This window comes from Gymnoscopelus microlampas, assembly GCF_963454915.1.
Source record: "Gymnoscopelus microlampas genome assembly, chromosome: 7".
NCBI lineage: Eukaryota > Metazoa > Chordata > Actinopteri > Myctophiformes > Myctophidae > Gymnoscopelus > Gymnoscopelus microlampas.
This window is the reverse complement of record NC_139944.1, coordinates 1,996,701-2,064,200: the sequence shown is the minus strand read 5'-3', so window position 1 is coordinate 2,064,200 and position 67,500 is coordinate 1,996,701. Positions and strand designations below refer to the sequence as shown.

At 43.7% G+C, this 67,500-nt stretch overlaps 3 protein-coding genes across 9 annotated transcripts in view; 1 reads left to right on the top strand and 2 right to left on the bottom strand.

The window, feature by feature from the left end:
• Window positions 1-11,525, top strand: part of LOC311049457 (E3 ubiquitin-protein ligase RNF182) — a gene marked incomplete at both ends in the record, with an annotated part of 15,512 nt that extends 3,987 nt beyond the window's left edge. Inside the window, 7 exons of the mRNA XM_084063032.1 lie at window positions 3,761-3,873; window positions 5,331-5,404; window positions 5,836-5,992; window positions 7,827-7,894; window positions 8,552-8,663; window positions 10,397-10,626; window positions 11,340-11,525. Of these exons, the coding sequence (XP_083919158.1) occupies window positions 3,761-3,873; window positions 5,331-5,404; window positions 5,836-5,992; window positions 7,827-7,894; window positions 8,552-8,663; window positions 10,397-10,626; window positions 11,340-11,525 (940 nt within the window). The remainder of the gene's footprint in view (window positions 1-3,760; window positions 3,874-5,330; window positions 5,405-5,835; window positions 5,993-7,826; window positions 7,895-8,551; window positions 8,664-10,396; window positions 10,627-11,339) is intronic.
• A 3,714-nt stretch (window positions 11,526-15,239) lies between these two features.
• On the bottom strand, window positions 15,240-31,281 carry ctsa (cathepsin A). Of its 2 annotated transcripts, none has more exons than XM_084062909.1 (15): window positions 31,242-31,281; window positions 27,121-27,296; window positions 25,364-25,475; window positions 25,221-25,271; window positions 24,873-24,959; window positions 23,703-23,858; window positions 22,786-22,962; window positions 20,881-20,972; window positions 19,498-19,576; window positions 18,948-19,048; window positions 18,812-18,859; window positions 18,335-18,410; window positions 17,879-17,968; window positions 16,288-16,389; window positions 15,240-16,113 (listed from the first exon to the last, which is right to left on the bottom strand). In XM_084062909.1, the coding sequence occupies exons 1-15, from the start codon at window positions 31,260-31,262 to the stop codon at window positions 16,030-16,032; spliced, it is 1,452 nt and encodes a 483-aa protein (XP_083919035.1). In that variant the 5' UTR covers window positions 31,263-31,281; the 3' UTR covers window positions 15,240-16,029. The 2 variants fall into 2 exon arrangements, with proteins under 2 accessions (XP_083919035.1, XP_083919036.1); XM_084062910.1 differs by lacking the exon at window positions 31,242-31,281 and adding an exon at window positions 30,977-31,097.
• Window positions 31,282-33,480: 2,199 nt separating this feature from the next.
• Window positions 33,481-66,001, bottom strand: pcif1 (phosphorylated CTD interacting factor 1). 6 transcript variants are annotated; one of them, XR_014601093.1, is made up of 17 exons: window positions 65,894-66,001; window positions 62,128-62,294; window positions 61,184-61,308; window positions 60,860-60,988; window positions 59,387-59,520; window positions 57,736-57,890; window positions 55,067-55,214; window positions 54,037-54,120; window positions 53,848-53,947; window positions 52,466-52,631; window positions 45,716-45,888; window positions 43,164-43,250; window positions 42,493-42,677; window positions 41,113-41,206; window positions 40,038-40,213; window positions 35,103-37,270; window positions 33,481-35,062 (listed from the first exon to the last, which is right to left on the bottom strand). XR_014601093.1 is itself a non-coding variant. In XM_084061618.1 (16 exons), the coding sequence occupies exons 2-16, from the start codon at window positions 62,264-62,266 to the stop codon at window positions 36,748-36,750; spliced, it is 2,418 nt and encodes an 805-aa protein (XP_083917744.1). In that variant the 5' UTR covers window positions 62,267-62,294; window positions 65,894-66,001; the 3' UTR covers window positions 33,481-36,747. The 6 variants fall into 6 exon arrangements, 2 of the variants coding, with proteins under 2 accessions (XP_083917744.1, XP_083917745.1); XR_014601094.1 differs by having other exon boundaries at window positions 33,481-35,688; window positions 35,722-37,270; XR_014601095.1 differs by having other exon boundaries at window positions 33,481-36,563; window positions 36,596-37,270.
• Window positions 66,002-67,500: the final 1,499 nt, after the last annotated feature.

Genomic DNA, 67,500 nt, shown 5'->3' with positions numbered 1-67,500 from the left:
GTCGTTAAAGACTTAAACCCTCAAGGCTTAGTAAACTAAACTGGAGTTGTCTCTGTACTTGGACCACTTTTTCCCCCTGTGGTTAATATAATAATACAAAAACTGTACATATATACAGTGAGTGACACTGAATTTCAGGTAGTTGGCAACAGTTTTAACACAGATCTTTGCTTCTGGAGGTCCCTGGCACAAAACATATTTGAGATGGGAGTCCGCCAAATACATATCAATTTTGGGGTCCTTGACTTAAAAAAAAGTCTGATAACCACTGACTTATAGCACAGCTGTCAGGGACATTGTCACATGATGGGCTGGGACAACAGAAAGCAGTTCAGAGCGGAATAGCGTTTTGGATTTCATGTAAACAATGTTTCTTACTGTAAGCAAATGGAGAATGTATTGATGCCTGCAATGTTCCAACCATTATTCTGACTGCAGATTCAAGTACACAGTTGTTCCTATAGATTAACTTTTTATTTTCAAATATGCTTTGTATGGTCCTGTGCAATTTTCAATCTGATGGCGGTTATTTGCAGAATAAATTATTTTCCCTCTTCTTCTTTGCTTCTCAAACTTTTTATTTCAAGGAACCCCATAACTCTAAGAGTGTACAAATGGAACCAAATGCACCCGTAAGGTTACGAGTCCATTTGGTTCCATTTGTACACTCTCAGATTTACAGACCTGTATAGGGTGCATTTGGAACACCATCAAGGGACCCTGAGGGTCCCTCGACCCCACTTTGAGAACCAATGCTCTAGTGCAGGGGTTTTCAATGGGTGGTCCGTGGACCACTTGTGGTCCCTGACGGTATTGCATGTGGTCCCTGACCATGTTGCAATATGTTTTTTTCTTCTTGTTCCATGGAACAGTGCATATTATCGACCTGGTGACCTATGATGACATGTCAATGTTGTCAGTTTCTGGGAAGTTGGAGGTCAAGAAATTCCACAGAAAAGGGAGTTAGAATCTCAAGAAGGGGAAGTGTACCGGATTGCCTGATGGAGTCATCATTATTAGGAAATGTGGCCATATAATTGCATGTGTCTGTGTAGTCCATGGACCACTGGTTGAGAAACAGTGGGATATATCATGGAATGCATGCATACAGTAGCAAGTGTTAGCAAAGCACTAATCTTAGCTCACCCAACACAACAGTGGTCCCCAGGTTGATTCTTAATCAGGGTGGTGGTCCCTGGTTCACAATCAGTTGAAAACCCCTGCTCTAGTGCAGAGGTTTTCAACTGGTGGTCCGTGGACCAATGGTGGTCTGTGAAGGTATTTCATGTGGTCCCTGATCACATGCGCCATTCAGTCTCCCATAAGCTGCAGAGGAACCCTTATTCAAACCTTTTCATGTTAACCCCCAAATTGATACTGTATGTATTTGCCTGCAGACCTCTATCGCAATGTCCCTGGTTTTGTTTCTGTTCATCATTTGAATTTGTTTTATTTTGGAGAAACTTAGTAACTTGTGATTTGTGTGATATGAGGACAGTGGAATAGGCTCTATGCACAGCAGCCATATTGGAAAGAAATTGGGCCTCTTCTTTACTTCCTTCACAGGTGATACCAATTATACTAATAAAGGCTCTGTTCCATTCTGGACAAACAGAGTCAGGTGCTACTCTGCTTCACCAGTGGGTCTCAAAATGTGGCCCAGGCCTCATGGTTCCTTGGGGGGGGGGGTTCAAAATGGCACCTGACAGTTGAGTTGTGTAATTCTGCGAGTGTACAAATGGAACCAAATGGACCCGTAAGGATCCATTTGGTTCCATTTGTACACTTTCATTTAGTTATGGGGGTCCTTGAAATGAAAAAAGTTTGAGAACCACTGTGCTACACTCAATGGAACAGAGCCTTAATTAGTATCATTGGTAACACCTGTGAAGGAAGTAAGGAAAGGCCCAATTTCTTTCCATTATGGCTGCTGTGCATAGAGCCTATTAAAAACATTATCAGTGCATGGTCATTGCAGGAGGCTTGTGTTTCAATAACACCACAAAAGTATGTCAAGCTTTACTAAGAGGATCAGCTCATTGTCCACAGACTCTTTCAAGAGACATGTATGAAACACAGTCCCTTGTGAGGTTCTGGATGTGTTTTCAGAAAGCAAAAGCTAAATGTAATTTACCTTTTGTAACAATGTATCTCGGTGAGAGTGGTATTGCCACAGTGAAGAATATTAGTATTATATAACAGTATTATGTACAGGGCAAGGTTGGAGCCAGAAACTGACATGAGACTCTATCCCTGACCACCACACAGACAGACATGGACCACCTATAATCATGCCATGGACCATTAGTGGTCCATGGACCACTACTTGAGAACCACTGCACTAAATAACCTGGTGGCCTAAGATGACAAGTCATTGAAGTCAGTTACTGAAGTCTGAGCTCTGAGGTCAAGAAATGCCACAGAAAAGGCAGTTAGAATCTCAAGAATGGAAAGTGTCATCATTGGAAATGTGGCAATTTAATAGCATGTGTTTGAGGAATAGATCAGTGGTTGGTTCTCAGCCTTTTTTGAGCTCTGGACCACTAGCATGTTTCAAGCAATCTTCAAGGACCACCCCAACCCACCTCTAACTAATCTTAGCCCACGTATCCCACAACAGTGGTCGCCAGGTTCATTCTTAGTCAGGGTGATGGTCCCTGGTTCAAAATCAGTTGAAACCCCTGCTCCAGTACAGTGCTTCTAAAACTTTTTCATGTCAAGGACTCCCATGTATTTGGCCGCAGACCCCCATCTGACAACATTTTGTGCCACAACATTTGTGTTGTTAAAATGCTTCAAAGATATTCAAAATTATTCACATTATTTCAAGATTGTTTTGAAAATAGCCAATGTATTATAGGGTTTAAAATGGTTAAATTGATTGTGATTAAATTGATGCTATGTATTAACTTATTTTGCTGGGGACCTTTTGGAACCTCCTCAAGGACCCCTGGGGGTCCCCGGAACCCACTTTGAGAAGCATTGAACACTTGTCCACAGCTTGGACCGAGGAAAGCTGAGACAGTGTGGGTGAGACAGACAACAGGACAGTGTAGGAGAAACAGACAGCAGGACATTGTAGGAGAGATAGACAGTAGGACAGTGTAGGAGAGATAGACAGTAGGACAGTGTACAAGACAGCAGGACATTGTAGGAGAGATAGACAGTAGGTCAGTGTAGGAGAGACAGTGTATGAGAGACAGACAGTAGGACAGCTGAGAGAGAGACAGTGTAGGAGAGATAGACAGTAGGACAGTGTACAAGACAGCAGGACATTGTAGGAGAGATAGACAGTAGGTCAGTGTAGGAGAGACAGTGTATGAGAGACAGACAGTAGGACAGCTGAGAGAGAGACAGTGTAGGAGAGACAGACAGACAGTAGGACATTGTAGGAGAGACAGACAGTAGGACACCTGAGAGGGAGACAGTGTAGGAGAGAAATAAGAGGAGAGACAGACAGTAGGAGAGAAAGCTGAGAGGGAGACAGAAGCAGACAGTAGGACAGCTGGGAGGGAGACAGTGTAGGAGAGACAGACAGTAGGACAACTGAGAGGGAGACAGTGTAGGAGAGACAGACAGTAGGACAGCTGAGAGGGAGACAGTGTAGGAGAGACAGACAAGTAGGACAACTGAGAGACAGACAGTGTAGGAGAGACAGACAGTAGGACAGCTGGGAGGGAGACAGTGTAGGAGAGACAGACAAGTAGGACAACTGAGAGACAGACAGTGTATCTGATTGTGTTGTGTTGTGTGTTGACAGGAACCTGCTCAGATCCCCAGTGGACCACAGAACCCTGGAGAACATCCACAGTCATCTGTTCTGCAGTTCTCCGCAGTGGAACAGAGAACCTGTAGAACATCTGTGGAGCTTCTGTAGTTATATGGTGCCCTTAGAAGATCTGCAGCTCTCCTGGAATCTCAAACAACTTGGGGCTGTTCTAAGGACCTTCCATTACAGTCATTACATCACCCAGTGAGAGAGAGAGAGAAAGAGAGAGAGAGAGAGAGAGAGAGAGAGAGAGATGTAGTAGATAGATAGAAGGAGGGATAGAAGGATAGATGGGCAGATGGCAGGATGGCATAATGGAGGGATGACATCCTAGTGGAGCGATGACATCACAGCTGGAGGCCTATGGGAGAGCAGGGATGGAAACTAAACAAGACGATTGGATGTAAAAAAAACAAAAACAAAAAAAAACATCAACTTCCTCCTAAACAGGAAACAGCATTTCCCTTAGAAACTGCTTTTCATGGGATGTAACAGTGATATCTGCTGGAGAGACTATCGTTCCATTTGTGAACTGCATTACGCTGTGCAACTGTCCTCTGTGTCGTATTGTGTAGAATGTGTTGTTGTAACTCGTGCTGAACGCAGAGAGAGGACTGCCAAATGTAACTTGAAGTGTTTTTTAATCAGGGCTTCAGAAACATATCAAACATCCTTAATAAGTCAATGTGAACGAACCGCCGTGCTGTGTAGCGTTTATTATTGTTATTAATACTCTTTATGTGCCATAACAATAACAATAAGAGCTTGTCTGTGAAACTGACCATACGTGTTCATAATCAGGGATATATTGTATCTGTTTTGAAACTAGTTAGACGTTTAATTGGAGTCGTTTAAATCGATACTCGGCCCGACAGCGTTGTTCTGGAAGACTTTCACAGGCATCACTTCCTGATTGAAGTTAGCTCCACCCATCCCGTTTCCTTTTTGGAGTCGAGACGCATCTAGAAGAGGCAGCGCCACCAACGCCTAGCCTGTGGTATGACACCTTCACAATACAAACTTACCAACTATCTGGCTAATACTAATACTGGTTGCCACTCCTTGGGGTGTTTTTTTGTGACTGTATATTTGCATATATGTGAAATTTGTCCTCTGCACTTGACCCCTCCTATAACTACATAGGTGAGCAGTGAGCAGCCATTAGTAAGGCACTCTGGGAGGGGTTAGGGGTTAGTGTCTTGCTCAGGAACACTTTGTCACATTGCTGGGGCCTGGAATCAAACCTGGGACCTTTTGGCTTCCCAGGCCGGCTCTCTAACCATTCAGCTATGGACGCCCACCTGATCATGTTTATTTATGGCATATGTCTTATGCTGAATGTCACTCCTGACAATTACTAAAAACATGTTTTTTAGGGAGTCCCTTTGGCCACTGTACACGCCAATCAATATTCATGACAAGTCCCTCCGCCTTCTTTTTGTACAGGAAACACTTAGCACTAGCCATTTCATGGGGCCTTTAAGCAAAAAATCTTCAAGCTCGCTGAGAAAACTTGCGAATTGCTCCTTTAACTGCACATGTCCTCTTCCCTTTATCCTAGGTTGGAGTAGAGCCCAGCCAATCAGGATGAGCCATCTGAAAGAGGCAGAGCCAGGCCGGGACATGGAGGGAAAGGTACAGAGTGATTAACGATTCATTATAAACAGCTGTACATTTATTAGACAAATTATCAATTATTACGATGTGTAATAAAACATGTTCACTACATGGATTGCAAACGACATTTAGGGTATTGATACATGTTTATATAAAAAACATTTATATTGTTCAAGTTGGAGTCGTGTTCTTATTGGCTGGTGTATTGTTGTAGGTGGAGTCAATGACCTTATTGGCTGGTGTATTGTTGTAGGTGGAGTCAGTGTTCTTATTGGCTGGTGCATTGTTGTAGGTGGAGTCAGTGTTCTTATTGGCTGGTGTATTGTTGTAGGTGGATTCAGTGTTCTTATTGGCTGGTGTATTGTTGTACGTGGAGTCAGTGTTCTTATTGGCTGGTGTATTGTTGTAGGTGGAGTCAGTATTCTTATTGGCTGTTGCATGTCTTACAGGTGGGGTCGTGGGGCCATCAGTCAGGGGTCTACACCATAGAGGAGATGGAGTGTAAGATCTGCTACAACCGCTACGATACACGACACAGAAAACCCAAACTGTTGTCCTGCCTGCACCGAGTGTGTGCCAAGTGTCTGAAGAAGATGGTGGACATGGGTGAGAATATACACACACTGTACATATGCACTGTACTCTGTAATGAACGTACATACACATTACACACTGTACTCTGTAATTAATATACATACACATTACACACTGTACGCTGTAATTAATATACATACACATTACACACTGTACGCTGTAATGAACAATATATACACACTGTACTCTGTACTGAACGGTTGACAGACACATTATAACTATTTTCTTTTTAATAAAATCGCTTGTTAACTCAACAAGAATGAACTAGAAATACAAAAAACTGAATAGGCTACAGACAGACAGACAGACAGACAGACCATGAGCCACGCAGTGCTTGGCGACAGTAGCAGGAAACACAACCCTGTAACAGGATGAAACCTCCAGGAGATACAGACTCTGGGCGAGCGACCATCTGCCTAGAGAGAGAAAGAGAGAGAGAGAGAGGGAGAGATGCTGGAACAATAATCTGAAGAACTCAGAATAAAAGATGTATAGATGCCAAATCAGGTCATATTTATTTATATATTATAAATTATATTTCAAATCAATCACATTTGAAAACAACTGCAGCGCTCGGGTGGCACAGTGGTAAAGTACCTGCCCACCACCGCGGAAGATGTGGGTTGGAATCCACCGTGGTGCATCCAGCTTTGACGAGCGTCTACACAAACACAATTGGCGGGGAGGGTCAGGGCCGCATTAACCGTGGAACTTAGTGGAACTTGTGTTACACGGCCCGCAGCCTGCAGGGCCCTGTGAGAATTGTGTATTTAATTTTTGTGTATTTTAAGAAAAAATGTTGATTGGTCAATTATAACCGAATTAGACCCGAATTAGACCGAATTAGACCCGAAAAAGTTTGCAGCACGCGCAGGTTGTGCGCGCGTGTATGTGCGTGAAATTACGCCACTGGGGGGGCCTTTGATTTTGTGGTGTTCCACGGCCCTGAGGGGTCTTAATGCGGCCCGGGGGAGGGTGATATTTGCCACTGCACGTACTCCGGAGTCTCCTACGGGCTGGAGGTGGAGCCTGTCAGCAGAGACTGAGAGTGTTGGGCGGGAGGAGTAGGAAGAAGGCTCTACGTCTACGTCTTCCCGGTGGGGGCTCCTCCATAGATATTAGAAACCTAGATACCTCATTGGCCTCTGCAGTTCGTTGGAGCAACTCGTATCGCGGCCGCCATTTTCGCGTAGGCAAACGGACACTCAAAGTGACTACTGGCCAATCACAGTAATGTATTCCGATTTGCGTCATGTGTGGACAAAATCTGTAGGAGTAATAGCAAAAATCAGCCCCCTGGTGGTGCTATAACAGGCCAATGTGAAGTTTTACGGCAATCGGAAGCTGCGTTCACGACTTGAGCAATTTTGTTCAAAACAGTCCACTCCTGCAAACTTTGGAAGCCAACCCTCGGCTTCCAAAAAAAAAAATCGGACAGATTTGATCACACGGCTAAATACTGTGTACCGATTTGCGTGAAAAAATCTGTAGGAGTAATATAACTTTTTTGTGTGCAAAAATCGGCCTCCTGGTGGCACTATAGCAGGCTAATGTGTACAATTTGGGGCTGCTCTGGCATTCAGGGAGTGCGTTTGCACAGTTTCACGTCGATCGGTCAAACGGTGCCGGGGATGTCCACAGACAGACGGACACATGGACGGACGGAGGGACAGACATACAGGGGTCATAATAACATAGCCTCGACCTCGACCTTCGGCCTGGCGCACACAATTAAGGATAATATAAATCGATACATTGTTTTAACTCTCTGTTCCTATTGGTTGAAACTAACTATGCCTTTACTGGCTAGTACATTATTCGTCTCTGTCTTCCTATTGGCTGTCAGGTGAATCATCGCCATCGGTGATCAGCTGTCCATTCTGTCGCCACAAGACACAAATACCTGATGAGGAGGTAACACACGCACGGCACGCACTCGCACGCACACACACACACAACCGCACTCGCGCGCGCACACACACACAACCACACGCACGCACACACACACACGCATGCACGCACACACACACACACACACACACACACACACACACACACACACACACACACACACACACACACACACACACTTTTAAAATAAAGATTACATTTACAATCACATTTGATCAGGTTAATCAGTAAGTGACATTTATTTGTATAAAATAAGTGTTAAATAGTTCTATATTGTGATAGTAATCATTACTAGTAATAAGTGTTTGTTCAGTAACGGGAGTCTCCATGTCTCTCCAACGCTCTAATAAACGGACAATATATTTTCAGGTCAGGATACCAATTTTATCCAATCAGAATAGAGAGCTCACACAGGATACAGGATAAACAAGTGCACCTGAAAATGTGTTTTCTGTTTATTGAAGAGCTGGAGAGACAGCGAGACTCCTGTTACTGAACTACAGTAGTTCCATGGTAACTATGGTATGGTGGTGTGTGTGTGTGTGTGTGTGTGTGTGTGTGTGTGTGTGTGTGTGTGTGTGTGTGTGTGTGTGTGTGTGTGTGTGTGTGTGTGTGTGTGTGTGTGTGTGTGTGTGTGTGTGTGTGTGTGTGTGTGTGTAGGTGTGGCTGATGGAGGATGATGGTCAGATCCTGGCTGTTCTGTCCTGCCAGCAAGACCACAGAGCACCACCTACTGGAGACGAGGTGGTGCTGTCTCCTACCAGCCTGGCAGGTCAGTCTGTCTGTCTGTCTGTCTGTCTGTCTGTCTGTCTGTCTGTCTGTCTGCCTGCCTGCCTGCCTGCCTGCCTGCCTGCCTGCCTGCCTGCCTGCCTGCCTGCCTTTGGAGGGATAAGGTATTTGGAGGATGCATAAGACAGTTGGAGGCTGCATAAGGCAGGTGGAGGCTGCATAAGGCAGGTGGAGGCTGCATAAGGCAGTTGGAGGCTGCATAAGGCAGTTGGAAGATGTATACGGTATCTGGAGGGAAGCTGTATAATGCAGTTGGAGGCTGTATAAGGCTACATAAGGCAGTTGAAGAATGCATAAGGCAGTTGAAGAATGCATAAGCTAGTTAGAGGCTGCATAAGGCAGGTGGTTGCATAAGGCAGTTAGGGGCTGTATAAGGCAGTTGGGGGCTGTATAAGGCAGGTGGTTGCATAAGGCAGTTGGGGGCTGTATAAGGCAGGTGGTTGCATAAGGTAGTTGGAGGCTGTATAAGGCAGGTGGTTGCATAAGGCAGTTGGAGGCTGTATAAGGCAGGTGGTTGCATAAGGCAGTTGGAGGCTGCATAAGGCAGGTGGAGGCTGCATAAGGCAGTTGGGGGCTGTATAAGGCAGGTGGTTGCATAAGGCAGTTGGAGGCTGTATAAGGCAGGTGAAGGCTGTATAAGGCAGGTGAAGGCTGTATAAGGCAGGTGAAGGCTGTATAAGGCAGGTGGAGGTTGCATACGGCAGGTGGAGGCTGTATAAAGCAGTTGTCCCAAATACCTACTTACCCAGCAGGCTTTGCACACTGCAAGAGTGCAAGCAATGATGCTCAACATTTTTAATTTCAAGTATCCCTAGTTTGAGTTTATGCATTAAACCTTACCACATGAGCCCCATTTGATAGAATGTTCTCATCATGGGACATCAATCTGCGCTTCAGAAGAGTACAAATGGAAGGGTCCATTAAAGGGCCATTCTCACGAGCACCATAACTATAAACATGTTGTTTTAAACATGGTTCTAAGTCAAATGGATGGCATACAGTTATAGTCGTTATAGTTGTTAAGCGCAATACATACTCGGAAAAGCTTCCCGAAACTATAGTTCGGCAAGTCAGGATATCTCAAGGTGCAAGGTCCCCCCCCCACCCCCAAAGCTCGGAATGACATCAATTTGTAGTCATATATCGCTTCACTTTACGGAAGGAGGTCTTCAGAGTATGTTCTGCGCTTTACTGTTGGTAAAGTCATGTGTAGTTTGTAATGTTGTCACTGTATTGTTATTGTAGGTAAAGTCATGTGTAGGTGCCGAAAATAGGCTATATGCACAGCATTGGAAAGAAATTGGGCCTCTTCCTTACTTCCTTCACGGGTGTTACCAATGATACTAATGAAGGCTCTGTTCCATTTAGTGTAGCACAGTGGTTCTCAAACATTTTAATTTCAAGGAACACCATAACATTTTGGTTCCATTTGTAGACTCTCAGAGTTACACACCCATAAGGTGCCATTTGGAACCCCCTCAATGAACCATAAGGGTCCCTAGACCACACTTTGAGACCCACTGGTGTAGCAGAGTGTTTCCAGTGGGCCAACATGCACAATATCAGCACCCTGACTCTGTTTGACCAGAATGGAACAGAGCCTTCATTAGTTACATTTTGGTAACACCTGTGAAGGAAGTAAGGAAGAGGACCAATTTCTGTCCAATATGGCTGCATCGAGCCTATGTGTAATGTGTAACTGTGTTCTTACTGAAGGTACAGAAGGAGGTGAAAGCAGCAGTGCGGGGGCCTCTGTGGGGTCCTCAGACTGCCTGGTCATCACCATCATGGAACTGCCCGCCTCCTCTCCGTCCTCGGACTCACTGAGCATGCTCAACATGGTGCGCGTGTACCGCCCCCACATGGAGGCCACGCCCACCTGCAACCTGACCAACCACAAGTGTCAGCGCGGTGTCCCGCGCTGCCTGCTGGGGGCGCTCTGCCTGGTCAGTACTACTGCTTTCCATCATCATTGTTAGGCTCTATGCACGGCAGCCATATTATCACTTCCTTCACAGGTGTTACCAATGATACTAATGAAGGCTCTGTTCCATTTAGTGTAGCACAGTGGTTTCCACGACCCCCATAACTCTGAGAGTTTACAAATGGTTCCATTTGTACACTCTCAGAGTTACACACCTGTAAGGGGCCATTTGGAAGCCCTTGAGGGTCCATTCTGGTCAAACAGAGTCAGGGTGATGATATTGTTGTATGTTGGCTCACTGGAAACACTTTGTTACATCAGTGGGTCTAAAGTTGGGGTCCAGGGACCCTCATGGGCTTCCAAATGGCCCCTTACGGGTGTGTAACTCTGAGAGTGTACAAATGGAACCAAATGGACCCGTAAGGGTCAAGTTATGGGGGTCATGGAAACCACTGTGCTACACTAAATGGAACAGAGCCTTCATTAGTATCATTAGTAACACCTGTGAAGGAAGTGATAATATGGCTGCTGTGCATAGAGCCAACCAACTGCAGTCGTCTGATTTTTTTATTAAGATAGAATGAAAGACATTAACCCTGCAACACTTTTTTCTTACTGTAGGCAAAGATCTAATACATAAATGTAATTTTTTTGGTATGTATATTTGCTGGTATATTTCAGTATAACTATTCATTTACAGTAGCCTATGTATATATTTATTTGACTTTTTTCCAGGTATATTTCAGTTCCCTGCCGCTGGGCATCTACCTGCTGATGATCCAGAGGATGTGGATGGGTGTGGTTATGGTCAGCCTGGTTCCCTCCACCCTGCTGCTCTGTGTTCTCTATGGCTTCTGTCAGTGTGTGTGTAGCGAGATACTGGACCTGTTGCACGCACACAGACTGTTCCATTTAGTGTAGCACAGTGGTTTCCACGACCCCCATAACTCTGAGAGGGTACAAATGGAACCGAACCTGACCTGACCTGACACGCACACACACACACACACACACACACACACACACACACACACACACACACACACACACACACACACACACACACACACACACACACACACACACACACACAGTACTTGGTGGAAAAAGTACTCAAAATGTTTTACTTAAGTAAAAGTATCAATACTGCAATATAGAAATACTTTGTTACAAGTAAAAGTCCGGAATTCAAAATGTACTTGAGTAAAAGTACAAAAGTATTGGCATCAAAATGTACTTAAAGTACCATCTACAACTTTAAGCCACAAGTCACAATGCGTCGCATCGCGACGCATTGTGACTTGTAGTGGAGTAAATGTACAATATTTGGATCCGAGATGTAGTGGAGTAGAAGTATTGGAAATACTCAAGTAAAGTACAAATACCTCAAAATTCTAAATGTACTTAGTAACTTTCCACCACTGACACACACACACACACGCACACGCACACGCACACGCACACGCACTCGCACACGCACACGCACACGCACACACACACACACACACACACACACACACACACACACACACACACACACACACTAGCGCTGTCACGATTACAAACTTAAGTTGACGATTGTCACACACAAATAATTGCGATTAACGACTTAATTGTGTTTTTGTCATTGAACATTGGAACATATGAATACAACTTTTAATTTCTGCTTGGTTTTATGCTTCATAATCACAGATTGCACAGGGCAGATATGACAAATGACTTAAATATACAAATAAATTACTGACACATTTAATAACATTATACTTTCAATAAACTGTAAAAATAGCGGAAATAGCTGATTCGTGATGTGTTGTAAGCTTGTAGATCTGCTATTTACGCAATTTTTGGGGAAATCGTTTGAAAATGTATGAACATTTTTCAACATGGAAACGATTTGAGATTTTGCTAAAATAATTGCGATTATCTCAAACAATTGTGATTAAGTGATTATGTAATAATTGTGACAGAACACACACACACACAGACACACACACACACACACACACACACACACACACACACACACACACACACACACACACACACACACACACACACACACACACACACACACACACACACACACACACACCTCAATAGACATTATTTATAGCGAGACCTGTAAACCCCCCGCCTCTCCTCACAATACCAGCATTAGTCAGACCTAGCTCTGTGTGATGACATCATGATGACGTCATAGTGACATCATGTCATTCTCTGTGATGTCACCCAGACAGTTGAACTATATAGCAAAGTTAGTTTCTTAACTAAACGTGTTCAGAATGATCATAATAATAACATTTAACAATGTAACATTTTATTATAAGTGAAGTCACACGCTGTCACATAGCTCAGCGGCGTTTATTATTATGATTATGAATATGAATAATAACCATTATTATGAATATGAATAATACATATATATATATTGTTATTTTTATGATTATGAATAATAATTCATATTATTTTTATTTTTATGAATAATAATAAACATATTGTTGTGATTATGACTAATAGTAATAATAAACATAATGGTTATTTTATGACTATGAATAAATAATAAACATATTGTGTGTCAATATGAATATTTTTGAACTGAATATTTTTGCAAAGATGGTTAATTTATGAAGAGCTGCCATCCCAATTGGAGCCTCTAGAGGCAAAATGGTACACAAATCCTTTAATGGTCTCCTAGGCCTAAGTGAACGTCCCATGTTTACTGGTGCTAGATTGCAAGGGTGTGTTGCTGGGACACAGAGAAAGGTCGGTAATAAAGTTGACTTTCTCCTGATTTGTCTCTCTGAAAAAAGCCATTTTAGTATGAACATCTTTAGTTCAGTGACCATGGAGCTAAAGAATGGTTCAGAAGCTGTGTTCACGTTCACTCTCCCATTGGAATGAATACTCCAACCTGCTTCCGCTCTTCTAAAAGGTCGGCGACCTACGCCAGATACGGGGAGTAAACCGGAGGCGGAGATGGCAGGTCTTTCTTTTTTTTGTCTTGGGTAGTAGTTACCAAATGAACTCTTATTATATATGGGTCTGTAACTCTTGAGAATGTGCAAATGGAACCAGATGGGTCCATTTGTACATTCTAGGATTTGAATTAGCAATGAGGATGTTAGAGTGTAGATTGGGGTCCCAGAGATTAAACAAAAATAAAAAAAAATATATATAATAAAGTTTAAAATGGGGTCCATGGTCTAATGCAGTGGTTCCCAAACTGGGGGTCAAGACCCCCAGGGGGTCCACAATTATATTTTGGGGGGTCCCCAGATGATTAGCTTAATGTGCAACATTGTTTTCTCACTCAACAGTAAACAAACCAACATACAGTATAAGTGTTTACAGGGTATCTGTACATTTTTAGCGGCGCTAGCCGCTCTATACCTGACTTTGTCCGTGTGCGTCAACGTTCTGATTGGTCAGGTGCGTCAACAAAGTGATTGGTCAAGCTTCACGTGACACATGGCTATAAACACATTATAAACACATATCGATGACAAAATGTATCAAAGGCGCCGCTACCTTCACACAAGGTGTGATTTTTAATTTACAATTTAATGACTTTTAAGACCTTTTTAATACCAAAATTGTCATATATTACCAAACATTGTGTAACTAGCCAATCTACAAGCTCACAACGCCTCGGCGTGGGCTATTTTTGTGAGCTTGTGGCTATTTCCACAATATTTATCTGTGGAACAGAGTCAAACGAAATTTTATGCCAAGTGCTTGTCAGGGTGGGGGGTCCCCAGTTCAATATGATTATTTTGGGAGGGTCCTCAGTTCAAATATGATTATTTTGGGGGGTCCCCAGTTCAAATATGATTATTTTGGGGGGTCCGCAGTTCAAATATGATTATTTTGGGGGGGGGGGGGGGGGGGGGGGGTCGCAGCCTGAAAAGTTTGGTAATGTTTGGTCTAATGCATATCAAATCGGGGGTCCTAGAAATTAAATCGTTGGAGAACCAGCCAGTTTGGTTGAAAGTATCAGTTACATTTTTTAATTATATTAAAGAACATTCAAGGAAAAATAATTCACCATCACCTCATGCTTGTTCCAGAAAATCAAGACAACAGTAAAACAAAACATTCCATTGTGGTGAGAACAGTAGCACACATTCTGGTAGACCACCGTTTCTCAACGACCAGGGGTCCTAATGGACCCGTACGGGTCTGTTGAGTGTACAAAAGGACCCTAATACTCCCAGAGTTAAATTGACAGAATGGCGTAGATTGGGATTCCTCCCCAAAAAAGAAAGTTCCTTTTGTGCTCTAAGTGCTACCGACACTTATGGGATATTTCACTTTCAAACATGTTTGGGGTCATTTTAACGTCTACTGGCTTTGGTGTTTCACCCCAGACAGTTTTTAAGTTGCTTGATTCAGTATTTAGATATTTGATATTCATATTTTATACATAGATTTTTGATAGCACTAATGAAAGCATACAGTAAATTGTATAGCAGACATTAAGTCCACATACAGTACGATAAAACCAGTTCCAGAAACCGTTCCAAATGTGATAGTAATGATTCTGGTTCCTCAATGTTGGATCCGGTTCCCCCGGTTCCAGATCCCAAACCTAAATTTACCCCTCTCCAAGTACAACACATTCTGTTGAGAGAGACATTACCGGTTTCACAACAGTTCTTTATTGATCATATGCATTGCTCACAAGAATTGCTCACATCTAAATCAGACACACAGACAGGTAATTCCCTTTGATTCCATGGAAACCAATTGCTACAGTGCCAACATCGTCCAATCACAACCAAGCTACAGTGCGACGTCGCCCAATCACAGGGAACGGAAATCAAAATACAGCATTTGTGTCACTATGACAGCCACAGCGTCCCTACAGGGACCAGGCAGAGAGGCGGGGATGTCACAGCTCAGGCAGTGAGGCTCAAATCTGATTGGTTGTCAAGGCATTGTCTACTCCCACCCGTCTATATACATAGCAGTGGTTCTCAATGTGTGGTCCAGGGACCACCAGTGGTGCAAACGGACCCTTACGGGGTCCCTGTAATTGTTATATCGATGGACGCGTTGCTTTTCTCATCATTTGTCACAGAGGGCACCAGGGAGACGATATCCAAGCTTCTCCGTAAGGGCACAGCCCATTAACGGAAAATGCATCAAAACCCATATATGGCCATCGTCAGGCAGAAACCACCTATTGACATATTGCAACTTTTTATGTTTTTTTTCCCTAAATGAATGCCCTACTTCATCGTACAAGTGTGTCACACAAAAGTAGTGAAAATGGCCGATCTACAAGCTCACAACGTGTGTGAGCTTGTAGATCTAGGCTATTTTCACCATTCTAAAATGTTTTTTAAAATAATACACATGGTGGTGGTCTATATAGACAGGTGGAGGTGGTCTTCAGTGGTGGTCTACATTGAGGTGGAGGTTTTCAGTAAGGTTGTTTCTTGATGAATCGGGTGAACATGGCGAAGGCGGCAGCTGGTTTATCTGAAGGAACCATGTGACCAGAACCCTGCAAACACAAGAGTTAAGACATCATTAATATGAATCAAGGAACCATGTCACCATCACCCTGGAGACACATGAGTTTTAATTTAATGACAGCAAGAAAGCAAACGATGCTAATGTTTCTAAAACCTGCATCTGATGTAATAGTATTTGCTGTTAGCATCAGCAGTGTTTGTACCTTGACGGTAAGGAAGGCGATGTGGTTGAACTCTTTAACGAATCCTCCAACCTGCTCAGTGGCTCCGTCTTTATAAATCCACGTCCGACGTTTCACCTCCACCTAAAAAAAAAACAATAATTTAGAAAACTTTAAAGAAAACTATTTACACACCTTAAAAACTACTCACAACGTGAACACCACGATTCACACAAACAAAACGGTTTTCATCTATAATTGCCAATTTTTACCCCTTTTTCTCCCAGTCCTTCCGCAGATTCATTCCTCCCCACATTGACGTGTTGCGGTACGTCCCCCCAGTGGAGGCTATAGCCAGTAGGAGCGCAGCAACAGAGACCCCCCCGCCCACCGCAAAACACGACCAGCTGTATTTGTACGGTCAGGGCAGGAAGCCGCCATACCCTTTCAGTTTGGCCATACGCGTTTCAAAAGACAAGCTCTGAGGCAGTGGTCATCAACATGTGCGCACACAGACAAATGTGGCAAGACTTGTCCTTGGAAAATTTTAGATTTAGTTTTTTAAATAACATTATAATGTTCCTATTTTGATCATAAGACCCAATTAATGAATGTCAGTCAAGGTTTTCTTCAGAATATGTAAGTGACACTGAATTACTATGACACATTAGGATTCCACTAGTACAGTGGTTATCAAACTTATTTTATTTTGAAGGACCCCCATAACTGTGTACAAATGGAACGAAATGGGGTGCATTTGGTTCCATTTGTACACTCTCAGAGTTGCAGACCTGTAAGGTTCCATTTGTACAGTCTCAGAGTTGCAGACCTGTAAGGTTCCATTTGTACAGTCTCAGAGTTACAGACCTGTAAGGTTCCATTTGTACACTCACAGATTTACAGACCTGTAAGGGTCCATTTGTACACACACACACACACACACACACACACACACACGGGAACTTACAGACCTGTAAGGGTCCATTTGGTTCCATTTGTACACTCACAGGAGTTACAGACCTGTAAGGGTCCACTTGGTTCCATTTGTACACTCTCGGAGTTACAGACCCGTTTTGGAACCCCCTCAAAGAAGGTCCCTCGACCCACTTTGAGAACGACTGCACTAATACATTTAAGGCTATAGCTCTTTGTCTTTCCAGTGATATTATTGTCAGCTCATTTTGTATGTTCATGGCAAAAAAAGAATTGACAAAAATGTCCGCCACAAGCCTGGTGATGATGACCCCTGCTCTGAGGTCACCGTGGTCTTGATGCCCTGCCCACACTGCCACACCTGATTTCACCGTTTTCTCCTCGGTCTCTTTCCTGTCAATACTGTTTTTAGATACCAGTGTCTTTTGTTGAGATTCTGAAGTAGAAAAACAATATGGCACTGTGGAAAAAAAGACTTGCAGTACTTGCCACACAAGTTATAATTTATATAATAAAATAGATTATGACTTTAGTTTTCTGGAGTTGTTGAATGAAGAACACGAGTACTTTAATCTCAATGGATACTTTCTCACTCAAGAGGTTATGTGGATGACTACTTTTCCTTCTACTCATTTTAAAGTAAAAATACTTTTACTCAAGTACGGTTCAGCAATACATCTGTATGGATATGTTAACCTACCTCCTGGTGCAGTGACTCCACGAACCATTCATCTCCCATGAAGTTACAGGCCATGTCCACGTCCCCGTTGTACACCAGAATACGATACTTCTGAAATACACAAACACACGTCCCAGTTGCCTCCAATGTAACTACACCTACTGGGAGCCGAGAAAGGAAGCGGTCTTCTGTTTGCCACTCCGTTCACGAAAATATAGTTTTAAATATATTTCAGAATTTCCATTTCTGCCAAGCAGCAAGCTAGATACTATAGGCTTCAACTAATTGGATTAATAGTAGGACAATATAACTCGACTGCAGATGAAACGGAAGCGGGGAGGAGGCGGGATATCTGCTTTACTCCTGGATCGTTTTCAGAGCTTCCTATGAACAGACTGTATGACGGAAGCATTTGAACATTGTGGGAGACCAGAAGGAACTGCAGCATTAGCAGTAGTATGTAGTTGAAGTACTCACCATACTACCCAGTAGTTTGAGGTATTGTTTCTTGACATCCATGTACAGGCGACCGTAGTTCAGGTTGACCTCAGAGCTGAAATAGGAAGTAGAAAGATGACTTCATAACTCTGCTTCCCTCGCAGATGAGTATGAATGGAACCAAAGGGATTTCTACCCTCTCAGAGTTATGGGCTCTATAAAGAACACTCTCAGAGTTATGGGCTCTATAAAGAACACTCTCAGAGTTATGGGCTCTATAAAGAACACTCTCAGAGTTATGGGCTCTATAAAGAACACTCTCAGAGTTATGGGCTCTATAAAGAACACTCTCAGAATTATGGGCTCTATAAAGAACACTCAAGAGTTAAGGGTCCTATAAAGAACACTCTCAGAGTTAAGGGTCCTATAAAGAACACTCTCAGAGTTATGGGTTCTATAAAGAACACTCTCAGAGTTATGGGTTCTATAAAGAACACTCTAAAGAGCTGGTTTTACCTGCAGATGACCCAGTCCAGAGCTTCTGGGCTGATGTGGAGAGCTGACCTGATGTAGAGGATAATAATAATGATTATTATTATTACAAATCATCATCATCATCATCATCATCATCATAATAAGGTGGAGAGCTGACCTGACGTAAGGGTTGTTCAGGTACAGGGTGGAGGGGGTGGAGTTTGTACACGGAGGGTCCAGACGCACTTTCTGGTAGAACGAAGACACACCACGCAGCTTCTACATATATAAACACACACACACACACACACACACACACACACACACACACACACACACACACACACACACACACACACACACACACACACACACACACACACACACACACACACACACACACACACACACACACACACACACACACACACACACACACACACACACACACACACATTAAACTGGTTTGTTAACAGTGAACATGTGACCAGACAGCTGTCAGCCAATGGGAGTAAAGATTAAAGACAGGTCTCCTGCCATTTGTTGCTGTACAATAATAAAAAGAATGTTGTTAAGTAAAATGATGTGTAAATATTAATCCATCATTCAAACAGCATCATGCTGAGTTGTAATGAGTGCATTTATTCCTTAATAAGAAACTGATTAGATAATTAAAGATCAATCAGATGAGATAAAAGATCAGTCAGATTCATCGATCGATAGATTACCTGGTTCCACAGCTGGGTCCACGGATGATTAATGAAACTGTTCCCCAAATCTCTGATCACCAGCTGATCACCGTCAATACTGAAACAAATTGATCATCAATACTGTAAACAAATTGATCAATACAGTCTGCCAAAGAAACAAATTGATCACCGATACCTCAGTCGAGAATCGCATTGATTATCAATACTTCCGTAAATACTGAAACAAATTGATAATCAATACCAGAATGTACAGTCAGTATGACATAAAAAAAAAACTAAATATATATCCATCGCTGCATTCCACTGATGCAGGTAACAATGTAGTCAAATGGTAAATATCAAATGTTTATAATTGTGATTGAAACAGTCTGCATTGAGTCCATAACATAAGGTCACAATGTGACACGCTGTGAGCTTGTAGATCTTTATTTTTTCAACCTCAAGATTGTTTTATTTAGAGTAGAAATCATTTTTACCCCATTTTTCTCATCAATTTAGTAGTTATGGCAATTCATTCCTCTCCATACACATTTCTGTGTGTTTGTCACTGCTGTTATATCCTACTGGCTCACCTGCCAGTGAGGAGCCCCCGCCGGGAGGACGTAGGGCCTTCGTCCTACTCCTCCCGCCCAACACTCCTTGCTGACAGGTGGCGCCCCAGTCTGTAGGAATACATGCAGTGACCAATATCACCCTCCCCGCCCGGCTTCCCTCCCCCGAACACGGGCCAATAGGCTCTATGCACAGCAGCCATTTTGGAGAGAAATTGGGCCTCCTCTTACTTCCTTCACAGGTGTTACCAATGATACTAATGAAGGCTCTGTTCCATTCGGTTCAAACAGAGTCAGGGTACTGTTGTGCATTTTAAAAGGTGTGTAACTCTGAGAGTGTACAAATGGAACCAAATGGACCCGTAATTTGGTTCCATTTGTACACTCAGAGTTATGGGGGTCCTTGAAATTAAAAGTTTGAGAACCACTGTGTTACATGAAATGGAACAGAGCCTTCATTAGTATCATTGGCAAAACCTGTGAAGGAAGTAAGAAGAGGCCCAATTTCTGTCCAATATGGCTGCTGTGCATAGAGCCTATTGTGTTCGTATAGATAGACACTCGACAAAGCCGGGTGCACCACGGTGGATTCGAACACACAACCTCCGTGGTGTTCAGCAGGGACTACCACTGAGCGCGATTTTCGAAGTAAAAAAATATTTCAAAGATGACATACATATAGCTAAAAAACTAAAATGACACAGATTCTTTCCTGGTTTTAATGGGTTAACATAATTCAGTTGTATTCGTTGCAAGTGTCAGCCCTTTGCTCAGTTTATTGAAGTCAGTACGGCCCTCTGGAAAGAAAATGGTGCCAACCAGTGACTTAAGGGTTAAGGGTTCTACATACCTGACTTTCTGTTTCACTCCTCCAGGACATGGAGCGTAGAGGTTGTACATGTTCAACCCTGAACTGTACACGATGTACTGCACCTCAGACAGCTAGACACACAGGCAAGCAGACAGACACACACACATTTTAGGAAACATACGATATTGAAGTGTGTGTGTGTGTGTGTGTGTGTGTGTGTGTGTGTGTGTGTGTGTGTGTGTGTGTGTGTGTGTGTGTGTGTGTGTGTGTGTGTGTGTGTGTGTGTGTGTGTGTGTGTGTGTATATGTATATATACATATACATATACATATACATATATATATATATATACATATACACACACACAGTATATATCATTGACACACACACACACACACACACACACACACACACGGCCGATTCCAAAAACAACTGGATCACACAGAAATGCTCTGTATCGTCTCTTGATAGACTTTACATTGACATAGGGTGAACCAGGGTGGTTGAAAGAGTGTCTGCTGTGCCTAGTCAGTTTCATTTCTCTCCAAAAAGCCCTTGAACAGGTTGGAATTCACCCAGTGATAAGCACTGAACAATGCTTACTGTGTTTATGGCAAGCTTTCATTTTCATATTGCACACCATATCCATTTTCACCAGCAACAATACATAATACATCGATACAGACTTATAGTGATATAGCCTATTGTCGCACGATATATTGTGACAGCCCTATTAGTCTGATAATGACAGAGGAGATGGAACCATCTCTAATCTTCAATCATTTCCATGTTAAAAATCTTCATATATTTTCAAAAATAGTGGAAAAGGCAGATGCAACGAGTTTTGTGCGTTGCATCTGCAGTGCACAAAACGTGCTGCAGATGCAACGCGTTTTGTAGTGGAGTAAAAAGTACAATATTTGCCTTTGAGATGTAGTGGAGTCCCACCCGAAACGGTAGAGGCAGCCCACCCTAGAGCCTGGGTCTGCCTGACGTTTCTTCCAGTTAAGGTTTTTTTTGTTGCCACAGTCGCAAAATTGCTTGCTCAGGGTGGGACAATGTCGGGTCTCTGCTCTACATGTAAAGTGTCTTGAGACAACTTGTTGTGATTTGACACTTTCATAAAATTTAATTGAGTAGAAGTACAATTATTGAAAACACAAAATTGTACTTGTACCAGTACAGTACTTGAGTAAAAGTACTTAGTTACTTTCTACCACTGGTCATTTGCTTTTGGAGGAGCCGAGCCTGGAGAGAAAGTGAGCTCCAAAAGCGGCAAACAGCGGGTGTACATCCAGTGTTCACTCAGCCTGTTCTCGTCCGCTCGCCTTTAATGCTGACTGCCTATCTGTTGTTATGGACGGACCGTCTCCTTGGGCTATGGGATGGGAACCACGACTACGCTGTCTGGGAGATGGCGTCTAAAAGCCGTGCCGTGTCGCAGACTTCAAAGGGACGTTTCGGAGCTGACGAAACTTTGACATAACGTGCCTGCATGCGTGTTGAACGGGAGAGATAATGAAGTCAAATTTATATCTGAATAACAGTGATCAAAGCTAGTGAAGCAACAAATTAAATAATGGGTTGCTCTTTATTTACATAATCGGTCTGTTTGTTGTGCATGGTGTGGGACAATGCATGTCAAACAGCTCCATTCATAAGCATATAAGAGAGAAATACAGCATCCAGGATGAGAAGCGAGCAGGCAGGAATGCGATTATTGGAATCGATTCCTCCTGACTCGCATCCAATACTCTCCTCCTCGCTCGGAGGAGGGACTAATGTGCGAGTGGAGTGAGTGTGGAAGTTAAGAGTATAGAAATTTGGCTTCTGTGACGAGTGGAAAGTGACAACAGGTCGGTCAGACGGACACATCAAGACTTACATGGGAGGGTTGTGATTGGTCAAGACTTACATGGGAGGGGTGTGATTGGTCAGACTTACGTCATTGGAACAGTTGGGGTTGTGGTTGTTGTAGAAGTCACACTTCCCCTCCGTACAGCAGTGTTCGAGTAGGTCCGCCCACAGCGCACTACCCAGAAGGCCGTGGTAATACGCAAAGTACACCAGAGAGTTGTCGTTCAGCTCGTAGCTGGCCATCCCGTTGCCCACGGCAATACCCTGCAACGGACAACACCACAACACAATGTAGCATCGAGCTGGGCAAGCAACCAAAAAACTACTTTTAATTCAATTCAAACTTTATTCCAGACACACAGGGGGTCCATAGAGCATACATATAAACCAATAATTCAATCATTTTAAAACCAATAACCATCTTAATCTGAAATAAATCAAGCAAGGTTTATTTTTATTATATATCAATGAATCAACACAAATTACTTCTAGTTAATCACTTAAGCCCTGTATTATAGGCGAACAAAAATAGCAGATCTACAAGCTCACAATGCATTGCATCACGTGTTATGAGCTTGTAAACTTTGACCATTGAAAAAAAAAGGAAAAACATGAGGTATTTGAGGCAACAAACGGAAACACACACACACAAAACAAATCGTGATATTGATTTTAAGTAATATTGCAGTTTGTGAATTTTGCCAATAAACCTGATTTGCAGTGGGGGGCTGAAGTGCAAAGTGGACAGTACATGTAGGTCACTAGTAGTGAAGTAGCAGTCATCCATTTACATGATGTAGGTAACTAGTAGTAAGTGAAGCAATAGTTAACCACAGTATGCATCTGTATGCATCTGGTTACCTGCAGGGTTACGTTGTCCTCTTCCATCACTTTCTCTTCCAGTGTAGTTAGTTAGCTTTAGATTCAGAATGTTGTCCTCCAAGACTGACTCCGCCAGCGTAGGATTAGTTTGGTTACAGTAGTTAGTTAGCTGGTGTCATTACCTGTAGATTTAATGTGTTGTCCTCCATCACTCTCTCAGCCAGTGTAGGGATGTAGATTCCTCCATAACTCTCTCCTGTCAGAAACAACTCATTCTGACTGAACTCTGGAAACAAGCGGAAGAACTCCTTCAGGGCCAGGTAGTTGTTGAGAGACACCTGTAATACAACACAATTAACCCATTAAGACCGGGAACGCATCTGTGTCATTTTAAGATTTCTTTGGCTATATAAAAATAGCAGATCTACAAGCTCATAGCGCGGCACCGAGTGCCGCGCTATGAGCTTGTAGATATGCTATTTTTTTGAAAAATCGTGAAAATGTGTGCAAATCTTTAGTTTGAATGTATAAGAACTTTTTTAAATCGAAAGTTTTTAACTCAAATCTTTGCTTCTGGGGATTTTACTAATGTATTCTAAATACTAATAGTTTAAAAAAAAAACATTTTTTTACTTATGTTGCTGTATTATCAATGGTTTTCAAACTTTTTTCATGTCAAGGACCCCCAAAATAATCCAAAATTTCCCCGGACGCACGGAAAAAATATTGTTCCAGGGACCCCCAGAAGCAAATATTTGAATTAAAAATGTATATAAAAGATTTTCACGATTAAAAAAAAAAAAGCAGATCTACAAGCTCATAGCGCGGCACTCGGTGCCGTGCTATGAGCTTGTAGATCTGCCATTTTTGAATAGCCAAAGAAATCTTAAAATGACACGCATGCGTTCCCTTCCCGGCTTTAAAGGGATAACCCAGTAAAACCGGGAAACACACAGCACATTCATATGCGTTTCCGGTTCAATTATGCTGCTGCGGCAATCAAATGAACCTATGAGAAAATGACCCGGAACAGGCAATGTTTATGCCACAGAGCCTATTGGTCCTCACTAATGCTCAATATAATAATGGCACCATTTCTTTCTACTCACTCTGTGTCTCATTGGCGGGCTCTGGACAGTTCAGAAACCCGTCTACCAGTGACATCATCAGTAGGCAGGTTTGGTCATTTCAAAGAATTTCAGCATACTAACTTTCCCAGGAAGAGAAAGGCTGTAGTTTCTATGGTACCATCTTAAAATGAGCATTAGTGAAGACCATTTACATGAAGATAAGGTTGAAAATGAGGATATCAAAAGAGGATTTCATTGGTTGAATAAAAAAAGGTCACCGACCTCAGTGTCGTTGGTCTTGTATTGACGGTCATCTGACCAGGAGAATCCCACCCCTACTGGTGACTCCAGGTACAACACGTTGGCAATCTAACAGCAGAAGACAACCAAGGTCAGGTAAAGAAGGAAACGACATATACGTCACTTCCTTGTTCCAATCATTGTTCCATGGGAGGAAAAAAACTGGAGCTGAATGTTTTAGGTAAGTGATATTTTTTGGTTATTAAAAAAAGTATTTTGTGAAAAAGCTAAACTTCTATGTTGTGATGGTAATCATTTACAGAGTGTTTGTTCAGTAACAGTTCTACTAGTCTTATATAGAATGTAGGTTGGATGTAGTTGTACACTGACCATATTCCAGGAGTAAGGGTTGTATTCTAGAGATATTCCATCATCCTGGATCTGAAACATTAATGTATGAATTAATAAACTCATTTGGCATAGTGAACATTAAACATGAATAGTGAATATTTAACATGGTTTTATAATGTTACCAGGAAAGGTCCGTGTTCGGTCAGCAGTCCATCCAGAGAGCTGCAACCTGGACCTCCATTCAACCACAGCACCACCGGGTCCTGAGAGGGTTGCTTCTGAGACGCCACAAACCTAGAGAAATATTATTATTATTTTCATCATATACAAACCTATATAATGGCCCGGTGGCCCGCCAGGGCCAGCAGAACGCACCTGGCAATCAAAATAAAATAAAAACATTAAAGCTGCACTATGCAACTTTCTCTTCTAACCCAGATCTGAACCCGGTTTCCTGTGCAAGAGCTGACATTTTTACCATTGAGCTAATAGAGCTCAATGGGATTGCTGCTTGCTCGGGGAGACATTTAATCTTGACCATCAGGAAAAAAATTGTGTCATATCCTGTGTCTGAGTGAGACATGACCTTTGACAAAATCTAAATGACTCATTAGAAGAGCAGGGAGACAAAATACAACCACCCCAATCGTATACGTTATATTGTATTAACATACTCTACCGCACAGGTTGGATAAAAGTACGTCTTATTCATTAAAAAAAGACAGTTAGTGCCACTTTAACATCTAATTTCACATTACTTCCCTGTGGTGCTGTGTTTTGGTATGCAACGGTAATTACCGTTACATAGCATTACATGAGCCCCATGTCCTATTGGCTCTGCAGTCTGTGTGCAGTAGTGATGAGCGGGTCGACCCGTAACCCGCGGGGCAACCCGCGGGTTACGGGTCAGGATTTCAGAGGAAATTATGCGGGCTGCGGGTGAGCCGCTCTCACACGCAAAAAAAAAAAAAAATCACATGCCCTTGTTTTGTCTTTATTCCTAATAAGAATAAGAATAATAACAATAAAACAGTTTGAATACACTTGGGGTGTATACTTGAAGATTATTTTCCTTCATGATTTTGCCGATTTCTTTTTTTTACCGCGGGTCGCGGGGAGGGTTGAGCCATAGATTTATAAATGGGTTCGCGGGGCGGGTTGAGGCGGTTTGGGTTCCGGGGCGGGGCGGGGCGGGGCGGGTCATGAAAAAACCCGACCCGCACATCACTAGTGTGCAGGGCTCTGGCCTCGGACCTCAGCGTACCTAGAAGCAGTTCACAGCCTAGAAGCAGTTGGTGTTTTTGTTTAGGTATTGCTTTATGTTTCTTTTACTATGCTGTATTTTATTAGGTTATGCTATTGTGATTGTAAAGCACTTTGGGCCAACTTCTGTTGTTTTTAAATGTGCTATATTATAAATAAAAGGTGACTTGACAGCCCACTTGCTACCGCGATACATATTTACTCCAGAGCAGGGGTCTTCAACGTTTAGCTGAGAGAGATGAAGCAGGGACCCCCACTACATATTGTATACAATTATGTTGAGCATTAAACCACTTAAACTGTCAATACTTAGTAAACTTGGCCTTTCACTCTGTACTTAGTCTGCTCTTTTTTTCCCCCCTCTACACCAAACCGCTTTGCCGAACATAGCCGATCTACAAGCTCACGCCCGGTCTCAGGCACAGACAGAGCTAAGTTGAGACAGGAGTGCACGCTGTGTTGCAAACAAGAGTAAACTTTCTTACACCAATTTGTATTTTAGGGAGAAAATTCAGTGATGTTGAAAAGCCACCAGAGGCTCATACAAGCTCATAGTGCGGCACCGAGTGCCGCGCTATGAGCTTGTAGATCTGCTATTTTTTTATGATTTTTTTAAAGAATCGCCTCAGGTCTTAATGGGTTAATGTGTACAATTAATGATAACAGTAATACTAACCAATAGTGCAGGTGTTGCCCATCATTAACAGTCAGGTAACCAGAGTATTGTTTGAAGTTGGCTTGTTTCTGCAGCCCAGGGAGGAACTTGATCTCGTCTGCTGGTGGAGCACATTCACAGCCCAACAGCGACCCGAGCAGGAAGACCAGCGCCACTACACCACACATCTTCATCACCTAGGGGAGAGAACCCACAACCTAGTGATCACAAACACATTATGTGAGACCCTGTCACACCTAGTTACATGTGGCTATACGGGACAACTTATGGGACTGTAAATAGATTCTCAGCCTTTCATTTCACATGCGAGTGTCTTAAATTTGGCTACACTGCCAATAAAAAAATAAAAAAATATGGTATTGTACTGTACTTAAGGACAATTACAGCCAACGTTATTCTTACCTTTATTATGACGTTATATCCTAGGACGAGTGGTACAGTACGGAAATCCCATAACGGATCCGCCACAGTAAATAAAAAACACGCCTAGGTTGCAGAGTCCTTGCTTTAAATATATTTGCTTTAGTCTTTTCTGCAGAGATCTGGCTTACAGTGAGAGAACATTATGCAGCCTGTTCTTGAACATGCTAGACGTACAGGCGCAGGTTTTTAACTGTGGCGGCTACGTTATGGAGTTATGGCACTGTACCACTCGTCCTAGTATATCATAACGTCATAATAAGGCAAGAATAACGTTGGCCGTAATTCTCCTTTAAAACTGAAGCATTTGTAAGTGACTTGTTATGGTCCAAAGACACACTATGACTGCAGATGCAGACGGCCCCAAGAAGATACGTTCATAATAATAGGGCCCCGAAATATGGCAACGACAAAAGACATTCAATGAACAACAGAATTGTTTCGCTCTTCTTTCATCATATCGAATGTAAAATGTATTTGTCTGTCAGCAAAAAAAAAAAGGGTACAGGAAAAAGAAAACCACAGAACATTTCCAAGAAGACGGAAGGGAAACCTCAGCCATGTACCCTACATGGCCGTTATCATATCCTACTTTTCTGAAAAGTTTTTTTTTTTTTTTTTAAAGAACCTTAGTTATCATTGGGTCACAAGCTCTTGTTAATATTTTATTGGATCAATATTTATAAAACCCAAAGACACTTAAACACTTTCACTTAAAGGAGAACCATGTGGGACAAGAGAGTGTGGCTGACGGACAGGTTTCCTTAATAGGATCATCATTATATACTTAAAACAAAAATAGACGATCTACAAGCTCTCAACACAATGTTGATCGGCTTTTTTTGCTTGCTATCTTTATGTGACCAAGTAGGGCATTCATTTACAAATAAACAAACATTTACACATATGCAGAAAAAAATAAAGGTACATTACACTGGATCCAGGGACCCGCCCTCATTTGTCAATTATGCAGATAAAAAAAAAAGTTCCAAGATGTTTTGAAAACAGCCGGTGCTTAAACTGGTGTGTGTGTGTGTGTGTGTGTGTGTGTGTGTGTGTGTGTGTGTGTGTGTGTGTGTGTGTGTGTGTGTGTGTGTGTGTGTGTGTGTGTGTGTGTGTGTGTGTGTGTGTGTGTGTGTGTGTGTGTGTGTGTGTGTGTGTGTGTGTGTGTGTGTGTGTGTGTGTGTGTGTGTGTGTGTGTGGTCCCCAGACCCCACTTTAAGAACCACCACCATAAACACAATGTTATGCTCATATTCTGCGTTAGGTTATCATTGTTAAATGATACATGCATGTTCTAATGTGTGTATAATGTCATCCTAGCATCCTAGAATAAGACCCATCATCAGTCTTGGAAAGTACAGCCAACAGTTTTTTTTCAAACATTTTTATGTCAAGGACCACCCAAATTAACATTATTTTCCAGACCCCCATCTGAATACATTTTGTACCAGGGACCCCCATACAAATTTTGCGTCATTACGTTTCCAAAAAACATTTTTTTAAGATTTGAAAATAGCAGATCTACATGCCGTCAACATGTTGCCATGCCACACATCGTCAGCTTGTAGATCTGCTATTTTCAAAGTGCCAGATGTGTATAGGGTTTAAAGTGGTTAAAAACCTCGATGCTATTATGAACTCATTTTGCTGGGCACTCCCTGGAACCACCTCAAGGACCCCCTGGGGTGCCGGGACCCCCATTTTGAGAAGCACCGAGTTAAATCCAACAAGTGAAGTGCTTCATGTTCATTCAAAGTTAGGATTAAACCAACTGCTTTATTTAATTCAGGGGTCTTCAAGGTTTTTCCAGGTCAAGGACCCCTTGACCTGTTGTGATCTACAAGCCCACAACACATCGAGACGCATTGCGACCTTGTAGATCTGATATTTTCAAACATTTTAGTACTAAGGTTTATTTTGATGCCAATACTTTTGTACTTTTACTCGAGTAACAAATTTGAACTTTGCCCTTTTACTTGTAACCAGAGGTGGACGAAGTACTCGACCTCAGTACTTGAGTAAGAGTACAGATAGTCCTGGTCAAATTTAGTCCACTACAAGTAAAAGCAGCTCAGTCAAAATTTCATTCAAGTAAGAGTAAAAAAGTCATTGCTTTTAAATATACTTAAGTAATCAAAAGTATATTCTTTGAAAAATACTTTAAGTAAAAGCAAAAGTACATACTTTAAAAAAATACTTGTGCAAGTAAAAGTAGAGGTACATTTCTTAATTTTTATATCAATGAATGGCTGTAATGTTTTCACAATTAATGTATATAGGACCTTGTAACTCTTGTTTCAGTGAGGTAACTCTGATGTGCTTGTTGAACCACTACGTTATACAAAGCCTGCAGAAACAGACACCTACAAAAACATATTAATGACTGAGGAACGAGAACTAAATACTTGTACTCCTATACACCCATACAAGATGTAACAAAGAGGCGAGTGGAGCAGGATGCCAGAAACACAGCTAGTGAGAGAGCAGAAGTGTGTCCAATTGCATTTTAAGGAAGAAAAAAAAGCCAACCTAAAAGTACAAGTACAGTACTTTGCGGCCGTCCTAGACATGTACTTGAATAAAAGTAACATTTGTCTTGGAAGTGTACTCATAAGTATCAAAACATTCTAATACTCAAGTAAAGTACAGATCCTCAGAATCTGCACTGTACTGTACTGTACAGTACCATTTACTCCATTACTGTCCACCACTGCTTGAAACAGTGTGTTTCCATTGCTACTTTTACTTAAATAAAATATCTGAGTACTTCTTCCACCACTGTGCATATCAAACTATTTCATAGAGAAGCTTCATAGACGTGGTTGACAGCACTCAGTGTTGTCAATTTATGTTTTTTTTGTTTTATTTATTTACACTTTCAATGAATATGTTGGATTCCTGTTAATGTGTATTTTCAGACAGACAGTTAACCATTTAACCCATACATGGGCAACTGGCGGCCCCCACCTTCACTTAATGTGGCCCGCAGGTTGATATCAGAATACTGATATATTATTGATTTCAGCTGTTACAACAATTCTAAACATGCAAACATGACCCGCTTTAATTACTTCAGTCTATATTAGTAGCTTAATGAATAGTATTACATTTCTGTATTTTTTTATGTCCGATGTATTTGTATTTAAGTTCATAACATAAGTATAACTAAATGCATTTGAAATTAAATGAAAATGTAACTTTTCAGGATTACAATTCAAAAATAGCAACAAAAAAAAGGAGCAAAAATAGCAGATCTACAAGCTCAAAACCCATGGCAGTTTTATATGACAGCATACAATGTGGCCCTTTGGAGTGAGTGTGGAAATACAAATAGTGGCCCTCTCCATCATCAAAGTTGCATCACCCCTTATTTAACCCCTCAATAGTTAATTAAACTTGACCTTTGTGGCTGTGTACTTGTCTTGGCTCTTACCAAACCTCTTTGCAGAGAGCAGAAATGAAGTAGATCTAGTAGAGCTTGTAGATCTGCTATTCTCTGCTAACTTCATGAAGGAAGAAGAGCATCATTTCCTCATATAACTTTGTTTTAACACCACTTTATGTGATGTCAAGCTGCAACTCATTTAAACAAAGTGACGGTTTAATTCAAACAATGGCACTTAATAAAATAAATAAAGACTGACATTTAATGATAAATACGTTAGAATTAAAAGGTTTTTAAAGTGTTTAATTCTTACCTGTGACTGAGAGGTTTTCATAAACTCCCCGCAGCTGGTTTTAAATGCGGAAATCACCACTGTCATATGACACGGGTCACGTGACCACAATCACGGCTGTGGTGAGGAAGGATTGGACACACACGTCATAGGAAGTGTTTTATCGAAAAAACAAGGGTATGTGAAGAAGGAATGGTAATAGGCTCTATTCACAGCAGCCATATTTTCACTTCCTTAACAGGTGTTATCAATGATACTAATGAAGGCTCTGTTCCATTTAGTGTAGCACAGTGGTTCTCAGATTTTTCAATTTCCACCACCCCCATAACTCTGAAGGTGTACAAATGTTACATTTGTACACTCTCAGAGTTACACAACCGTAAGGGGCCATTTTGAAGCCCCTTAAGGAACCATGAGGGTCCCTGAACCCACATTTAAGTCCTACTGGTGTAACAGAGCGTTTCCAGTGAGTCAACATGCATAATATTAGCACCCTGACTCTGTTTGACCAGAATGGAACAGAGCCTTCATTAGTATCATTGGTAACACCTGTGAATGTCTTCACAATATGACTGCTGTGCATAGAGCCTATTTATAGTGGTCTAAGACAGTGGCTCTCAACCTGTGGGTCAGGAGGACCCCCACATTATTTTTTAGGGGGGTCCCCAGACTTTCTAAACAAACCCAACTTAGAGTATCAGTGCATATATACAGGGTATCTGCACGTGAATTACTTTTGACCATGACTGCATCAAAAGTATAGGCTAATCAATAGACTATACCATTGGTTAGCCCCCTCAAGTACCCCCAGGGGTACTTGAGGGGGTTCCAGGGGGTCCCCAGCTAAATGATGGACAGGAACCAAATGGACCCTTATGGGTCTGTAACTCTGAGAGTGTACAAAATTAATATGTATTCAGCCATGGACCCCCGGCCTTTTGTGCCAGGGACCCCAATACAAGATTTGTGTTGCTAAAATGTAAACAAAAATTGTCAATGATTTTCGGAGAAATAGCCAATCTACAAGCTCACAACGTGTTGCATCACGACGCTCTGTGAGCTTGTAGATTGGGCTATTTTCAATTAGTCAATGTATCAATGTACAGTATCTAGGCTTAAAATTGTTGAACTGATTTTCATGCTGAGGACCCCCTGGAACCCCCTCAAGGTCCCCTTTTGAGAACCACTGGCATTCACCCAAAACAGACAGAATCTCAAGTCATTTTCTGGCTCCAACCAAGTCCTGTACTTACAGTATATATGCCATGCAAGTGTGGGGAGAAAAAAAACACTAAGTGATGTGCATGGATTAAAAGCAAAATAAAATGTTTTACTTAAGTAAAAGTATCAATACTGCAATGTAAAAATACTATGTTACAAGTGAAAGTCCGGAATAAAAAAATGTACTTGCGTAAAAGTACAAAAGTATTGCTATCAAAATATATTTAACGTACAAAAGTAAAAGTAGTACTCATTGTGCATGATGTCCCATTTCACAAGTTCAAAATGTATAACAAGTCTTTAGAAAATAGCCGATCTACAAGCTCACAATGCGTCGCATCGCAACGCATTGTGAGCTTGTAGATCTGCAATTTTCAAATGGCCGAAATGTATATGGGCTGAAGTGGTTAGTGTGTTTTGTGATAATAATCAAAATCTTTGTAGTTGATTAAAAGTACAATATTATCCTCTGAGATGTAGTGGAATAGAAGTAAAAGTACTGAAAATCGGAAATACTCCAGTAAAGTAAAAAAGAAATACCTCAAAATTGTACTCAAGTACATACTTGAGTAAATTTACTTAGTTACTTTACACCACTGGTGATTTGTGAAACAGTGTGAAAGGAAGCCCCCGCCCCACTATAGCACTGATTCCTAAACAAGGAACACATAATGTAAAATGATGTTTTAGTAATATTGTCCCTGCTGTTCCACATACTGCCAACAGGTGAAGAAATCACAGATTGAGGCTCTAACTGTTGCTTTTATATGAAATATTCAAGATTTTATGGACGATGCTTCTGAACATAATGCTCCAGTCTTAAAATACTAACAGAAAATAGCCCATATACAAGCTGACGCATTGACAGCTTGTAGAAAGACTATGTTAGCTAGCTGTTCAACATGCTTTCATAGAAGACATACTGGCTTCTATGAAAATAGATGAAATCCGAATGATGTGGCGACTGAAAACTTGAATCCATGGATGTGTTGCTGAAACAGGTCAAATACATTTTAACACAGTGACCACAACCATAGAGAAAAATCAACATGTTTTTTTAAAGGGGCATTTCACAGCTATTTATTTTGAATGACATCTCAGATCATAACAGTTTTATTTGAACTCTGCAGAAGAAAATAAAAATAAAACATGTCCAATGAAACATGCATTTACTGTAAATGAACAATAACGTTTTTGTTTTGATTTGTTTGGGTGCAGCTCAGCCACAGATTAAATCTCAGAAACAGCTCTTTTTTTTTTTTTAAATACAGGTTGTTTTTATCTTTAGATCATGCAAAACAAAACAAAAAAAACAAAACAAAACATGAAAAACAGCTCATTTACAAAAAAACAAACTAAAAATGAAAAATGAAACCAAAGAATTATAAAAATAAAGTTGAGTATTTTGCTGGTTACTGATGCAGACACGCCTACTTACATAGAAGACAGAAGGTCTTACTGACACTTTGGTTTAGTTTTAAATCAATTCTATATTGTATAATACATGACTTATCTTTAAAAAACTCAAAATTACGTTAAATTAAATAAAATAAAAACACAAGAGGAACAGTTAAAACAATTAATTTCTTTTGTTTTTCTTTAGAGCGTAAATACAATGATAGCATTATGTACAGAGGATGCTGGTGACAAGACTGTGATCCACCAATCAGAATATGACCCGCCCGCCCACCCCCATTGTCTGATCCACCAATCAGGGTAAGACCCTCCCTGCACCTGGCTCCAAGGCTATATCAAAGATGTTTCCTTTCTAGGAATTTAGGACGCGTCGCCACTAGGTTGCGACATGGTACACGTCCCATGTGTACCATGTTTACGATAGGCTCTATTCACAGCAGCCATATTGTGAAGACGTTCACAGGTGTTGCCAATGATACTAATTGAAGGCTCTGTTCCATTCTGGTCAAACAGAGTCAGGGTGCTGATATTGTGCATGTTGGCTCACTGGAAACACTCTGCTAGACCAGTGGGTACAAAGTTGGGGTCCAGGGACCCTCATGGGCATCCAAATGGCCCCTTACGGGTGTGTAACTCTGAGAGTGTACAAATCAAATGGACAAATCAAACCAAATGGACCCTTACGGGTCCATTTGTACACTCTCAAGAGTTATGGGGGTCGTGGAAACCACTGTGCTACGCTAAATGGAACAGAGACTTCATTAGTATCATTAGTAACACCTGTGAAGGAAGTGATAATGTGGCTGCTGTGCATAGAGCCTATTGCTAGATCTCGCGAGAGTGTGTTGCTGGGACAGAGAGGGCGATAAAATAGATGATTTGTCATTTCCCTCTAGAGCAGCCGTTCTCAGCCACTGGAGTAGTTTGGTGATGTTTGCCTGCAGAAACACATTGGCCTCTCACTGTATTTTGGTGTTTGTTTGGGTAGACGCCCAAAAACGTCCCCGTTTACCAAAACATCAAAAATACAACGAGAGAACAATGTGTTTCTGCAGGTAAACACCACCACACTACTCCGGTAGCTGATGACTGCTGCTATAGAGGGAAATGATGGATACATGTTTTATTTATTTATCAATTGTTATGTAAACTCAAGGCAAAGTTACATAGTATGCCTTCAACCAACCAGTAACATAGTGAACTACCTACTAGTTAAGTCAACCAACCAGTAATATAGTGAACTACCTACTAGTTAAGTCAACCAACCAGTAATATAGTGAACTAACTACTAGTTAAGTCAACAAACCAGTACTATACAACCATGGTGTATACCAGTTAACCGTGTTATGATGGTGGGACCAAAAACAATCAACCCGAGACCGTTTCTGGGGCCAGAACCACAGTCTTAACAACACAAGTGTCACGCTGGTGGTTCTGCCCTCCTGTGGCAATCGTATACTACAACTCATGTCCTGTTGTCTCATTTAGTCACATTTATGCTATTAAAGGGGATATTTATTAGTTAAAACAAGTTTTTTGTTAAAAGGTTAAAGTTCTATATAGTGATAGTAATCATAGCTATAGAGTGTTTGTTCAGTAACAGGGATCTCCCCGTCTCTCCAGCTCTTTAACAAACAGAACATTTTTTTCAGGTCAGGATACCAACTTCGACCAATCAGGAGAGAGAACACATTTATCAGCTTTAATTGTATAGTGTTTCAGTTTAAATTTTGGCTTGGAACTTATCGCTTACAATTTCTCTTGTTTATCCTGTATAAGTTCTCTCTATTAAATGGATAAAATTGCTAGTCTGACCTTAAAATCCTATTTTCTGTTTATTAAAGAGCTGGAAAGACAGGGAGACCTCCTGTTACTGAACAAACACTCCATAGCAATGAGTACCATCACAATATAGAGCTATTTAACAACTATTTTAACAAACACATATCACTTACACCATCTTTAAATCTAACCCCCTTTAAAACTAAATGCAAACAGTTACTAGCGCCACTGTATCGTAGTTCATACTGGGACAGATATACTGGGAATCAAACCGACAACCATGAAGGGGAAATAAGAATAACAATGACGTGAGTAAAAAAAAAAAAAAAACTCACGAGAAGATTAAAAAACAACATACGTACGTACGTACGTACGTAATACAAACAGCTGCCATTGTCAGCCAATCACAACTGTCCCCCTCTGATGCGAGAGCCAATTACAACTGACCCCTGTGATGCTAGAGCCAATCAGAAGTCACAGAGCGCTCAAGCCTTCAGTTGAATGGTGTAAAAACGTCACTAAAATGTCAAATCACGGTTTTAATCTAATAACATTTAGTCTTTAAAATAGAATGAAGACACTGTCTGTCTGTCTGTTCTACCCACAAGGATCTTAGAGTATATCATGGCTTTCGGGCAGAAACCTTGTATGTCCATATTTCAAAATGTTCGTAGTTTTTTTGTTTAGTTTTTTTTTAATTGAATGCCCTATGTCTTCATACAACAGTAGTGAAAATAGCCGATCTACAAGCTCACAACGCATCATATACCTTGACTTTGGTGTTATTAATGTTAATATTGTCAATAAAATCTTTTAATCTGCCAATTATATGGGGCCCCACTTGCAATACCCTAAACGGCCACCAGGTTGGGAGTCACTTCTCCAAGTTGTTTGTGGCCATGTCCTACAGATAGAGACACCTGTCTGTCTGCCCTACAGAGAGACAAGACACCTACCTGTCTGCCCTACAGAGAGACAGACACCTACCTGTCTGTCAGTATGTCTGTCTGTGTGTGTGTGTGTGTGTGTGTGTGTGTGTGTGTGTGTGTGTGTGTGTGTCGTACAGAGATGAACAAACAGTTTCAGTTCCTGAACATCATAGAAGTGTCTAAACAGCAGCCACCTTCTCTTGTGGACTGCTGCTGCTGCTGTTATTGTTGTTGTTATTGTTGTTGTTGTCATGGCTACCGGTGGAGTCCACACTCGACGTCCTGGAAGGCGCGGCAGAGTCTCTGTCTGATGACGCGAGCGGGTGGGCGGAGCCGCCGGCAGGAGGCGGAGACGGGAGCGAGGAGCATGAGGAGGAGCGGGAGGCGGAGCCGGGAGCGGGAGCGGAGCCGGGGGTGGAACCTGGGGTGGAGCCCGGGGTGGAGCCGGGGCCGGGGGTGGAGCCGGGGCCGGGGGTGGAGCCGGGGCCGGGGGTGGAGCCGGGGCCGGTGCCGGGGGTGGAGCCGGGAGCGGGTGCGGAGCCGGGGGCGGCGGGGGCGGCGGGGGCGGCAGCGGCGGCGGTGCGGTAGGAGCCTAGCAGCTCATTGATTCGCTCGGTTGTCGGCTCCCACCGGGAGAAACCCCCCTGGTTCTGGAGGAAAAGGACCACCGTGCCATGGACCGCCTGGTAGTGCATGTCCTCTCTGCACACACAAACAGGTTTGAATTACTACACTTGTGAGGACATCAACATTAGAGAGTGATTTTATGAATGCCATTTTAATACAAATTGCCATTTTAACCATAAGCCGAAAAATAGCAGATATACAAGCTTGAAGATCTGCAATTTTTCCGATGCATGACACTGGCACACAACTAAGTATAAATCACGTTTAACTCTAATTCCAACCCCTAAACGTAACCTCTAAATGTCTAATCCTGACCTGAATCTTTTTTGTAACTGTAAGCCTATCCCTAAAAATAGTTGACAATAAACTACCGTTTCTTTTGTGAGGAACAAGGAAAATGGTCCTCACAACGTCTATTTCTCAAGTTCTACTATACTCGTGGGGACATTTGGTCCTCACAACGTAGTCATACAAGCACTAGGGATGGGTATCGTTAGGATTTTTACGAGTCCGGTTCCGGTTCCTATCGGTTCCATATTTTGGTTCCAAAATGGTAAAAAAAAAACAAGAGGTCAAATGTTTATTTAATAGAGATGCACCGAAAGGAAAATTCTTGGCCGAAACCGGATACCGAATACAGGAAACACTTGGCCGAAAACCGAAAAGCCGAAAATTATTAATTTAAAAAATATATATATACATTTTTTTTGTGCCATTGCTGTCATGGCTGTGCCTCTGTTGTAGAGCTACATGATTATGGCAAAACTTATCATAACTATAATGGGTCCATATTGAGATCAGTTATTTAAAACATATTTATTTATTGTGTAGAATTATTGATTTACTATTGTGTAGTAATAAAATACAATATGCCTCAAAACATTACCCAGCCATATTCAAGAAATTAAAACAAATATTGAATAGCCTAGCAAAAGGAATTATAATGTCTGCAGTTGCATTATTGCACACAGACAAAATGCATTGATAATATTAGGTCTGCCATTCCTTCCTTTTGAAGAAGTCACTTTCGGTTTCATTTTCATTTTTGAAAGACACACACACACACACACACACACACACACACACACACACACACACACACACACACACACACACACACACACACACACACACACACACACACACACACACACACACACACACACACACACACACACACACACACACACACACACACACAAACAGAAGCGTTCACAGCTGGTGTTAATCATTTTGCCCTGCGCGAGCTCTTAACTAGCGCTGGTTTTCCAACTAATGTTACACCCTCTGACACGTGAATTCTAGTTTTGAAGATGACAACAGCAAATCTTGGTTACAAAGTTTGCAAGGCAGGCTGTTCCTTCCCTTACTACTTCAGTTGAGACGGTCGTGAGTGAGCGGAGGGGGGGGGGCGATGCGGGGAGGAATGTGGCTGGGCCGATTGCGCTCGGAGAGAAGCAGCAGCTCTCTACTCCTCCATACAGAGAGACGCAACTGATGTATACTTCTCCATACAACGGTGTTTTACCGGATTTGTGATTTTTGATCAGATTGTGCTGTTTGTGTAGGACTTCTAAACGCCTTTGTTTGAACGGCTTTTAGCGCGTCTAGGAACCGATATGCAGAATCGAAATTACATATTTTGTATGGGTACCCGGTACCGACCATTTCTTTATCGGTTCCTACTTGGAACCGTATTTCGGTACCCAACCCTAACAAGCACACACACAGGTTTGAATTATTATACTTGTGAAGACCGCAACATTTTAGGAAAATATCCTCATGGCTGTATGTGACAACCCGGTAATTTACGACCCAACGTTGAATCGTTACCACAACCATGAGAAGTCCATGTTTACGTTTTATCAGCTAAGCTATTTGTGCTAATAACATCGATGACAGGACGTGGTGTCTTAAGAGGTGAGTCTTCAGACTACGGTGGAAAATTGGGAGTGAGCTGCAGTTCTAACTGCAATGGGGAGTTTGTGCCACAGTTATATATGTGGTGATATTTGGCACTCAAAAGTATAGTAATACAAGAACACACACACACACACACACACACACACACACACACACACACACACACACACACACACACACACACACACACACACACACACACACACACACACACACACACACACACACACACACACACACACACACACACACACACAGAAATAAGATGTTACAACAGTTAATAGAACTAATTCTCAATTATAATTGATTTTTTTAAATGTCCCTTAAAAAAACAACAACTATATTATCAAAATTGCCCTAATGCAGGGGTTGGCAAATAAGTTTGCCTACGTAATTAGATAGTCGGCCAGAACATATGATCAAAGGGTCATTTAATTGATAGTATTTTTTTTTTACTGGAACTCCATGACAGACTGCCTTGTATGACATACAGTACATTTGGATGCAGAGAATGAATCGAAATAAACCAGCTGTAGGTGGCAAGATTAAGAGAAAATAACATTATCCAAAAGTCTAAAGTAAGAGGAAAGTTGACAAGCAAGGCATTTAATATTAAAGAGGAATGGACAGCAAACTATGCGTTTATCCTACCTCATTTCATCGATGAAAAGCTGTATTAAGCTTATCTGCAACAAAGCTGTGTCTGCCCGCTTGTAGTGTATTTGTACCGTTTACAGCTCTGCTGACTGTCAGAAGGTCTACTGACCGAAACGTTGCCTAAATAAAGTTGTCCTTATTGTGTGTGTGTGTGTGTGTGTGTGTGTGCAGGTCATTTTACTGTATTCTAGACAGCTATGCTGACCACCATTGCGGTATTGGTGCTGGTAGTAACAGTAGTAATATAGTAGTATTTTTGTACCTTTTACAGATATGCTGACTACCAGAGCGGTACTGGTGCTGGTAGGCGGGCACCGTCAAACTGTGTCTCAGGAAGCGACTGGCCTCCATGCGGGTCAGGGCAGCTGTCATGGGCTCACGCCAGTCAGGAACGAACACGATGAACGACAACGGCTCACTGGAACTCTCTAGAAGTTCCTGTACACACACACACACACACACACACACACACACACACACACACACACACACACACACACACACACACACACACACACACACACACACACACACACACACACACACACACACACACACACACACACACACACACACACACACGTGATATTTTAACCACTTAAACCTCAGTGAACCCATTGGAAGCTCTGAAAATGATCTGGGAGTAAAGCAGGTGTCCCTTATCCTGACTGCTTCTAATTCGTCTTTGCAGTTGTCCTACTGTAAATGAAATAAATCGAAGGCTACAATGTATACTGTAGCTTGCAGCTTGGCAGAAACTAGATCTTTTAAATATATGGCATTCAATAGGTGTAGTTCCAGACTCTATATAACATTCAGGAGGTGTAGTTCTAGACTCTATATAACATTCAGGAGGTGTAGTTCCAGACTCTATATAACATTCAGGAGGTGTAGTTCTAGACTCTATATAACATTCAGGAGGTGTAGTTCTAGACTCTATATAACATTCAGGAGGTGTAGTTCCAGACTCTATATAACATTCAGGAGGTGTAGTTCCAGACTCTATATAACATTCAGGAGGTGTAGTTCTAGACTCTATATAACATTCAGGAGGTGTAGTTCCAGACTCTATATAACATTCAGGAGGTGTAGTTCTAGACTCTATATAACATTCAGGAGGTGTAGTTCTAGACTCTATATAACATTCAGGAGGTGTAGTTACATACTATATAGCATTCGGAGATTGCGGAATAGTTGTAGCTCTGAGCTAACAGCTCTATTAGCTCAGAACAAAACATAGTGTCAACTACCCTCTGAGGACCCCGTATGGGTACGTCGAGGACCCCCTATGGGTCCAGGACCCTCTGTTGAAGACCCCTATTGCAAAGCATCCTCACCTCAAAGTGTGTTACCATGGCGTCCATCAGTTCTTCACAGAATGGAGGGTTGGCCTCAAACGACCCGCTGGCCGGAGTGAAACTCAGGAACGTTCTAAAATACACATATATATACCTATAAATAATACACATAAATACTATAATAATAATTTGCTAGTCTGGGTTAGGCTTTAAGGACCCCTTAGAAAATGAGATCATACATCTCAAGGGGTTATCCTTTCAATAAGGTACTTAAAGGTAAAGGTACTATATATATATGTCACAGGGAGATTGGCATTCCAGGGAGATTGGAAGTGGAGCGCTTGTTTTTAGGCTAGGGGCGGGGCAGCGATGCGAGGACGGCGACGACGACAACAACATGGATAAACATACATACCAGCCTCAGTGGCGCACTTCGATAATCATTGGACTCCCCATCCACTACCACTGGGAGTCTGGGTTTCACTCCCGCTTGGGACATTACTTTTTCAAACAACCGCGGACTACTTTTTTTCGCCGATAAAGTATAGTTTTGGACCATAACGGAGGCGCGCCGACTCAGCAGACCTTGAGGCGCGCCAGCAGACCATGAGTCGCGCCCGAGCGCCTCCAGGCGCGAGTGCCCACGACGACCGGCCGATGGTCTGCTAGTCGACTGAGCGCCGTCCGAGTTATGTACCGATAGGCACAGAATCGTAAATGATGTTGTGGGGACTGTGTTTGCCCCTCAGTGGTTTGCCCCAACTGCCACTCGCTGCACTAACATAGCCCGCCAGCCGCCCCCGCCCCCTCAGGCTCGCCCCCTTGTGCTTTGCGTGTGTGTGTGCGTGTGTGCGTGCATGCATGTTTGCGTGCTCGTTTGTGCGTGTGTGCATGCGTGCGTGTGTGGTGTGGGACTCATGTCTGACCTCTAGCGTTGGTTCTACAGAATTGCCTGGGGGGGGCGGACGGGCGGTGAAAATAAGCGCTTCTTTTCCATTCTCCCTGGAATGCCAATCTCCCTGTAACATATATATATACACTATATACACGAAAAAGTTTGAGAACCACTGATTTTGAAAGCATTTGTAGAATCGTCCTCAGGTCTTAATGGGTTCATTTAAACTGCAGTTTGTGTTATGAGTACATGACACACTCAGTGCCATTATAACGAGGCGACGAAGCAACAGATTTCCAAACGAGGTTGATTTTTCAGCATGAATAAAATCATCATCCTGTATGAATGCAGGCATCGTCAAAATAAAAGTTTGATCATTATGTTGCTTTTTCGTATAGTTTATTCATGTCTCTCCTGGTGTGTAATGACCTTATGAAGAAGATTGTCTAGCAAGCATTACTGACCGTCTCTCTCTCAGACACACACACACACACACACACACACACACACACACAGTGTCTCACCCTCTGGAACCGAAGTATCCGTCTATGTCGGGGAAGGCGGAGCAGAACTGTTTGAAGTAGCAGTTGAGCGGAGAAGCGAAACACTCGAAGGAAACGCCAAAGTGTTTGTTCAAGGCCTCGAACACCGGGACAGGTAACGCCCCCTGGAGGCCTGTGCCCTCATTGGACCCTCCACCGAACATCACCTGCAGAGGAACATATCGTGATCATTACGATGTATCAATTTAAATACAATGCATTCAATGCTCTTCAAGCTCCTAACGCGTTGCAATGCGATGCGTTAGGAGCTTGTAGATCTGCTATTATCACTACTTTTTTCAACATTTATTTTTTTTATGTATGAAATAAACATTGAATTTGACTGTAATGAATTAGAATTACCTTTTTTATAATAATAATTAAAAACTACATATATAGGAAACAAAAGAATACAGGAATATTTATTTAATTCGTCCCACTGTTTGGGAAACAGTGCTATAAATGACATGTGTTTGTTTACATGGCAGCCATGTTTAGGGACGGGGCCGTAGCTGAGTGACAGCAATATGTGGCAATGTCCGCTTAACCCCTAACTGCTCCCCCACCGTGGGCAGCCATCAGCTGGGTGAGGCTGAAAAATGAATGTCCCAGCCGAATCAAGCATTCAACGCATAATAGTTGGTGTTAATTACCTGATATCTCTTAACGAGGCACCACACTCTGGACAGGAACTTCTCAAAACGAGGATCATCTATACAGCTATACCTGTATAACAACTCCTACACACACACACACACACACACACACACACACACACACACACACACACACACACACACACACACACACACACACACACACACACACACACACACACACACACACACACACACACACACACACACACACACACACACACACACACACACACACAAAAAGATTAAAAAAACATTGGTGTTGGTTTGCTCAATGTAGACATCCCACCAGAATATGGATGTTGGGGTTCAGGTGCAAAGTGAAATTGACCTGAATATGAAGCGAGGATTTTGCAGCCAGACGGATCCAGAGCTATTGAGAGAGCCAGTAGGACTTTAGACTTTCATTGTAAACTTAGAATACCGTATCCACAAAACATTCATACACGTATTGCCAAAACCAACCAGTTGATTTGGAATGTGTGTTTGTGTGTGCCCACTGATGAATGCATTTTGGGGAAACACCGAGTAGGGTTTAGCTGGACCCACACTACAAGATAATCAGGGTGATTTTGAGGTCAGAAACAACCCTCCCGGGTATCGGGGGCGTTGCGTACCACAGCCTAGATCGGGAGTGAATCTCAGGCATAATAGGCTCTATTCACAGCAGCCGTATTGTGAAGACATTCACAGGTGTTGCCAATGATACTAATGAAGGCTCTGTTTCATTCTGGTCAAACAGAGTCAGGGTGCTGATATTGTGCATGTTGGCTCACTGGAAACACTCTGCTACACCAGTGGGTCTACAGTTGGGGTCCAGGGACCCTCATGGGCTTCCAAATGGCCCCTTACAGGTGTGTAACTCTGAGAGTGTACAAATACGGGTCCATTTGGTTCCATTTGTACACTCTCAGAGTTATGGGGGTCGTGGAAACCACTGTGCTACACTAAATGGAACAGAGCCTTCATTAGTATCATTAGTAACACCTGTGAAGGATGTGATAATATGGCTGCTGTGCATAGAGCCTATTATCCTCTAGTGTGAGCGATTCAAAGATCCAATCTTAAGTCTCCCCGAGTGGCTCACAGGACGGTCGGGGTTGCCCCAAGAATGTTCAAATATGTTGACATTCATCTGGATCACTACCGTCTGAGTGGAACGAAACAGTGGGGGGGGGACTGAGAGAAAGACAGTCTACAAGGAGACAGACGTGAAGTGAATGAGAGAAAGACAGTCTACTGTACATACAAGGTGTCGTGAATTGGACAGCTGAGGCTTGTAAATATGTGTGAAGAACACTGTCTATAAGGTGTCTTCTCACACATATCACAACACTGTCTATAAGGTGTCTTATCACACATATCACGTTCTTCTCCAATGCAAATAGACCTGAGGCCGATTCTAAAAACGTTTTCTGAAGTAAAAAAAAACTGAAAAATCTGATCAATGCCAACATGCAGACAAGTTGGAGAAAAGATAACGTATACTGGGGGGCGGCTATAGCTGAATGGTTAGTGAGCCCGCCTAGGGAGCCAGAGGCCCTGGTTGCCCCAGGTTTGATTCCAGGCCAGATCAGCATATGTGTCGATGAAATGAAATTTGTCCCTGAGCAAGACTCTTAACCCTTAATTGCTCACAGGTTCTCATTGGAAACAAGACCGCAAGGACTTTCATGAACGACCTGTTAAAAGGAATTATCGTTATCCTTACTCGCTATGGTTATGAAAGAAGTGTATGATAATTAATTGCTGTGGTACAACGGTTACAATGCAGATCACGTCATATAACGTTGTATGAAGAAGTATATTGCGGTGTTGCTCGAAAACCCCGATCTACAAGCTCACAACACGTCGCTTTTGTGACAGACTTTGATCTTGTAGATCTGCATTTTAACCGTTGTACCACAGCAATTCATTATCATAGCCTACATCTCAGTCTCTAAATCAGCCTATTCTGTATAACTGATTAGCTGCAGCATGTACATGTCTATCCATGCCTTATTTATGCCAGCCTAAATCCAAATGCAGGACCAACAGTAGCCAGTGCCAAAAATTACATTTCTACCTCCAATGACAGGAAAGCAAAACATTCTAGATATTTCACCCTTACTTAATTTTACTTTTAGAATGATTATACAGTTTGTTTTATTTTAATAATAATCTAATAATGGACATTTGCGTTATAGCAATGTATAGTATCTAGTTGTAGTAGATGTACCATGACTGAACCATGTTGTCTGGCCAAGTCCCAATACGTTTGTGAAACAGCGCAAAAGGAGCCTTTTTCCTAAACAATGAACACAGTAAAGAATGATGATGTTCAGGTATTTATCATTCTAATCTAAACCTTATGTTCCTGCTGTTCTACATACAGCCAACCAATTGCAGATTGAGGCTTTAACCTTTTGCTTTTATGAAATATTTAGTTTGACCACTTCAAATACTCTTTCATCTTATAAAATAACTAATAAACATAAAGATGGAAAAATAAAGATTGACGTGTTGTGAGCTTGTAGATCTTCTAACAGTAATACAGTAACAGTACTAACCAGTTTGGTAAAGTGTCCTCTGCTCAGTTTGACCATTTCTCCTTTAAACCTCAGACAGGCCACGTCGTTCTCAAAGTGCAGCTCCACGCGGGGGTGGGGGGCGGAGGGGACGGACAGACGGACAGGATAACAATACACCAACCGATCCTGGAGCTCTGCATCCTCCGTCACGTCTACTCTCACACACACACACACACACACACACACACGCACGCATCATGAATAAGGATACACAATTCCGGGAATATTGAATTAAATGATTTGACTCATTTAACCGTGAAACATAATTAAAACATCAAAACAAATTCTTGATACCCTACTCCAAAAAAAAGGACTTCTCTTTGCGTTTCTCGTGTGTGGGTGTGTGTGTGTGTGTGTGTGTGTGTACAGATAGTCATTTGTTCTTATGTTTTTTTTATATACTTAGGCTTTTCTTTTACCACAATGTTGAAATTAGATTTAGATAGCATGTCATTTAGACAGATGCTACTGTAGGTGGTGTTCATTGTTTACCTGGGATCTTATAGTTTCTAATGTACATATTATTTTGACATTACATTTAGTTTGACTCAGTTCCACAGCAGATAAATATTTGTTCTATTTTTTTTGCAGATTTGGACAGTTTTTATCGCATAGTTTGTTGATTACTTTTGACGCAGCAATGGTCTTACAATTGTTTTCATAATTCTTTTCATTTTAGAGGTATTAAAAAGGTCTTACAAGTCCTTAAATTGTTGTGTGTATAGATAGGCCTACCCTGTATACACTTGAGTAAGAAAACTATGTTGCAAATCAACGGGAACCCCCCCCCCCCCCCCCCCCCCCCGGGATCCTGACCCACAAGTTGAGAACGAGAGTTATGCATATAACTAAGGTTCTACGAATTCCGGATGACCGCCAGAGGCAGTGTTTTCAACACCTGGATATTCATCGCGCGCTCGCGCATAGGTCGAATATTAATACCAACAAAGTCACTCGTGACCTGTGTGCGCGCACGCTACCTACATAGGTGCGGTGTACACAGCGATCATCCTCTTGAAATCTTTTCGTCGAGAATGGGATTCCGAGTGACAGTCAACTCTGGCGGTCATCCGGAATTCGTAGAACCTTAGTTATATGCATAACTCTCGTTCTACTTCATTCCTTCTGACCGCCAGAGGCAGTGTTTTCAACACCTGGATGACTAATACCAACATAGTCACGAGGAACCTGCCCTTACCTGACCATCAGTTGCAGGTTGAAGAGGCCGACAGCACCGCCATCGCCATGGGATGAGGGGCGGCCACATTCACCCTATAGAAGCGGGCAAACGTGCAGGAAGAAGCCCACGCTGCTGCAGCACATATGTCAGCCAGTGGGACACCCTTCAGTGCAGCCCAGGAGGTGGACACGCTCCTGGTCGAATGACATCTCACAGGAGGAACAGGCAAACCCTTGCGTTCGTAGGCCTGTAGAATGGCATCAACAATCCAGTGAGAGAGTCGTTGTTTGGACAGAGCACATCCTTTCCTGTGCCCTCCATAACAGAGAAACAGTGCGTCCGACTTCCGAAACGCAGAAGTCACGTCCACATACTGCCTCAGGGCCCTGATGGGGCACAGCAACCCACCATCAGGATGCAATCCCTCTGCCCCTGGCTGTGGGGCATAAGCCGTCAATCTGACAGGCTGGTTGACATGGAAAGCTGAAAGCCTCTTTGGAAGGAAGGAGGGGTTGGGCCACATAGTAACCTCAGACCCATCCGAAGTCCACCTCAAACAGTCCCTGGCGACAGACAGGGCCTGGAGTTCCCCCACTCGCTTGGCAGATGTAATGGCGAGGAGGAAGGCGGTTTTAACCGACAGCCACCTGAGATCGGCCCGCTCCAGCGGCTCGAACGGCGGAGAACACAGGACCGTAGGCAAGTCCCACGAGGGCACCCGAGTGACATGCGGGGGGTGCAATCTAAGAGCTCCCTTCAGATAGCGACTCACCAAGGGATGAGATCCCACAGTACGACCGTCCACCAGCCCATGCTGAGCCGAAATGGCGGCAACATACACCCTCATTGTAGAGGCTGAGAGCCCCTTATCCAACAATGTCTGTAGATAGCGGAGCAGTATTGGTACAGAGCACATGACTGGATCCACATGTTGGCCCTCACACCAACTACGGAACAATTTCCACCTGTTAGAGTACAGCGCTCTAGTGGAGGGTGCACGAGCGTTGAGCAATGTATGGACAACCGCCTGATCGCAGGAGTTCAGCAGTGAACCCGGCCTCTCAGGGGCCAAACATGAAGCTGGAGCCGATCTGGCTGGTGATGCCAAATGCGGCCCCCTACTTGCGACAGGAGATCCGGCCTCGATGGGAGAGGCCAAGGTGCTCCGTTGAGAAGCCGTCGGATCATGGGAAACCATACCCTCCCCGGCCAGTATGGAGCCACCAGCAGCACCGTGTGACCGCATGTGGCGATTCTGTGAAGTGTCAGCCCGAGCAGTGGGATTGGAGGGAATGCGTACAAGAGGCAGTCTAGGGGCCATGGGTAGGCTAATGCGTCCTGCCCCAATGGACTGGTTGGATCCGACAGGGAGAACCACAGTCGACAGTGTGTTGATGTGCTCGAAGCAAACAGATCCACTTCTGCTCTCCCGTACCTCTCCCAGATCTCCTGGACCACTGAGGGGTCCAACCTCCACTCGCCTGGAGGAGGACTCTGGCGAGAAAGCATATCTGCAGCCTGGTTGTGAACACCTGGCAGATGTACTGCCCTGAGACTGGCAAGGCGAGGAAAAGCCCACTGAAGAAGTCTCTGAGCCTCCTGCAGAGACTGCCTGGACCTGACACCTCCCTGATGGTTCACATGGTAGACCGTTGACGTATTGTCTGATCGGACAAGGACATGTTTCCCTTCCAAGGCTGGAAGGAAATGTTTGAGGGCTAAGTACACTGCGCGGAGCTCCAGTGCATTTATATGTAGTCCCTGCTGAGCGGCCCAGGTTCCTCTGACTGTCCTGTGCTTCCACACAGCCCCCCAGCCTGAGAGAGATGCATCCGTCACCACTATCTCCCGGCGAGAGGGTAGTGAGCCCATGGCGACGCCCCGGCACAGGCTCGCCCTCCTTCTCCAGGGTTCTAGCAGCCCACGGCACTGGCTGGAGTTCCTCACCAGCCTCTTCTGGTGCCTCTTGGGGTCGAGGCCTAAGCCGTTGACCAACAGCTGCAGGGGGCGCAACGAAAGGAGTCCCAGGGGCACAATTGCGGATGCCGCAATCAATGTGCCCAGTAGACGAAGGAGCAGGCCGTATGTCAGCCTTGTACTCCCCCGTACACGAGCAACAAGGCCCACAATATCCTCCACTCTCCGCGGGGAGGGGCAGGCCCGCATTGAAACTGAGTTGAGGGCGATGCCGATGAACACAGTGGTTTGACTGGGAGCCAGAGAGCTCTTGGCGAGATTCACCGTGAGCCCTAGCTGAGCGGCATGGGCCAGAAGGGTGGACGTGTCGCTGAGTGCCTGCTCTTGGTTCGAAGCACATACCAGCCAATCGTCTAAATACGGGAGGATCCGCATGCCTCTGGCTTGCAGCGGAGCAAGCGCTGCCGCTACGCATCTGGTGAAGATCCGGGGGGCGAGAGAGAGCCCGAATGGGAGCACCCGGAACTGATAAGCCCGCCCCTTGAAAGCAAAGCGGAGAAACTGTCTGTGGTGTGGTGCTATTGGCACATGAAAATAAGCATCTTTCAGGTCGATGCTTGTGAACCAATCGTCCTTTGATACGGCCTGGAGAACATCCACAGTGCGTAGCATTCGGAAACGAAAAACCTTCAGGTACTGATTCAACTGCCTGAGGTCGAGGATGGGCCGGAGGCCGCCGTCCTTCTTCGGAATAAGGAAATAAATGGAGTAGAACCCTCTTAGCTGAGCTGAACCAGGTACACTCTCTATTGCTCTCTTCTCTAGGAGCTCTGAAATCTCCCGACTGAGGGCTTGAGACCTCAGCGGGTCGTCGACCACCGTCATCCGTACCCCAGTGAAACTTGGGGGCCGACGACTGAACTGAATTCTGTAACCCTCGGATAGCGTTGATACCACCCAAGGGTCTGAAGTCAAGGCTTCCCAGCGGCTCAGATGTTGTGGGGTGAACCGGCTGAGGCCCGGGTCGGGAGAGTCACCTCCGACTCCCCCGGTCCTGAAATGGTTTAGAGGATCGGCTGGCAGGGGCCCCACGCCTAGGAGCCCTGCCTGTGGGCGGCCGGAAGGAAGGCTGTTGGGGGCCTTGTTGGGGTTGGCCCTGCCTCGGAAAGGGACGTCTGGCTCCCGAGGAGCTCTGGTCCCTGGTTGCTGGGTAAGGAGTGCCTGTGCGCCTGGGCTGAGGTGACGGGGCTGGGCGTAAGTCTGCAAACTGCCGTCTGGACCTGTTCGCCTGAACACTACGCTCCAGGGCCTCTTGAGCTGCGGGCCCAAACATCTGGCCCGGAATGACGGGCAGTGTGCGGAGCGTCCTTCTGCACCTCTCTGTCAACGGGGCCTGGGCGAGCCACACCTGGCGACGGGCCAAAGTCAGGGTGGACATCAGTCTGCCAAGTTCTCTAGTCATATAGCCGAAGGCAGCGAGTGAGGCCTTACTCAGGGTCTGAGACGGGGCATCACCCTCCGCCGTGCGGAGGGACTGGCCTAGTGCCAGTATAAGGTGAGAAAGAGAATTCCCGATACGTGCCGCCCGAGCTGCTATATCGTAGCTCCTGGTGAGGTAGTCATCAGTTACCCTGCATTGTGCTCGTGGGCAACGAGCATCCGGTCTGAGGGCCTCATCCGGCGACACTATTAAGGACGCCACGGCCGGGTCCATAGCCGGCACGTGGTCCAATCCATATTCTCCCGCTTTGTCCATGGCCGCAAAGGCCCTGCAGTCTCGTGACAGGTTGAGACTGGCCCTGGACCTGGGATCCGACCAACACATTTGAAGCTCGGTGATGAAGTCCTCAGACACTGGCACTCTATAAGAGGGCTGCTGAGCGTGCCCGAAGAAGGCATTAGGAGGGGGGGCTTCCCCCGGGGGGACATCAAGTCCAAGTCGTGATAAGGCCAGCTGAACAGCCTCCCTAGCTGCAGAGAGCCCAGTCCCATGAGGCTCTGCCTCAGATCCCTGAGAGCCTGTCCCCGAGCGGGTGGGGGACCCGCCCGCTTCCTCCACGTCCTCATGCTGTGCCGTTCCGGACGTAAACTGGGAGTCCGAGGCTGCAATAGACATAGCATCGTCCTCATGTTGATCAGCAACATCGACAGTATCATGGCCATAGTTCCCATCTCTGACCTGGAGTGGAGGCGCTGGGGCCACAGCATCGGTGCGGGGAGCACCAGGCTGCAGTTTGAGAAGAAGGGCCTTAATTTGAGCAAACTCAGTGGTTAATGTGTCCACTTTGTGAGACAACGGATCCTCCCGACGCCTCCTCTTGGTGTCTGAGGGCTCAGTACCTGGGCGCTGGCGCTTAGAAAGACCCTTTACAGGGCTCAAGACTGGCATTCCTGAGGAAGGTATTTCGGTGTCCTCCTCAGCCGCAGCCAACCTCTCTTCCCTCTCAGCGAAAGACATTATACTGCAATTAGTGCAAGCGTCCTCCGTCAAGGCTTGCCTCAGATGCCCAATGCCAAGACAGTGTGGGCACAGGTCATGGCCATCTTCCGATCCCATAACCGCCGAGCATGTGTTACAGGTGTCACAGCCGTCATACATTGCTATGTTGCGGTGGTCCGCACGCGGTTGTAAAGCGTCAGAATGGGAAACACTCAACGCTAATACTTTATATTCCGTTGGTCCAGCGACGAGCAGTAAGGAGTGGGAAACACTCGCAATGCTGACGCTATGTTGTAAAGTGGCTGTAAAGCGGCAGAATGGGAAACACTCAACGCTAATACTTTATATTCCCTTTGGTCCAGCGACGAGCAGTAGGGAGTGGGAAACACTCGCAATGCTGAGGCTCTATGGCGGTGGGCCACACGCCGCGGTGGCGTGGTCCCTTAAAAGCGGTAGATCGCTTTTTTTTCTCCTTGTAAACAGTATGATAACTGCACTCACCGTCGCTCCAATGTACGGCTACTCCACGTTATCCGTGTCGGGACAAGCAACAACGGTGGAGCGGGCGAAGCTCACGCTGCTATCTGTTGTTAGCTTCAGTGCTAGCAAGCTAGCTCCATTCACCGCTGCAGGCTCCTACATGCTTCGTTTTCCTTTGTCCTCTTTTCTCTTCCTTTTCGGTTCTATCCGATGTATAAAACAGACTACGCAGTCTCTGGAGGACGAACTAGTCCGTAGCCCCAACCTTCTTGGTTACGAGACTACACGCGCAGCTGTAGATATCGACCTACGCCTCTTGGAGGCGAAAAGATGAAAGAGGATGATCGCTGTGTACACCGCACCTATGTAGGTAGCGTGCGCGCACACAGGTCACGAGTGACTTTGTTGGTATTAATATTCGACCTATGCGCGAGCGCGCGATGAATATCCAGGTGTTGAAAACACTGCCTCTGGCGGTCAGAAGGAATGAAGTAGAACCACTGGTTTAGACTGATAGTAGGTTCTTGGTTAACCTGTGATCCTAGTTTACTGAGGCACTACACTGACTCTCTGCATTCTATGTATGTGTTTACCTTGTTTATTGTCACTTGATAAAGAGTGTGTGTGTGTGTGTGTGTGTGTGTGTGTGTGTGTGTGTGTGTGTGTGTGTGTGTGTGTGTGTGTGTGTGTGTGTGTGTGTGTGTGTGTGTACCTGTGTTAATGTTGCTGTCTTTCATAAGGGCCAGGTGAGTCAGTCGGAGACGTCGGCTGTACTCGGCAGAGATGTGGTAGATCTTAGAGCAGATTCCTTCTACGGACTCTTTAGCTACGGACGCTACATGAGGACCACACTGCTGCCTGAGGTGCTCTAGTCTGTCCTGTTACACACACACACACACACACACACACACAGAGATTATTAAGGTCATAATGATAAATGGCCCTTTCTCAAATGCAATACGGAGGTTGTGCTCACAGTGAGTTTATCGAGTCTGAATACATACATATAGACTGTATGGTAGGCCTATATTGCATGTTTGCTCAAAATGCAGACACAGTAAAGCATGTGACTGACTGTGTGCGTGCAGTGTGTAGGGGCCTTTATGTGTGTGCGTCAGATGTGTGTGTGCATGTTCTGGGGCATTTTTTTTGTTACACTCAGCGCCCTGCGCATGTGCAACGTTTTTCACAATTAATGTATGACGTTTTAAATCACTTGACTAGGGATGGGATGATATGAAAATTACATTAAAATTATTGAGAATAACGATATTATCGTGATAATCAAAATATGCTTAAAACTTAAAATGCCACTTTTGTTAACCACTTGAATCCCCAGCATCCCTATACTAGGGGGAACGTTCGCCAAAAATAGCAGATCTACAAGCTTGCGTTGCGAGCTTGTAGATCTCTGCTATTTTTGGCGAATCGATTTGTGTAGAGTGAAATAAGAGTATACTAAATGCGCTCTTTACAGGTCCGTTTCATCAAGTATAGAGGGTTGCAGACTGGACGCTACGACGCAACACTACCAGCTCCCAGAACCGAGAGGGAAAAGTGTCACCTGGTGGCTGACTCTGAAGTGCAGCTGGGGCCCAATACACAAACGAGCAAAAACGGTTTCGACCAATGGGTTCGACTCATGAGCTCGCTCACGGAGGTGACACTACTGCGCATGCGAGGCATATCTCTATGACACGAAACGATGCGGAGGAGCCCTGTGACGTCATCGTCCCCAAACACAGAAGGCGGCGGAAAAAGGGACTATGCGCTGGTCGAGCAACTCCATAGAAGGGAATGGGCAGGGATTTACGGTTCCCACTCTAGTTCTTTTAAAACTCTATGGTCGGAAGTTGAATCACGCATGCGCGGGATGCAGAGAAAAACAATAACAACGCCTCATGGCTTCCCTTCACGTGCGTATGCACAAAATAACGGCAGAATCGCGATGCGGCTTGTGTTCACTGTAGCGAACGTCAATTTCGATTCGTATCGAAAACCACGCCACCCTCGGTTACAACAGCGGTGGAAGGTTAGCCAGTGTTATGAGAGGGCGAGCGGAGGTTAAATGTCATGTAAAGGTCAGGTCATTACCATGTAATCTTCCTTGCTGGCTGAAGTGTCCCGTCGGAGCCAGTTCATGGTGTCTTCAGCGTTCCACTTGACCACCTTACGACTTTCTGGACTGGCATTCCTACATACACACACACAGTTGGTATCATAAGTTAAGTTCTAATAATAATACTAGTAATAATAATAATAATAACAACAACAACAACAGACCTGGAGTCAATCATCTTCTTTGCTGCCTCAGCGTATTTAAAGAGCAACTTCCTGGCTTCCTCTTTGTATTTAATACGACACAACCTACAGACAGGTTGAGAGAGAGAGAGAGTGAGATGGGTAGAGTCAAGCAGACAGGTAGAGTCAAACAGACAGAGTGAGACAGACAGTAGAGTGAAGGTGGGCTTGGTACATGGTAATAGAGCTCCGAAGTCCTGCAACACTCCCACTACCCTACTGGGTCACAGAAGTATTTTTTCTATTGAAAATCCCATAGGGGACTCTTAGATCATTTTATATAAGAACTGTGTTCCAAAAATAAACAAATCAGCCCGGCGATTCTGTCAGAAAAGCTATGTGACTCTGTGTCATTTATGATATTGAGTTACATTTGATAACGTCTGTGTTTGGAGATTTTTTTTTTCTTTGGATAAATGTGTACTTTTTCACTGTCAGTTGATGCTTCATATCCATATGAGTCAAATTATTCTTGGCCCCTCTTCAGGGCGGCGCCATTGAGTTTTTCTCTGCATGTTGCTTCATTCGCTATTTTTTCTTTTTTTAAATAGCAGATCTACAAGCTCACAACGCGTCATGCAGATCAGATCAGCCATTTAAAAAAATAATATCGGGGGAATAAAGTGATTATTTTTTAGACGGGGGGTCCCTGGCACAAAATATCTTCAGATGGGGGTCCGTGGACAAGTACATATTAATCTAGGGGGTCCTTGACAAGACAAAATGTGGGAACCACTGGTTTGAAAGACATTAGGAAGCAAGCCCAAATAAGCAACTACACTTTAGAAACAAGCACAAAATCGCTTATTATATGACGGGTACTGACAGGTCATTTGACCGGACATTTACTTGTAGCAGAGTACTTCTACATTGCAGTATCGATACTTTTACTTAAGTAAAACATTTGAGTACTTTTTACACCACTGGTGGAATGAGACAGCCAGGTAGAATGAGACACAGAGTGAGACAGAAAGGTAGAGGGTGAGACGGCTAGAGTGAGACAGACGGGTACCTTATAGGGATGTCATTCATGACCTCTCTGAACATCGACGGGGAGATGACGGGCTCACATTCGCTAGGCAACAGAGGGTCGGGACCCTTGTCAATCACCTTTCTCTCCAATAGCCATCGATTAAATGACTCTCTGGGCGGTTCTATACCTGACAGACGGACAAGAAATGCAATCGGTTACCTCGTTAGAGGGTAGTTGGGAGGAGTTTAAGACAGTCCCATACACTTCCAATGTAAATAGAGAATAAACATAGAATAATTTAATATTCAACCATTACCATAACCAGAGGGTTCCCACACATTTTTACAAATGAATTTTCAAAACGTTTCCATAATATTTTACCACATTTCCAGGCCTGTAATAGCTATCATACGGTACAATGATGAGCCATTTACTCCAGTGTGCTATGCCTCATGACGAGCATAATAGAAAAAAAAGGTTTTTTAGCCATACATTATTGAACTACACACTCTTTGCAGGCACTGCGAATAGGAAAAATCCTTGTGCTTCTTGTAAACTTTAAACATCCCTGCCTGCTGCACAATGTGCATCACCTGTTGTGATTTATTCTCAAGTGAGGGCGTCACGTGAGGAAAAGAATCGATCTACAAGCTTGTAGCTATTGTGTAGAGTGAAATGAGGACGTACCAAATGTGCTCTTTACAGGTACGTTTTATCAAGTGTATTTGGTATTTAAGTGGTACTGAATTTGCAGCTTAACAAAAGCCAATAGGCTCTATGCACAGCAGCCATTTGAGAAAAATTGGGCCTCTTTTTACTTCCTTCACAGGTGTTACCAATGATACTAATGAAGGCTCTGTTCCATTCTGGTCAAACGGAGTCAGGGTGCTGATATCGTGCATGTTGGCTCACTAGAAATACTAGTGGGTCTCAAAGTGTGGTCCGGGGACCCTCATGGTTCCTTGAGAGGGTGTAACTCTGAGAGTTATGGGGGTGCTTGAAATTAAAAAGTTTGAGAACCACTGTGCTACACTAAATGGAACAGAGCCTTCATTGGTGTCATTGGTAACACCTGTGAAGGAAGCAAGGAAGGGGCCCAATTTCTGTCCAATATGGCTGCTGTGCATAGAGCCTATTCATCTTAGTGTATGACAGAGGACAATTTCACAATAAATTAAAATCTCCATGATACGATTATTGTTTTTTATCACGATAAACGCTATCCCTAGTCGGAGCACTGCGCTCTAGGTACCCTCAGAGCGCACACTGACCGCCCTGAGTCAGAAGCCACATCGCACATGCACCTACATGTAACAAAACAGATCAAATCATGTTTATACATGGGATTCATTGAATGAATTTTGAAAGATGAAAATGGTAACGTTAAGTTATTGAGTATGTCCCCTGACCGTTTGTATATTAACTGATATCAGATATATATGACGATGACACCCGAGCGCTCTGAAATCTGAGCAGATTCTCAGAGCGCGTTTCTGAACGCACCCTAATTATGGTCGGGATCCTTAAGGATTTTAACGATTCTGGTTCATTAACGATGACCTCTTAACGGTTCCCTTTAACCATTCCTAAAGTAAATAGGGGGTTCCAAATGGACCCTTACAGGTCTGTAACTCTGAGAGTGTACAAATAGAACCAAATGGACCCTTACGGATCCATTTGGTTCCATTTGTACACTCTCAAGAGTCATGGGGTCCTTGAAAATTAAAAAGTTTGAGAACCACTGGTATTGTAATTGTATATCAGAAGTCCAAATACCAGCTCTGACAGTGTGATAAAAACCTTTCCGGAAAAGGTTCCAAATGTGATGGAACCGATTCCGGTTCCTTAATGTTGGATCGGGTTCCTCCGGTTACCAGATCCCAACCCTAACCCCAGCAGCACTACATTTTCTTATGTTACATATTTCTCAAAACATTACTCATGTTTTGGGACACATTAAAAAAAAAACAATTAATTCCAAACCTTTTCCAGGCCTGGAAAACAGTTTTTCTAATTTCAAAATATTTCCAGGAATTACATGAGCGTGGGAACCCAGCCTACAGTTTAGGTGTGCTGGGTGAACAACTAGAAAGAATGTGGAAGTAGCACCACCTTCTGGCCAATAGTTCCAATGGGAACCCTCATGTGGGGATGGATCATATCAACATTACATGTCACCATTATTGTGGTCAAAATAATTTTGATTAACGATGTTATCATGATAATCAAAATATGATTTAAAATGACACTTTTGTTAAAGGAGTAGTTCACCCAAAAATGTACTTATTTTCTATCAATTACAAGCCTTGAATTCATGTAGACTTTTTTTGTTTTTGTCGCATTCCTAAGACAATAATCTATCTGATGACCGGGTCATCGGTCAATAGAATAGGAGACTCAGTCGGAGACTCTTTGAGTCTACCAGAGACTCTGCCGGTCATCAAATTATTGACTTAGGAATGCGACAAAAAACAAAAAAATCTCCATGAAAACAAAAGAAATCTCCATGAATTCAAGGCTTCATGGGATGTGTAATTGATAGAAAATAAGAAATGTTTTGGGTGAACCATTCCTTTAACCACTTGAACCCCAGTATCCATATTCTGGGGGGAACATTAGCCAAACAAATCGCAGATCTACAAGCTCACAACAAGTTATTTTTTGGCAAAAAGATTTGGTTTAGACGGGGAAAAAAGCGGTCCAAGTACCTTCTCTCTGGTAACACAGTTCGGTGTAGTGTTGTCGTAGCTTGGTGACCAGTTGAGCTCTCTGTAGTTCTATGTCGGGGTGGGGGGAAAGCAAGGGGGCGGGGGGGCGCTCTCTGATCACTGCGTTGGTCTGGATGTCAAGATCCCAGTAGATGCTGAAAATGCACACAAATACTGTCTGTAAATACACAAAAACACTGTCCGTATACCAGTAGATACTGGTAATCTTCAGCGTGCTGCAGTGGAAGTTGATGGGGAAACTATTTGGAATATCAGGTGTAAGAGTAAATGGCTGCATGTCATTCATTCTCCCTTCCCTAAAACACCCTGGACAACGCTCCACACGTCCTAGACTCTTCTCCCTTCTCTAAAACACCGTGGACAATGCTCCACATGTCCTAGACTCTTCTCCCTTCTCTAAAACACCCTGGACAACGCTCCACAGGTCCTAGACTCTTCTCCCTTCCCTAAAACACCCTGGACAACGCTCCACATGTCCTAGACTCTTCTCCCTTCCCTAAAACACCCTGGACAACGCTCCACATGTCCTAGACTCTTCTCCCTTCCCTAAAACACCCTGGACAACGCTCCACATGTCCTAGACTCTTCTCCCTTCCCTAAAACACCCTGGACAACGCTCCACATGTCCTAGACTCTTCTCCCTTCTCTAAAACACCCTGGACAACGCTCCACACGTCCTAGACTCTTCTCCCTTCTCTAAAACACCGTGGACAACGCTCCACATGTCCTAGACTCTTCTCCCTTCTCTAAAACACCCTGGACAACGCTCCACACGTCCTAGACTCTTCTCCCTTCTCTAAAACACCCTGGACAACGCTCCACACATCCTAGACTCTTCTCCCTTCTATAAAAACACCCTGGACAACGCTCCACATGTCCTAGACTCTTCTCCCTTCTATAAAAACACCCTGGACAACGCTCCACATGTCCTAGACTCTTCTCCCTTCTCTAAAACACCCTGGACAACGCTCCACATGTCCTAGACTCTTCTCCCTTCTCTAAAACACCCTGGACAACGCTCCACATGTCCTAGACTCTTCTCCCTTCTCTAAAACACCCTGGACAACGCTCCACACGTCCTAGACTCTTCTCCCTTCTCTAAAACACCCTGGACAACGCTCCACACGTCCTAGACTCTTCTCCCTTCTATAAAAACACCCTGGACAACGCTCCACATGTCCTAGACTCTTCTCCCTTCTATAAAAACACCCTGGACAACGCTCCACATGTCCTAGACTCTTCTCCCTTCCCTAAAACACCCTGGACAACGCTCCACATGTCCTAGACTCTTCTCCCTTCTATAAAAACACCCTGGACAACGCTCCACACGTCCTAGACTCTTCTCCCTTCCCTAAAACACCCTGGACAACGCTCCACATGTCCTAGACTCTTCTCCCTTCTCTAAAAACACCCTATACAACGCTCCATATGTCCTAGACTCTTCTCCCTTCCCTAAAACACCCTGGACAACGCTCCACATGTCCTAGACTCTTCTCCCTTCCCTAAAACACCCTGGACAACGCTCCACATGTCCTAGACTCTTCTCCCTTCCCTAAAACACCCTGGACAATGCTCCACATGTCCTAGACTCTTCTCCCTTCCCAAAACACCCTGGATTGTGGGTACTTACACAGCTGGTCTGTAGGGTACGGGGGCGGGGCTGGGTGTAGTGGGCACTGCTGATTGGGCCTGTTTGTCTTCAGGGGCGGAGCTCCACGGTTTAACCCCCGGCGTGCTGGGAGAGATGGGAGTTGTAGGCTCCACCTGCATACAGATAGATAGGATAGTTAGGCACAAGAGGTAGGTAGGTTAGTTATTACACAGATAGGATGGTTAGGTGGTATAGGAGGTAGGTTATTTTGGTTGACGATAGGTTAGTAAAACAGGTACAATTATTTTAAAGGCTGACATTAAAGCATAAATGACACTTTGGTAGAGGTTTGGGTTGTGCAGTTGTTGTAAACGTGTAGTTGGTGTGTGGGTTTGGGTTGTGTAGTTACAGTAACTTGTCACGATGTAACTAGTCTAGTTAGTGAGATATCTTGTGCCGCTGCTCCACTGATTAGAAATTGAAATGAGTTAACTACACCACTAGTTCCCTTATGACTAGTTAACTACACCAGTGGTTGTTCAAGTGGGGTCCAGGAGGGGGTTCCCAGCTAAATTAGTTAAAATATAGAATCAAAATCAGTTTGACCACTGCAACTCTATTTTATGCTTCAGCTATTGAACACATTAAAGTATAATCTACTACAAGCTCACAGCTAAAACTGGTAGATGTGCTATTTTTTTTTTTATCTAAATCTTCAAAATCTCTGAACATTTTGGAATAATTATGAATACATAAGTTAGTTTTGAACAAAACATTTTCAGATGGAGCAGAAACCAGATGTTTTTACCGTACATTAACACATCCCCTGCCATTGACGCAGATCTACGTCATTTCAAATCCAACGCTTGACCGCCATCTACGTCAATTCAAAGCAAAACATGTTTTTAGTGATTACGCTAGACGGCGCTCTTCGCCAAAACTATGAATGATGCCTTGACTGCGAGAGAACGATAGAACTGAAAAGAACTGGAAAAGACGTCATCGCCCAAAAAATAACTCCTTCCACTCCTATGTTATGAGATTTAGAAAACAAAAACCACATCTAGCTCGGATTTCTTCTCCCAGACAGTGTTTTTTGGTGAAAACAAGCCATATTCAACTGCCGATGACAACAATTTTGTTCCGGTGGATAGAAGAGACTCTCCCCGTACCCCCAGACAGCTTTTGTTTACATCCGTGTCCACATCGTGGCTTCCGTGGGCCTCCGTGGATCATCAAATTAAGGTAAAAACGCTGGCACTGGCGGATTAATTCATTAATACCTGGCAGTGAATGTGTTATGCCCCATTTTGTCATACAACAAGTGTCACACAAAAGTAGTGACAATAGCAGATCTACAAGCTCAAAATGCATTGTGAGCTCGTAATGGGTTGTGTAGGGGTGTAGGGGTAATGAAGATGTTTGAGAGCCACTAGTAAACCTCTAGCAACGTGTCCACGTGTTTAAACATGCTTCAGTTCATCGGCTCATTTCGGACGTTTGACATTTGACCTTGGGTCGTTTCAGGCTGTTTGACCCTGCCCCTTGCTCCTCCGAGGCCCGCCTCTTCCTCTGACCATTGCCTAGGTTACCGTCTCCTCCCCCCTCTGCTGGGGCCGCGTTCAGACCTAGAGGATCAGACTGCAGACAAATAAACAGCAAATGAGATAAATGCATGATTAACAGAACGAAATAACGACAATCGCTATACTCCTTGTAATTCCGATTCACTGAATTGAACATCAATTAGATTTCGATTTGTATTGAAAATGTTGACGCCCTTACTACTAATGCAATAACACTAATATACAATAATAATAAATTAGTCAGACTCACAATGACATCATGCTGTCCCAGTACAGGCATCTCCCACAGCGACTGGTTAGTGAACCTGTTGAAGTAGTACGGTCTGTTCTCCCTCTTAGACCAACACTTTGACCAGCCTGCCTGCACCAGCTCATCTGCACGCGCACACACACACACACACACACACACACACACACACACACACACACACACACACACACACACACACACACACACACACACACACACACACACACACACACACACACACACACACACACACACACACACACACACAGGTTAGACCAAAGTTCGGCCAGGTCCTCGCGAAAGCCTAGTTTTCTATCCTACCAGGACCTGTAGTACTGCTGGTTCTATCTCCTACCAGGACCTGTAGTACTGCTGGTTCTATCTCCTACCAGGACCTGTAGTACTGCTGGTTTTATCTCCTACCAGGACCTTTAGTACTGTTTTCTTTATCTCCTACCAGGACCTCCAGTACTGTTGGCTTTATCTTCTACCAGGACCTCTGCTGTTGGTTTTATCTCCTACCGGGACCTCTGTTACTGCTGGTTTTATATCCTACCAGGACCTCTAGTACTGCTGGTTTCATCCTACCAGGACCTCTAGTACTGCTGGTTTCATCCTACCAGGACCTCTAGTACTGCTGGTTTCATCCTACCGGGACCACTAGTATTGCTGGTTTTCTATCCTACCGGGGACCTCTAGTACTGCTGGTTTTATCTCCTACCAGGACCTAGTACTGCTGGTTTTATCTCCTACCAGGACCTCTAGTACTGCTGGTTTTATCTCCTAACAGGACCTCTAGTACTGTTGGTTTTCTACCATACTGGGACCTCTAGTAGTGCTGGTTTGATCTCATACCAGGGCCTCTGGTAGTGCTGGTTTTATCTAACAAACTAAATAGCTAACTAACTTCTGGGTTAGGTTTAGGGTTACATTAATTGTGTCACCTGGTAATTGTGTCACCTCCTGGCTCTTGGAGGTTGACGGAGAGAGCGGAGCCGGAGATCCCTGGGAGGAGGTGGAGCCTGAGGGAGACAGGGTCATAGCCGCCTCCCCCTTCACTGATCCATGATTCTCATTGGACATCCCCACGGCTCATCAGTATCACATGTATCTGTTTGGACACATGACAAGATCAAATGAAGTGAACCTTTATTGACCCCAGAAACCATGGATAAATACAATTAGAGATCCAACTGTTCGATTTAGATTCTGACACAAGACATCTGAACTGAGTCTCCCAATGACTGAACATGTATAGGCCTATACACGAATCCACGGAGCGCTGCCCTGTAGGTGGCGCCGCCATTGCTGCGGTGTCAAACTCAGTCAGCTGCTGCTGCGGTTCTGTCCGTCTGTTCACGTTACTCTTTACCTGCTTGGCTGTTGGAGCAGCCATAAACTACACAGGTTCATCCCGATTTCCAGTACATCTTTGTAAAGTTAGTGTTAGTAAAAGTTAGTAAAAAGCAGGTAAAAGAGTAACGTGAGCAGCTGATCGAATCTGACACCGCAGCAATGGCGCCGCCACCTACAGGGCAGCGCTCCGTGGATTAGTGTATATATCAATAATTAAGTACTATGTATGTTTATCAACAATTAAAGGGATATTTCACTTTCAAACATGTTTCATTTTATGGGTCATTTTAACATCTACTCTGGCTTTTGTGTTGCACCCCAGACAGTTTCTAAGTTTCTTGATTTCAGACACGCCCCCTAACTATAAACCCATTGTAACTTCAAACTACATTTCATCATTGAGAAGTAATGTCCTAATGAATGTTAGACTCATTGAAAAAACACACATCTCTGCTTCTGGTGACTTATGTTGTCCTTCTAATGTGTGTGCCTTTTTTTTCAATTACCCTTTTCATGTATCATTTTTGGGGGAAATTAATTAAAAAAATATATATATATATATGAATATTTGGACGTCAGCTCTTCATGTTGCTGCACTACGTTACTTTACCTAGAGCATGCGTCTTCAACGTTGAGAGATGAAGCAGGGAACCCCACTACATTAAAGGGATATTTCACTTTCAAACATGTTTGGGGTCATTTTAACGTCTACAGGCTTTTGTGTTTCACCCCAGAAAGTTCTTAAGTTGCTTAATTCAGTATTTAGATATTTGACATTCATTTTATCAGACACGCCCCCTTCCTACACAAACCCATTGTAACTTCAAACTCAATTTGAATCATGATAGATTCATCAAAAATACCCATCCTTTGGTTCTGGTGACTGATATTGACCTAATGTGTGAGGGGGCCGTGTTTTTTTATTGCATTTTTCATTTATTTCTTTATATTTTGTTTCCCCCCAAAATTATGAAAGATAAAAGAAAAATGTAATCGAAAAAACAAGGCCTCCTCACGCATGAGGAGCACAATATCAGTCACCAGAACCACGGACGGGCGTTTTCAGTGAATTTAACGTGGTTAAAATAGAGTTTGAAATTACAATGGGTTTGTATAGGAAGGGGGCGTGTCTGATAAAATGAATATCAAATGTCTATTCTAAATACTGAATCAAGCAACTTAAAAACTGTCTGGGGTGAAACAAAAGCCTGAGTAGCTGTTAAAATGACCCCAAACATGTTTGAAATATCCCTTTAAACCTTTTCATAAATTTCATAGATAGCTTGAAGTTCATAGACTTGTTTGAAGCCACCATCATCATGGTAGTGTACATTTATGTTTTTGTTTACACATTATCATTTCTATGAATGTGTTGGATTCATGTTGATGTGTGTTTTCAGACATTTAACCACTTAAAGCCTCAATAGTAAACTTGACCTCTGACTTTGTACTTGGCCTGCTCCTTTTCCTTCTACACCAGCCATGGTTCACATGACGCTCGCCTGTCACAAGCGTCATGGCAGTGTTATTTACATTTACAACCAGTACATCTACATAAACGTTCAGATTTCAAATATAAAGTGCTGACCCCCGCCATGACTGTCATGGTATGACAGTCATGTTTCAGGGCTACCTCTACACTACAGTACACCAAACCTCTTCACCGAAAATAGCTTGTAGATCGTCACTTTTTGGCAAATGTTCCTCACAAAACAGAGATGCAACCGGTTCATGTAAAATAAAAAGGTTCCTATCACACAAAGATGTAACTCTGAGGACCCCCTAGGGGTGGAAGACCCGGCATGAACTATAGCTTTAGGACTACTAGACTCAACTAGTGACCAGACGCCCCAGTTTGGCCGGGACTGTCCCGGTTTCAAACTGCGTGTCCAGTGTCCCGCCAAATATCTCTAAAGCATCCACAAACAAGTCCTGGTTTTCGCCACAATTCAAATAAGAGTTGTTTATAGACGTTTGTGTACATGCTCATTGCTCACACCGAACCGACCAGAAAACATAAACAATCCATTGCGTGTCTGAATTCAACTGCTGTGTGCCAATCGTCGTTGCCTGTGACTATGGCACGTATATATATATTTGCGAGTGCGTGAACGTACGTGCGTTTGCACGAATATGCACATTCATTTAAGGGTTTGAAAATATGATCACACTAGCTAGAACATAAAAAAAACATGTAAATGTAACACGGTACACGTTCCGTCTAGCAATGCCAATGGTCATACATGTGTCGTATGCACCTACAAGGCAATGCTGGGCTCGGTCGAACCCCCACATATTCTCAAATATTCGTATTGTACAGTGTTGCATTTTGGTACGTAAATATAATCAATCCATTATAGTAGCAGTCTAGCAGATATCTTGCATTGGAGTGTTTCTCACTGGTCTTTCTCACAATATAGCACTAGAGCGCATATAGCTTTTACACTTCATCGTACAACGGTGTCTCTACGGACGAGATCTGCAAGCTAATCAAAATAGCGTGTAGATCTTCTCTTTTTTTTCTTAAGTCAGGACGGGACCAGAAGACACCGTCCGTTGCGTTTTACTAGCTCTACCAGGGGAGGATAAATGACGCTCAACGGTGCCACGCATGCGCAGGCGAGAGCCTTGTGAAAACACGGAGGGACTGGGAGGAAGAAAGGAGGAGGGGGAGGAGGAAGAGGGGGAGGGGAAAGGAGGGAGGAGGAGAAAGGAGGACAACAAAGGCTTCAGCTGCTCTGCTGAGCGGCCACAGAGACGTGGAGTTTAAAAAAAAGGGGGGGGGAGAAAAAAAAAACATAACCAAAACCGGATTAAAGAGCTAGAACCGGACCGAACCGGTCTTTTAACGAACACCCCCTCCACCCTATTAAACAGCAAGCCGCCATTTTGTGTTTTTAAAAAGCAGCCGTTGCAGCTCTCGCTGCACAGCTGCAACAACAACAACAACAACGTTTAGGCGGGAAGAAGAAGCTTCTCCGCTCGCGCAGCAACAGCTGTACACGAATCGTACGGCGGCGTCGCGCGAGCCCGAAAACAGCCGATCTACAAGCCCACAGCGCGCCGCCGGCGCGGCTCGCTGTGGGCTTGTAGATCGGCTGTTTTCGGGGCGCACCGCTCGCGCGCCGCGCGACACCACAGCCGGCGGAGTACGGGCGAAACGTAGCTCCAGAATAGCAAGACAAGATGGCGGACACGCCCCTGTGTGCGATCCGAGGAGCCACGGAACATTTTGGCTCGTTTGGGGCCGTTTGCCCGCGCGCCGACGCCGGCTCTGTGCGGCTAGCGACGCCAAATGTTCCGCGGCACGCCGGTGCGTCGCGTGCGGCCAGCGGCGCCTCGGTGTGGTCCTACCTGCGGGGTTTTATGTTTGGTTGCGGGTCGCGCTGCGCGGGCTGCTACTCCGTCCTGCGTCCTGCCTCTCCCTCTCCCTCCCCGCCGGCTCAGACATCTTGTACGGCGGACCCGAGGCCCGGCACTGCGCAGGCGCGAGGGCTCGCGGCGCAGGCGCGGTCCGTCGATGGCTCGACGTGTCACCCGGGAAGACGCCATTTGCGGCGAGGCATAATAGTAGTACGCATCGCTAAGGTCTCTCGCTCTCTCTCTCTTTCTCTCCAGCGTTGCCAAACTTTGTGAGACAAATAAGCAACCAGGTCTATGAAAACAAGCCCAAACGAAGCAACTGTGCTTATGGCCATTTGAAAATAGCGTCGCATCACGACGCGTTGTGAGCTTGCAGTCGCAGATCTGCTTTTATCAATAAAATAAAATAAAATCTTTAACATTTTAACAACACAAATCTTGTGTGTGTGGAGGGGGGGGGGGTCCCCCTGGCACAACATAATTTGGGGTGTCTGTAGACAAATACATATTAATATGGGGGTCCTTCCTGGCCATGAAAATGTTTGAGAACCACTGGTTTAAACAACATTAGGAAACAAGCCCAAATAACTACACTTTAGAAACAAGCCCAAAAAAACTACCAATATTTACAAGCAACCTTACAGAAAAAGAAGCCCAAAGTTGCTTATAATAAGTGGACATGGCAACTCGGTCTCTCTCTCTCTCCCCCCTCCCGAACTTTATTGTGCTGCCCTAACATTAATCTCGTTTTTTTGTTGCTTATTCCATTTTTGTTTTAATCTATCAACTAAATATACTAAATATTCATCTTAATAGTGTCAAAATGTCCTAATAGAAGGTGTTATTTTTTCATTAATGTTTTATGTAAATCATTTCCGTGTTGTTGAAACCTGAAATAAACTCTCACTCTCTCTCTCTCTCTCTCTCTCTCTCTCTCTCTCTCTCTCTCTGTGAGTTGATTTTAAAATGGTCTTTGAACTCAAAGGTCATTGCCGTTAAGTTTAGATTACTTAAGGTGAGTAGGCCTAGTATGGTTATATTTAGACACGGGTGTGAAGTGGTTTAATTAATTGATTAATTAGAGTGAAGGTAAAGTGGTTGGTGTGGTTTAATATGTGAAGATGAGCTTTAAACACAACATACAACCTCTAGACGGTGCTGTAGTCCCACACTGTTCCTCTCAAACCACAGCCACAGTCAGCAGTGAGTAAAAGTATCAATAATAATACACAATGTAAACAAACAAAAAATACTCTGTTACCAGTAAAGGTCCTGTATTTAAAATGTTATTAAGGTTAAAGTACAATAGTAGCCTATTACTGGGCTGGCATCAAAATATACTGACTAAATACTCTTTTTGTGGATTGTGTGTTTTTTGTTTTGTTTTGATTTCGTTTTTTGACATTTTCAAATTTCTTCAAAATATTTTGAGTTGTGAGCTATCTGCTATATAAATGAATGAATAAATGAAGTTTGATGAATGAAGACGGCTTAATTTGATAATGTATGTGTAATGTGTTCTAAATAATAATCTAAATCTAAAGTTTTCCAATAGGCCTAATTGTAGTGGAGTAAAAAGTACTTATATACTTTCAATA

Bases quoted from the DNA above. Each gene is read 5' to 3' on its own strand.
- ctsa (XM_084062909.1), bottom strand. From the start codon at position 31,262: ATGAAAACCTCTCAGTCACAG. The intron at 24,960-25,220 runs GTCAGTGTACAA...TTCTGCTGTTAG, and splicing joins ACCCTTACTCCTGGAATATG to ATTGCCAACGTGTTGTACCT. The intron at 20,973-22,785 runs GTAAGTCTGACC...CTGTGTGTCTAG, and splicing joins ACCCCAACTGTTCCAATGAC to CTGTCTGAGGTGCAGTACAT.
- pcif1 (XM_084061618.1), bottom strand. From the start codon at position 62,266: ATGTCCAATGAGAATCATGGATCAGTGAAGGGGGAGGCGGCTATGACC. The intron at 60,989-61,183 runs GTGAGTCTGACT...ATTTGTCTGCAG, and splicing joins TGGGACAGCATGATGTCATT to TCTGATCCTCTAGGTCTGAA. The intron at 40,214-41,112 runs GTGAGGATGCTT...GTGTGTGTACAG, and splicing joins CCATGGTAACACACTTTGAG to GAACTTCTAGAGAGTTCCAG.